Raw genomic sequence first — 72,089 nt, forward strand, 5'->3', positions numbered from 1 at the left:
AAATCAATATACTCAGAAGAGCAAGCATTTGTTTTCCTCAGTTATTGTGTCTTTTACTTGCTGCAAGAGATGAACAGAAGGGGATAGCAAGGACTCTGTGATCCTTTCTTCCCCCTTCTACTTTTAGCCCTTCACTGATTGTGGCCCTCAGCCCTGGGCAGAAATTTAAGATTACAGATTGAAAGCTAAAAGGGACCTCGAAGGTCATCTAAACCAGCTTCTTAGAGATGTGGAAAGTAAAGCCTAATCGGGCTAAATAACTGCCTAAGGTCACATAGGTAAGTGGCAGAATGGATCTGAACTAGGTTCTTTGACTCAAAATCTGGCACTCTTTATGCATTCACTATTCTGGACCTGGGGAGAGCAACTGGAGACACACCTTGAGCTGGCCTAGGAACACCAGGGGAAACCCACAGATCCCTGCTTCAAACCATCTTCTCCATAGGATACATAGCTATTTTTCACCCCTTTGTTCTGCTCTTGGGGTGGTACCTTTAGAACCTTACCAAAGCAGACAACAAATAGTAATGCTCATTGGTACAGAGTGGAGTTTTCAAGGCATGTTGTCTCATCTGAGCCTAACATAACCTTTTGAAGACAAATAGAATCACCCTCATTTTGTAGACAAGAAAAGTGAGGTTTGTAGTGGCTGGCTTGATAATTGGCACAGCTGGGACTACAACTGGTGTTTCCCAATATTCTGGTCTATGGCTCTTTGGTACTTTCCGAAACAAGACTGTATTTCTCAGAAGGTAGCTGGCTCAATCCCAAAGGCCTTAATTGGCACTGAGGTATGGCTTAGACAGAAAAGACTAAGGCTGATGCATTCTGTCTGTCTAACTCTGTCTCTCCCTTCCCTCCCTGCTTCCTCCCTCCTTCTTCCTCTTTCTCTCTGTCTGTCGGTCCTGTCTCTCCCTCCCCTTTTTTCCCCTCCTCTCTCCCTCAATCTCTCCCTCCCTGTCTCCCTGTCTCTTTCTCCTTCTTCTCTCCCTTCCTCCCTCTCTTCTTCCCTGATCTCTGTTTCTCTATCTCTCTGTCTCTGTCTATCTCTATCCAACAAAGAAATGTCCATTGAGTTGGGCTCTCCATATCCAGGGCCAGGTGACTTAGTGTGACATGGGGAATGGAAAGGCTAGGAGATAATTATAAAGCGTGTGTGTATGTGTGTGTATGTGTGAAGACATAGGATCCTAGATCTAGAGATGGAAAGGATTTTTAGAGGTCATTGAGTCCATTTCTCCCATTTTAAGGAAACTGAGGCCAGGAGAATTAAAAATGATTTGCCCAGAGTCATGTAGGACTTAAATCCATATCTTCCTGACTCTATTTCCAATGTTCTACCCCCACTATTCTCAACAAGGATTTGACAAAAGGAAAGATCTGGGATGGAGGAAAGCACTGGACTGGAAATTTTATAGACTTAGTTTCTAGTTTTAGCCATATGTGATCATAGATAAGCACTTTCGTTCCTTATCTCACTTTCCTTTTCTGTAAAATGGAGTCTGTAAAAGAAGAGTCAGAGGACCTGGATTCAGATCCTGCTTGATGTTTACTACCTGCGTGACATTAGCTAAGTTACTCAACCCCTTTAAATAAATGTTCAGTTTCCTCATTTTATAAATGAGGGGGCCTGATTACAAGGCTGCTGAATCCTGTCTGAGCTCTAGACTGTAGCACTGAAGACTTCTTCCAGTTCGAGAGCTTCATGATTTCAGAAATCTTCCATCCCTCTGCTGTCTTCCAGGAGGAGGGAATGTTTATTATGGGTCCACTAGCATCCTCTATTCTCTTGCTCTCAGCCAGTGGTAGTGCACTGCTGTCCTTTTGTCTCATCGAAATTCTTTTGTCACCAGGGACTGCAGCTTGGGACAGAGGTCGGGGATTGTGGGGGCAAAGGAATCCCAATCTTCTCCCCAGTCCCAGCCCTGAACAATCAGCAACCCTCTTCCTAGGGTAGCCTTAGTCTTTTGAGAGAGGACTCTCCATCATTAGCAGCATTTTGTTTTAGGCTTGCCTGCTGGTGAAAGCTTGATAGAATCAGTCAAGTAGTTATCAAAAATCCCTCGATGCTGCAGGAAGAAAGGAGAAAACAGAAATTATATCCAGAGAGGTATAGATCTTCTTATTTCTAATGTCTTAGAAAGGCTGGGATTTTTTCTCCCATTATAGTAATGAGGAAACTGAGACCCAGAGCAACTTGTCCTGATTCTCTAATAGGCTGAACTAGAAACCTAGAGTGCTTGAGTGGATTCAACTAATCTAGATTTACCATCCTAACTATGGTGATCTGGGAGATAGTATAAGTGTAGGCAGAGTGGTGGGTCTTACATTTTTGCTAGACGCTACCAGTTAAAGGGACAAAGGGCTCCAGCCTCCTTGGATTGGGGTGAAACAAAGAAAACTCTCATAATTCTATCCTTCCTTTTCTCCTTCCTTCAAATCTTCCCTATTTTTCAAATCTTCATTTTACCTAATCTGTAAATAAAAGGATTTTTTTTTAAGCAGGAACTGGATATTAGATGAAATGTTCTCGTTTAAAGTAATTTTAAAAAGTTTTTGAATCTAATAATTATTAGCACAAACATTTTAATATATGTAGCATCGCATCTGATCTGCTGTCCCACCCAATATTCTCACCTGTACTTATAGTTCAGAAACTATTGCATCTACTGGTGCCTTTCTCATTACATATAAAAAAGAGCAAGCTCACCTAACTTGTTTGCCTCAATTTCCTCATCTGTAAAATGAATTGATACATGATGGACAGAATCAGCTACACCCAGAGAAGGAACACTGAGAAATGAGTGTAAACTGTTAACATTTTTTGTTTTTCTTCCCAGGTTATTTTTACCTTCCGAATCCAATTCTTCCTTTGCAACAACAACAAAATTCATTTCTGCACATATATATTGTACCTAGGATATACTATAGCATATTTAATATGTATGGGAGGGGGGTGGAGGGAAGGAGGGGAAAATTTGAAACAGAAGAGAGTACAAGGGATAATGTTGTAAAAGATTACCTATGCAAAAGTACTGTCAAAAATGTTATAATCATAAAATTAATTTAAAAAATGAATTGATACTACATTGCAGGATTATTGTAAGGATCAGATGAAATAATAATTGTAAATCATTTAGCACATGAATCATAGTATTATATAAACTTCAGTTATTGTTATTATTATTATTATTTGCTCAGCTCTAGCCACCTTATCACCTAACTACCTAGAATTGTATGGGACAGTTCCTCATTTTGAGTAGAGAAAGAAGAGATAGCTAGTTTGTTAATGATTTGATTAGGGATATAGGTAAGACACTGGAAACTCACCAACAATCTTGGGACTTCCTAATAGGCTGGCAACAAGCTGGAGAGATAAAATTCTTAGCACTGAATTCAAAGTAGGTTCTCTCTCTCCTCCCCTTTCCTCTCTCTTTCTCTTCTCTCTCTCCTCTCTCTCTCTCTCTCTCTCTCTCTCTTTCTCTCTCTCTCTCTCTCTCTCTCTCTCTCTCTCTCTCTCTCTCTCTCTCTCTCTCTCTCTCTCTCTCTCTTTCTCTCTCTCTCTCTCTCTCTCTCTCTCTCTTTCTCTCTCTCTCTCTCTTTCCTCTCTCCTCCTCCCCCACCCCTGCCTCTCTTCCTTCCTTTTTTTTTTTTCTTTTGGTGAAAAAATAGGCAGTGTTGAGTCTCTTCAAGATAACTTTAGAGAAGAAATAAGTAGGGTATTGGGAATATCCAGGGCTTTCTTAGCATAGTACCTGGCATATAGTAAACTCTTAATAGTGCCTCACTGATTAAGAATCATTTTTATACAAGTAGGTTCCTAGGAATTGTTCAGTAGTGATCTCATCTGGAATTTTCTTGGCAGATACTGGAGTTGTCATTTTCTTCTCCAGCTCATTCGGCAAATACAGTGAAGTGACTCGCCCATCTAGTGAGTGTCTGAGATTGGTCTTGAATTCAGGAAGAGCATTCCTGATTCTAGGACCAGTCCTGCACCATATGGCTACCCTGGTGGGATTTTAGTTGGGACTTAAAGGAAGTCAGGAGAAATATGAGAAAGAAGAATGTTTCAGGTACGAGAGATAACCAGTGAAAATGATCAGATCTTGGATATGGAATTGTTCTTCAGGGAACAATAAGGAAATCAGTGTCAGTGGCTCCCAGAGGAGAAGGAGGTTACAAAGCACAAGGTATGAAGAATTTGCATTTACAAATATTGTCTTATTTTATCCTATAACATCCTTGGGAAGTCAGCGTTAATTATTATCTTCATTTTATAGATGAGGAAATTGAGGCAGATGGAATTTTAAGTGACTTTCTCAGGATCGCATAGTTAATGTATTGAGCCAGATAAAACTGAGGTCTTCCTGACTCCAGGTCCAATGCTCTTCTGTCTACTGTACCACCTCAGGAAACTGAGACCCTGGAGACTGTTCTTGACCGAACTGACTCAGGCAATAAGAAGTGTCTGAAGGAATATCTAAACTCAGTGCCCCTTCCATTGCTCCAGTCCCAAGAGACCCACAGGAAGCTAACCCATGTTGAACACTGACCACCCCAGCCACTAACCTGGGCCAATGCTTGTCTGGCCAGCAGTTCAAATGCTTGCTCCACGTTGATGTCATTCTTAGCACTGACCTCAAAATAGGGTATGTCCTTCTCTTTGCACCAGTCTAGGGCTTTCTCCTGGGACACCTGCATAATGGAAAAGGATGGACACTATTCTCCAAGATTTCTGAGGTTTCTTCTTGCAACAGATTCTTCTGTTCTCCTGAATAATGGTCCTCATAGCTCACATGTCTGTAGAACTGAGGCTTACCAAGAATGTAGCAAGAGTTTTCCTTATATCAGGAAATATAGGAATTATTATCCTCATTTGATTGGAAAGGAGAGTGCGACCGTTTTTTTTTTCTTTCTTTTTCTGAGGCTAGGGTTAAGTGACTCGCCCAGGGTCACACAGCTAGGAAGTGTTAAGTGTCTGAGACCAGATTTGAACTCGGGTCCTCCTGAATTCAGGGCTGGTGCTCTATCCACTGCACCATCTAGCTGCCCCGAGAGTGGGACTTTGAAAGGTTAAATGAGTTTGCCCAAAAACTATCAGAGTTGAGATTTAAACTGTTTATAGAAATAAGGATAGACCCAAACAAATTGGAAAAAAAATATTAATTGCCTCAGGGGTAGGATAGTCAATATAACAAAAATGACAACATTATTTGAAATATTTTATTTATTTGATGTCATAGTACTCAATCTATCAAATGATTCCTTTATAAAAGTAGAAAAAAAAATAACAAAATTAGTCTTGAGACAGAAAAACCAAGAATTTCAAGGGAAATGATGAAAAGAAAAGAGGGAAGGAAGAGAGCCTAGCAGTAGCAGATCTCAAAGTAGTACTTCTTAAAATTTGATTTTAATTTTATTTGATATTACTTAAGAAAAAAGAGATCAATTAGTAAGACAAGTTAAGTACACAACACACATAAGTAAATGTTTATGATACCCTAGTATTCAATAAACAGAAAACCCCCAGATGCTGTGATAAAATTATTGGTAAAAATTTCTGGGAAAGTTATATAACAGAAAAAATTACATTCAGACTAATACTTCACACTTTATACAAAAATAAATACCAAATAGGTATGTGACATAAGTAAATGTCCTATCATAAACAAATTAAAGAAACAGAAAAAATATCTAACATATCTATGGAAAGAAGAAAAGTTCATGACCAAATAAGGGATAGAGAAGATCACAAAAGATGAAAAAGATCATTTCAATCACATAAAATTTAAAAATTTTTGCATAAATAAATCTACAGATTTAAGATTAAAAGGGAAACAATTAACTGGGAGGAAAATTTTGTAACAATTTTCTTTGATGAAGATCTCATCTCCAAATATTTAAGGAACTGATTAAAATTTATATAAGAATAATTTAAAAGATATTTATGACATGTTATAAAATATAAATTTATAAAAATAAAGGCATTTCCCTAATCCATATATGATCAAAGGGTATGAACAAATAGTTCTCAAGGGAAAAAAATCCATGCCATATGAAAAAACTGTTCCAAATCAGTTTCTGAGAAATGCAAATTAAATCAGTTCTGAGATTCATCTTATCAGATTCGCAAAGATGATGAAAAAGGGAGATGATTAATGGTAAAGGAGATGTAGGAAAAATATACATTATTGCACTTTTGGTGGAGCTGTTAATGTGAACCATTCTGGCAAGCAATTTAGAAGCATATATAAAAAGTTACTAACCAGTGTGTGGCTAAATCTATACCTAAAAAAGATGAAAGAAAAAGGAAATATTCTATATGTACAAAAATATTCATAGCAGCTCTTTTTAGTAATCCTGGTAACCAATAGGATGCCCATCAAATGAGGACTGATTGAATAAATTGCAGTATATGAATGTGATGGAATACTATTGCATTGTAAGAAATGAATAAATAACTGAAAAAGGGACATGGAAAGACTTCTGTGAACTGATAAAGAGTGAAGTAATCACAACCAGAAGAACAATTTATAATATAATATCAAAATTAGAAAAATAAAAAACCTTGAGGATTTTTATAAATTGATGAACAATGAAATGAGCAGAAATGTGGGGGGGAATACAATAATACTGTTAAGACAAACAACTTTAAAAGTTATAAAATAACTTTGACCAATAAAAAGGCCATCCTTGATTCATAAGATAATGGAATATGCTACCTATCTTCCTGATAGAGGGATAAAGGATTTAGGATAGGGGATGGGAAATACACACATACATACACATATCAATGAGAGAACTGTTTTGCTTCACTATGTCAATTTGTTGCAAACAATTTTTTTTTTTACTTTTCTTTCTTTTTTTTTAAATGGGGTTGGGGAGGGAGAAAAGGTAGATTTCTGTTAATTAAAAAAAACTTTAAAAACAGATAGGAGATACTGAATGCCGAATGCATTTTCAGATGAGAGGTAGTTTTGCTTAGTTGTTTTTCTTTGTGTAAGAGCTCTCATTTATTATGGCAGAGTGGGAGTAATTTGGAAATGTTTGCAATGTAAAATCAAAACATATCAATAAAACTTTTTTAAAAAATTGAACAAAAATCTCACAATTCCAAATCTTATGCTCTTTTCACTGACTTCAGCTTTTCTAACTTAATTGAAGTTAGAAAACTTAATTTCTAACTTCTTCTCTAGGAAGGTAAAGAGACCTAAAGAGACCTAAAGAACTGAGTTAAATAATCTCTACAGAGCCTTGTGAATACAAGCTCCAGGAAGCCATGCTACTGGGCATCTAGTCATTGCTCCAACAACAGCTTTTTTATTATCATTTTTATAATAATTTTTAAATGGAATTTAATGGCATCTTTTGTTTTTACATTACTTAAATTTCCTCCTATTTCTATCTCTTCCCCACACCTAAAGAGCTATCTCTCATGACAAATAAATAAATAAATGAAAAAGGGGGGAAAATTCAGCAAAACTAATCTACACAATAAACAAATCCAAAGTTATTTGCAGCGTTCTACAGCCTTATATCTCATGTCTGTAGAAGAATAGGAAAGGATGAATTTTCTAGATTTTCTTTACAGCCAAGTGTGGTATCTTTAATTTTGCAACCTCATTTTTTATTGTCTTATGGTTGTGGTTCTTTCTATTTACACCGTTGAAGTCATTTTGTATATTGTGTTTTTGCCTGTTCAGATAAGTCTTTCCACGGTTCTCTATATTCATCATCTTGCAACACAATAAATATTCCATTACATTCTCACACCAGAATTTGTCCAGCCATTCTCCAATTAATGGGCCTCTAATTTGTTTCTTTGATGCCAAGCAAACTATCACTATTATATTGTATAAAGAGCTTTTCTGTTTATTAAGACCTCCTTGGGATAGGAGTTTTGAATCTGCTACTTTGCAGTTTTACCATAACCCAGCAGAAGTTGAGTAAATTATGTGGGTCCCCTGAAGGCACATATCTGACTGCCTTGGGTGAAATTCTATCTTGATGGTGGGAGTGGTAGTAGGGATGGTGTGTATGTGTGTGTGTGTGTGTGTGTGTGTGTGTGTGTGTGTGTGTGTGTGTTTTTGGAGAATCTATGCACTTTTAACCCTCTTCACTCACCTTGGATGGATATGTGAATGTGTGTGTGTGTGTGTGCATGTGCATGTACACCTGAGTTGATATCTAGCTCTGTTTTTCTCCCCCCAAATTCCCAGGAAAGGCTATTTTCCCATAGTAGAGATGATAGAAACTTGAGTGTCTGGTCAGAGAAAGGGATAAAGGAACATATCTCTGGGACAGCAGAAAGAGATCTAGATTTGGAGTCCGGAGAACAATTGGGGTTAAATGTAGTTCTGGCGATTGCTGTGTGACCAAAGGCAAAGCCTGTGGCCTTTCTGAGCCCTAGCTCCATGGGGATGAGGGTATTTGCACTGGCACCCTCACAGGACTGTTATGGGGAAAGCTGTTTCTAAGCCTAAACACTGACAAAATCTGAGCTCTCATTACTCCTGGCCAGAATCCCAACAACTCAGCCCTCCCCACTTTGTCTGGGACTTCTGATCTCTTTCCTATGGAAAGAGGAAGTAGCTGGCACTTGAATACCTAGAAAGTTGCTTGGCCTGTCGTGAGGCAGCCTTTCTGTCCCTTATAATGGTTCTCTCCTTCAGATTCGTGCTTGCTGAAGATAAACTGGAAGGCACCGAGCTGGACTCTGGCCACATTTTTAGTTGTGCCCTGTGAAAATTGGGAGGACTGAGTTGCTTCCTCTCCATAATGATATTCACTGCTTTATTTTCCACGGGTTTCTGGCAAGTGGGTCAGTGATCAAAGGTGCCATTACAATTCCCTTTATTTCCTGATTCCAGGGCTCTGGAGGGGCTGCATGGTCCAAATCCCCTCCTCTTGGGCTCTCTGCCCTCCCTCACAATGTCTCCATTGTCCATCTGAGCCCAAGATGGACAACTTGCTGACACAAGCCCAGTGGGTGGGACTTGTGGACAGATAGTCAGGTCTCTGCCCCATACTTTCAGACCCACAGGGAGCTGAAATACATAGCTTCCCTATTTTCTGGGTTCCTTTCCTCCCCTATCCCTACTTCCCACACCTCCTCTCTCAGGGCTCATCTTCATTTCAGTTTTCTCTCGGTCACTGTCAACTTCCCTGTTTCTTTCTGTCTCTGTCTCTATGTCTCCTGTCAATCTGTCTTTCTGTCTCTCTGTGTCTCTGTGTATGTCTCTCTGTCTCTTGTCAACTTCTGTCTCTTCTCTCTTTCTCTCTCTTGTCTTCTGTCAACCTCTATCTCTCTCTCTTCCTGATAGAGTTCTCTGTTTTTATCTTTCTCTTTCTTTGCTTGTTAACTTAGCTCTCTGTCTCTCCATTTCTGTCTCTCTCTTTCTGTCTGTCTAGAAGTTTGTGACTCCTCTTGCACTGTGACTCAGGCAGCTCATTTCTCTCTCCTGGTACTCCTCCTGTCCCTATGGGTTGGGCACCACTCTGGGGGGCTGGGTGGGGGTCATCCTTTACAGTTCCTTCTCTTGTGGATTGCTTGAACTACTCACTATCCCTCTTTACACATCCTGTGCTTTTCCACATTGGTACACCCTGTTTTGTACTGAGATACTGCCCATTCTTCAAACTCAATTTAAATATCACTTCCTACATGGAGCCTTCCCTATTTCCAATTTGGCAATAATCACTCTCCTCTCAGATCTCAAAAAACATTTTGCTTAATGCATTTATACATTCTTTTGTGCCACAGTTTAATGTAATTCTATATTATTTTGTCCCCCAATTCATCTGTAAATTTCTTTAAGGTAGAGACCTTATCTTGCCTAAACAATTTCTTCAGTGCTCAACAAAGTATCTGGGTTCAATAAATAAATTAAATTGTTAAATTAAATGATCAAAGGTTTTTGCTCATTCTCTCATGATGGTGTAGGCTGGCTCCCCTAAGCCCTCAGCCCAATACTGGGTAAAGTATATAAAGAAAAAGCTTGGGGTAGGAGGCACAGCATTGGAGTAAGCCACTCCACCCAGCTTATCTCTTACCTCACGGTCATCCAGGTCGATCTTGTTCCCCAGTACCACCATGGGGAAAACCTGCTCCATAGGCACTACTTTCTGAAGAATGTCCCCCCTCCAGATGTCCAGGGCATGAAAGGAGTCTCGGTTAGTGACATCAAAGGCCAGGATGCAGCCATCTGAGCCCTTGTAGAAAGTGGATATTATGGAACGGAACCGCTCCTGACCTCCTGTGTCCCATATCTGAAGGAGAAAGCCACAACTTGAAGAAAGAAAAACTTTCCTTTCTCTCATTGATCATGCCATTGTAGGACAGGACAGGTCTGTCTTTTGCCTCATTTTGTATCCTAGTGCTTAGCATTGTGCCTGGCACATAGTGGATGCTAAATAAATAAATATTGATTGCTTGATTGACTACTTGGTCAAAAGACCAACATTTTGAATGTTATAATATCTTTGCTTTGTACATTTAACTTTTGAAAACACTTTCATATTAATTATGCCATTTTCTCTTCACAGAATGCTTATGATTTAGATAGGGCAGGGATTATAATCCCAGTTGACAGATGAAGAAATTGAGGTTCACTGAGGTCAAGTAATCTGCCTAGCACTTGCAGTTAACTTCAAATTCAAATTCCAGAGATGATTGTAAAGTATCTAGGAACAAAGGATCATGGGATGAGAAATCTAAGGCTGCAAGGAACTTAGCATAACACCAGGCCTGGAATCATGAAGACTCCTCTTCCTGAGTTCAAATTCAGCCTCAGACACTTCCTACTTGTGGGACACTGGGCAAGTCTTTTGCCTCAGTTTCTTTATCTGTAAAATGAGATGGAGAAAGAAATGGCAAATCACTCTAGTATCTTTGCCAAAAAAAAAAAAAAAAAAAGATACCCACAAACCCAAATGGGGTCATGAAGAATTTGAATAACAACAAAAGGGACCTTAGCAGGCATCTAGTTCAACCCTTGTGTAAGGAACTAGGGTGCCTTGACTTGTGTTTAAAGTTAGGTGCAGGGGATACAAAGATATAAACAAAATAGTCTCTACCCTCAACGACCACCAGAACTAATGGCAGAATTAATAATCAAGCCAGTCCTAGAACCCAAACTTATTGATTTGTAATCAATGCTTTTTCTCTTCTAGACCCATATATGGTGATGGACAGAGCTGGATCTGAATCAGCCTGACAGACTGGGAAGATTTTTTTCTGTCCAAATTCAGTGGGGAAGGGCACTCTGCTCACCTGTAACTTTAAGGTTGTATTGTCTACCATGATGACTTTGGAGAGGATGCTGGCCCCCAAGGTGGTCTGATAATCCTCGTAGAAAGTCTTATGGACATACTGATGCAGGAGGGAGGTCTTTCCCACTCTGTAGGGATATATAAATATACATAAATACACACACATACACACTTCAAAATTTTTGAAAGGTTTTCAGTGCTCTATTTTATTCCATGGAGGCCAGTCCCCAGAGTTCTTGGTCCTGCACATCATCTCTGAGGAATGACTCATTATGATTTGGATATGTTCTTTCTCAGTATTGGAAATCTCTTAGGGACAGCTCCCAGAAAAGGCAGGGTCTAGTCAAGATGGTGGGCGGAAAAGAGTTCTTCCAGGTATTTGGTAAGGAGAATGTTTCAGATGCAGTTAAAAGTTTGGGTGTGTGGAAGAATGAGGGAGGCAGCTGCCTTAGCTCATCACCATCATCACCTTCATCACTCATTAAAGTAGAATGATCTTATGCAAGTCACTTCAACTCTGTGCGGGAATTTTCTCATCTGTCAAGTGGGGATAATAATACTTGCCCCAACTACTAAACAGTTAGTATAAGAATCAATTTAATAGATGTGGTCATAAGCCACGGGATTTAGGACTGGAAGGGATTTAAGAAATCACCAAATCCAGACAAGGAAACTAAAAGAGGGGGATGACTCGCCCATCCAAGTTTGTGACTTGATAGCTGAATTGGGATCTGAACTGAGGATTTTTGATTTCAAAAGCTCATAGTATTATCAGAATCATCATTATTAACAATACCAATCATGATTATTATTTGCAAAATTAACAGTAGTCAATGAGTGGCTGGGATAGTGTCAAAGAGTGGGGTAGGTTCAAAGAGAACATGGGGTAGTGAATATTATTTTGTACTTTCACCTTGAAAGACCTGAGTTCAAATCTTGACTCTCACACTTACTAGATATGTGACCACTAGTAAATCATTTAGCCTCAGCCTACTCTCCTTGGGGATATCCATCTGTTTCTCTCCATAAAAGGGGCCAACATCCTAATTCAAATCACTTGGACTGTTTGAATAGCCTCCTAATTGGTCTCCTTGGCTCTCATTTCATTCTTCTCTAGCTCAGCCTTCACTTAGTTGACAACTGATATTCCTAAGCACAGGTAAGATTGTGTCATTCCCCTCCTGAGAAAGCTCTGCTGTTTCTTGCTACTATTAGGGAAAAAAATTAAGCATCTCTGTATGATTTAAAAACCTCTTTGCAATAAACACTTATTGAATTTGACGCAAAGGAAAACTTTTCCCAAAAGTTTTAAAACTGAAATGGGGTTTCTTACTGATCTATATGTTTCTCCTGGCAATAAACACCCTCTCTAGAGAAAAAAAAACCCCCCAAAAAAACCCTCTTTGCAATATGGCTCCAGTCTACCTCAACAGGCTTGTAGCTAGGTGCTGTTCATCACATACTCAATGTTCCAGATTAACTGACCTGCTTTCTTTTCCTTATATACAACATTTCATCACCATGTATTTGCTTTTGTCCAGGCTCTCCCTTATGCCCAGAAACCACTCTTTCTTCACCTCTGACTCACAGAATCCACAGCTTCCTTCAAAACTCAACTCAAGGAAATCTTTCCTGAACCGCATAGTTTATAAGAGTCCTCTCCTGGAAATTACTTTGTATCTTGGTGTGTATTTTAACTTATTTATTTGTCTATCCTTCCAGTAGACCATAAGCTCCTTGGGGTCAGCAATGGTTTAATTTTGTCTTTATGTTGTCAGTACTTTGCATATAGTAGGCTTTTAATAAATGCTTATTTAACGAAGGAATGGAGTTTCCACATCAGGAAGAAATTATAGATTATTGATATATAAATGCAATAATATTGATAGATTAAGCTAAGTATTGAGGATTCAAATATGGAAAACAATAGGGTCTTTGTCCTTAAGGAATTTATAATTTAGTGTGAATGACTTGCTCACAAGTTATCAATAATAATTTTATATTAGCACAACACTTTTAATGCTTTAGAAGCATTTCACATCTATTGTCACATATGTAAAACCATCCTCTAAGGTAAGTGAGCCAGGTATTATTATCTCCATCTAACAGAGGAAAAAAAGAAGGCACAGAGCAGTTAAATGACTTAGGTCATCTTGTTAATTGGAAGAACCAGGCCTAAAGGCCAGGTCTCTTAATTCCTTGCCTTAACCCATTGGATAAGACTGCTTTCTATTACACATAGTAGCAGGATGGTCATGGGAAAGACATTAGTTTGGTGAGACTCCTTCCCTAGTGTAACCCCCAAGCTCAGGGACTCCCAGAAGATAGAACCATGTAGAAGACATCTCATTATCCTTGGGGCAAGGCTCCCAGTCAGATACAATTCTAATCATTCTGGGACTGTACATAGGGGAGGCTTCCTCTTACCCTAGAGCTCCAATAATGATGAGCTTCAGGTCTATCTTCTTCCTTGCGTCCATAGAATAAGCAGGCAATCTGTGGGAAGAAAAAAATAAGCCACATCTTTGTCCCAGTGTCTATTGTAGTCATCCTCACCCAGACCCATTGCTTTCCAATTAGTGTTTTATCAATGAGGTAGACTGAAGCAACCTGCTCTTGAAGAATCAGATTGGCTCATTTTCCTTTCAGAGAAAAGAAAGCCCCTGACTTGAAATGGGCCTCCAGAGTATTACTACCTCTTGGTCTTTTGGTCCAACTCTGGCTCAGTAAGGTGACCCTGTAGTGTTCATGTAGGACCAAATGCTGAAAAAAGCCTAACAGCTGGACTGGGGCAAACCACGAATGGGTTAAGGGTCTGAAACAAGATATCAATGCTTGGAAATGTGGGATGGTGATGGTGGTGGTGTTTGTATGTTCAATGTGGAATACCTCCCTTCCTCCTTTGCCTGCATTATTGATGTTCTTTGAAAAATGTAAAGCTTATTTCAAGGCTTATTATTTATTTTCAACCCCAAGCCCACTCACATACCATCTCCCCAGGGCCCTCCCTTCTTTCATTCCCGGGCAGCTCAATGGAACTTGAATTTAAGGGTTGCAGTGACTTGTAACTTTTCCCCATTGCTATTGCTCAAGGGTGGAGCATGTAGCCAGAAGCTCTAGAGACCTTTTAGCTGAAGGGCATTTTATCTTCTTATATATATATATCTATATATTACGTACATATGGATAATCAGCATGGAATAATGAGTTTAAACTTCACTTCTGAAACTTACTGTGTGCTCTTGAAGGAAATCACTTTATTCTGCGAGTGTTAGTTGACCCCATCTGTAAAATGGGGATAATATACATCTAGGACCTCTCTCACAAGGTTATTGTCAGGACTGAATGTGATAATAAGATTTAGTAATAAAAATTTATATAGCATTTAAAGCACATTATATAAACAAAATGAAATGGAAATTTTAAAGCAGTACCATATAAATGTCAATTGTGACAATTATTATAGAATAGTAGCTAAAAGAACTCCAGAGTTTGCTGTATCTATCCCTTTGCCCTGGAGTATATAAAAACCTTCCAAGCTGCCAAATTATCTAACTTTTTGAAGATCATACACAGAACCACTGTCACATCACTATCCTGGAAGGGACAAACCCCTGTGGCAACTGGTCTACAAACCTAACCTAGTTCCCACCAATACCAAAATCTGACCACAGTCCACGATGAGCAGGTCAGCCCAATAACCATCCCATAATTTCCAGGCTACTGATTCTGTTTCCAGCCCAGTCACTGAAGTTATTGATCATTCAGGATAGTGATGTGACAGTGGAGAGCTTGCTACTCAGGGTTCTGTGTATTATTAGATAATTCTGCTGCCTAGAAGGTTTTAACATATTCCTGGTGCAGAGGGATCGATACAGTGAGGCATAGATACAATGACCACTGGAGTTCTCTTTTAGCTACTATTATTCCATAATAATCAGAATATGGAGAAGGTCTAGGTAGAGTCACCAAATGCGGCTCGCCCAGTAGGGGAAGAAAACCAGTCTAATCTGGAATCAGAGGCTCTAGTATCTAGAGAAGTATCTCTATATACTGCTCTAGCTGCATCTTCACAGGGCTGGAAGGAGGGTCTGTGGTCTGGGGCATGGATCCATCCAGATCTAAAGGGAATGATTCCAGATTCTGAAGATTTAATCAATAAAAAAATTTTCAAAAAGTACCTAATATAGGCTCCGCACTGTTTTAAACTCTGGGAACACTAACAGAAGCAAAGGGCAGTAGTCTAATAACTTTAATAAGAAAGTTTTCATTGCCAAAGCCCTTGACACTATCAAATAATGAATCAGTTTTATTATTTATTTATTGTTATTCAGAAACAGTTTTATTCATGAAATCACATGAAAGATGCATAGCTATATTCTTTGCCATTATGATCCAAGGACCATGAGGGTTTCCCATTTACTTGTATGTATGGGATCTTTTTTGTGTTGCCTCTCCTTAGGAGAATGTAAACTCCTTTATGTGCTGTCTCTCCTTAATAGGATGTGAACTCCTTGAAAACAAGGATTGTCTTTTCTATTTTTATCCCCCAGTACTTAACAAGGTGCTTTGAACATAGTAAATGCTTTGTTATTCATTCATTTGAATGAATCAGAAGGTATGAGTGGAATCCAAAGTTATGATCTCATCCCTCACTTGAAATGAAAATTCAACAATCCACTTCTAATGCCAAGATGGTGGAGTGAGGAAGGAATCCTCTGAAGCTCTCCTTAAATTCTCCCCAGAAAAAAAAACAAAAAAAAACAAAAACACAAACAAACAAACAAACAAACAAACAAAAACAACTAGAAATCAGTATTGATCTAGGAGCTAAGGCAGGAAAGGTCTCACTCAGGTAGAAGGGAAATAAAGTTCAAGAGCAGAAGCAGCTTCCAGACTCACAGCAGGGGACTTCCAACAAGGGGGCAAGCCTGGAGGTTCTGCCCTCCAGCAATGGCCAGCAATGGGGTCTACCAGCAGAGAGGCCTTATTTCTATAGCAACCTAGCAGAAAGATCCTTCCTAAAGGGCCAGATACCAGAAAGATTCTATTACTATAGTAACCCAGGAGAAAGGCCCTATCTCTAGAACTAGCAACTTAACTTGACACCAAAGATAGGACAATAGGGAGGCCCCATATCCCAATAAAAGCCAGAAGGCAAACCTGCTCTCTACAGAAAGCAAGTAGCTAAGCCCTGAAGCCCAGTAATTTTTGCTAGTAGTAAGATCCAAAGCCCCTTCACAAAAAGCTTGGGACAGTGCAGGTCCACAACACAATTCTCATATGAAAACACCAAGTTACCAAAAAGGCAGAAAAAAATGAGCAAAAAATAAAAAAGAGCTTGACTATGAAAAGTAACTGTGGGGCTAGGGAGGATCAAGGCATAAACTTCAAAGAGGACAATAGTATCAAAATAGTTAAAGCTTCAAAGAAAAATGTAATTTGGTCTTGGGCTTCCAAAGAAATCCTAGACAAGCTTACAATGGATTTTAAAAAGCAAATTAGAGAAGTAGAAGAAAATTTGGAGAAAGAAATGCACATAATGCAGGAGAATCATGAAAAAAAAAAAGAGTCAATAGCATGGGAAAAGATATACAAAAATTTACTGAGGTAAATAACTCTCTATAAAATAAAACTGGCTAAATGGAAAAGGAAGTATAAAAGTTCAATGAAAAAAATAAATCCTTAAAAATTAAAATTGAACAAGTGAAAACTAATGATTCTATGAGACATCAAGATATAATAAAACAAAATTAATGAACCAGAGGGCTTAGAATATGATTACTGTATGACAAAAGAGTTAGGATTACAACCAAGAATCATCTATCCAGAAAAATTAAATATAAAAATAGAGATTTAATAAAATAGAGAACTTGCAAGCATTTCTAACTAAAATACCAAAGTTAAATTTTTTAAAAATGATCTCCAAATACAAGACTCAAGAGAAACATGAAAAAAGTTAAAAAAAAAAAAAAAAGAAAGGAAAAACATAAGAAATTTAATAAGGTTAAACTTATATTCTCATATGGCAATATAATATTTGTAACTTTTAATAACTTTATTACTATAAGAGCAATTAGAAATATGTACACATAGAGGGTGTGGATATAAGGTGACTTTGATGGTATGGTATCCTAAAAAAAAAATTAAAGGCGTGAAAAAATTACACTGGAAGGAGGAAGGAAATTGAATGGGGTAAATTATCCCACATAAAAATAGGTATGAAAGAACTATTATAATGGAGGGGGAAATTGAGGCAAGGAAAGGGCAGAGGTGGCAGGAAAAGATTTAAACTCACTCTCATCAAAATTGTCTTAAAGGACACACAAACTTGGTTATTATAGAAATCTATCTTACCCTATAAGAAAGTAAAAAAAGGACAGAGATAACAAGAGAGAGGGGGATGACAGAAAGGAGGATATATTGTAAAATATTTGTAAAAGAGGAAGGGAAGTTAAGAAAACAAGTGAAAAATAGAATTGGGGAAATACAGTGTTATCATAACTATCAAACTGAGTAGGATAAACAAACCCATAAAATGGAAGTGGATAGAATGAATTAAAAACCAGAATTTTATAACGTATTATTTACAAGAAACACATTTGCAGCAGAGAAATACAAGGTAAAGGTTAGGAGGCTAGAGAAGAATCTATTACACTTCAGTTGAAGCAAAGAAAGCAGGGGCAACAGTCATGCTCTCAGACAAAGAAAAAGCAAAAATAGATCTAATTAAAAGAGATAAAGAAGGAAATTATATCTTGCTGAAAGGCACCATAGACAATGAAGTCATATCAATACGAAATATTTATGCACCAAATGATATATCATCTAAATTTTTGAAGGATAAGTAGAATGAGTTATAGGAGGAAATAGATAATAAAACTGAACTCAACTTTCCCCTCTCAAAGCTAGATAAATCTAACCAAAAAATAAACAATAAGGTAATGAGGTGAATAAAATTCTGGAAAAGTTATATATGATAGATCTCTAGAGAAAATTGGATGGAAATAAAAAGGAATATACCTTTTTCTCAGAAATGTATATACACAAAAATTGACCATGTATTAGGACATTAAAACCTCACAACCAAATGCAGAAAAAAGAAAGAGTAAATACATCCTTTTCAGACCAAAATGCAATAAAAATTCTATTAAATAATGAACAACAGAAAGAGAAATTAAAAATTAACTTGAAATTAAATAATTTTATCCTAAAAACAAATAAATCAAAGAAAAAATCCCAGAAACAATTGATAATTTCGTACCATACATATATGCTATAACATACCATAATTTATGGGATGCAGTCAAAGTAATACTTAGAAGAAAATTTATATCTCTAAATGCATTAAAAATTAGAGAAAAAGCAGATCAATGAATTAGGCATGCAACTAAAACACTAGAAAAAGAACAAATTTAAAATCCTCAATTAAATGCCAAATTATAAATTCTGAAGTTCAAAGGAGAGATTGATAAAACTAAAAGTAAGAAAATAGTTAAACTACTAAATAAAACTAGAAATTGTTTTTATGAAAAACAAATAAAACTGATGGACCATTTGTTCATTTGATTAAAAAAGGGAAAGTTTACTAGTATCAAAAATGAAAGGGGTAAATTCACCATCATTGAAGAGAAAATTAAGACAATTATTAGGAGTTATTTTGTCCAATTATATGCCAATAAATTCACCAATCTAAATGAAATAACTAGATAAATATCTACAAAATTAATCAGATTATCAAAACAAGAAATGAAATGCTTAATCCAATTTTAGAAAATCCATCAATGAACTTCCTAAGAAAAAATTCCCAGGACCAAATGGATTCACAAGTGAATTTTATTAAACATTTAATCTCAACACATATAAACTATTTGGGGAAATAGGCAAAGCAAGAGTCCTCCTAAATATTGTTTATGACATAAATATGGTGCGGATAATGAAACCAGGAAGAACTAAAACCAAGAAAGAAAATTGTAGACCAATTTCCCTAGTGACTATTGATATAAAAATTTTAAATAAAATAATAGCAAAGAGATTACAGTAACATATCATAAGGATCATACACTATGACCAGATGGAATTTATAACAGGAATGCAGATCTGATTCAATATTTTAAAAGCTATTACCATAATTGACCATATCAATGACAAAACCAACAGAAACTATATGATTTATCTCAACAGATGCTAAAAAACCTTTTATAAAATATAGCACCCATTCCATCCCTATTAAAAAACACCAAAAGATATAGTAATAAATAGAACTTACCTCAAAATGATAAGTAATTTTTATCTAAAACTATCAGCAAGTATTATCTATAATGCAAATAAATCTGAAGCCTTCCCAATACAGTCAGGCGTGAAGCAAGATTATCTATTAACTGCTCTATTATTTAATATTGTACTAGAAATATTAACTATAGTAATAAGAGAAGAAAAAGAATAAAGGAATTAAAATACAATGAGGATGCAAAACTATCATACTTTGCTGATAATATGATGTTATACTTTAAAAAATTCTAGAGAATAGACTAAAAAAGTTACTTGAAATTATTAATAACTTTAGCAAAATCAAAGGATATAAAATAGACTCCCATGAATCATTGGCATTTCTATATATTACTAACAAAGTCCAACAGCAATAGATAGAAAGAGAAATTCCACTTAAAATAATGACAGACTTTCTAAGAGCCTATCTGCCAAAACAAATCCAGAAATTCAATGAATAAATAAATATAAAATACTTTTCACACAAATAGAGCTAGATTTAAATAAGTGGAAAAATATGAACTGCTCATGGATAGACCAAGCTAATATAATAAAAATGACAATTCTACCTAAACTATTTATTTAGTGCCATATCAAACTATCAAAAATTATTTTATAGAGGTAGAAAAAATAACAAAATTCATCTGGAAGAACTAAAGAATATTAAAGGAATTGATGAAAAAAATGTGAAAGAAGGTGGTCTAAGCCCCATCAGATTTCAAACTGTAGTATAAAGTGGTACTCATCAAAACAGTCTGGTATTGGCTAAGAAACAGAGTAGTGAATCAGTGGCACGGATTGGGTACAAATTACATTATAGTAACAGACCACAGTAATCTAATATACAATAAATCCAAAGATCCAAGCTTTTGGAACAAAAACTCATTGACAAAAACTACTGGGAAAACTGGAACACAGTATGGCAGAAACTTAAGTATAGCTCAATATCTCATATCATATGCCAAGAAAAGGTCAAAAGGGGTTTATGATTTTTACATAAAGGATGATGACATAAGCAAATTAAGAAAGCATGGAATAGTTTATCTGTCAGATTTATTTATGGATAAAAAGAGAATTTAGGATCAAAGAAGATATAGAGAGCATTAAAAAATGTACAATAGATACTTTCAGTGTATAAAATTTAAAAGTTTTTGCACAAACAAAACCAAAATTATAAGGAAAGCAGAAAATGGGGAGGGGATTTTTATAAGTATCTTTGATAAAGACCTCATTTCTCAAATATGTAGAGAATTAAGTCAAATTTATAAAGTATAATTCAAAGGATACGAACAAGAAGTTTTCAGACAAAGAAATCAAAATTATCTAGAGCCATAAAAATGCTCTAGATCACTATTGATCAGAGAAATGCAAATTAAAGGGACTCTGGGGTACTACTTCACACTTATCAGATGGCTAATATAGCCCCCCCAAAAAAAAAGATAATGTTGAATTTTGGAGGGAATGTGGGAAAACTGTGACACAAATTGGTGGAGTTGTGAATTAATTCAAACATTCTAGAGAGCAATTTGGAACCATTCCCAAAAGGCTATAAAATTGTGAATACCCTTTGACCCAGCAGTGCCATTATATCAAAAATGTTTGTAGTAGCTCTTTTGGAAAATGAGTAGTGCCCATTAATTGGGGAATGGCTGAATAAGTTGTGGTATATGAAGGTAATGGGTTACTATTGTTCTGTGAAAAATGATCAACAAGCTGATTTTAGAAAGACTTGAAAAGATTTACATGAATTGATGCTGAGCAAAACAAGCAGAACTAGGAACACAGTATACATAGTAACTGCAAGTTATGCAATGATCAACTATGAAAGACTTGGTTCTTCTCAGTGGTTTATTGATCCAAGGCAATACTAATAAAGTTCGGATAGAAAATGCCATCTGCATCCAGAAGGAGAACTGTGGAGATTGAATGTAAATCAACACATGTTATGCTCACTTCTTTTTTTTTTTTTTCTCTCTTGTGGTTTTTTCCCTTTTGTTCTGATTTTTCCCCCCAACATGATTCATCAAGAAATGTGTATTAAAAAGTTAATATATGTAAATAACTAGGAAAAAATTAATAAAAGTGGAGGAAAAGACTTATTTGTACAAAAATATTTATAGCAGTTTTTTTGTGCTAGCTAATAATTGGAAAGGCATACCAATCAATTGGAGAATAGCTAAACAAATTGTGGTATATAATGGTAATGGAATATTATTATGCTGTAAGAAATGACAAGCAGTATGATTTCAGAAAAACCCAGAAAGATTTACATGAACTGATTGACAGTAAAGTAAACAGATGCAAGAGAGCATTGTACACAGTAACAGCAATATTGTTTGATGAAGAATTGTGAATGACTTAGCTATTTTCTGCAATACAATGTTCTAAGACAATGCCAAAGGACTAATGCTGAAATATTTATTGAGTATAGACTGAAGCATGCCATTTTTCATTTTATTTATTTTTTTTTCTTTTACTTGAGTTCTCTTATACAAAATTACTAATATGGAAATGTTTTACATAATTGTACAAGCATAATCTATATCTGCTTATTGTCTCAGGGAGGTGGAAGGAGAGCAAAGAAGGGATAGAATTTGGAATTCAAAACTTTAAATAAAAATACTAAAAAGTTGGAAGGGAAAAAACCTAATAATCCATTCTTGCTTATTTATAATTGTCTATAATTGTTGCCTTTTAAATGTTATGATATTTCAACATAAAGAAGATCCAACTCACTTCCAGTTGATCAATGATGGACAGGGGTAGCTACACCCAGAGAAGAAACACTGGGAAGTGAATGTAAATTGTTAGCACTAATATCTGTCTGCCCAGGTTGCACCTTCGGATTCTAATGTTTATTGTGCACAAGAAAATGATATTCACACACATGTATTATACTTAGACTATATTGTAACACATGTAAAATGTATGGTATTGCCTGTCGTCGGGGGGAGGGAATAGAGGGGGGGGCAATTTGGAAAAATGAATACAAGGGATAATATTATAAAATATATATATAATAAAAAAAAAATGTTATGATATATGCTAACAATGACCAAAAATACCCAACAAAATTTACATTTATATGGTTTAAAAAGATTGACTTCCACAATCTAATTTAATCCCTACAATAAAAAAAATTGGTATTATTGACTGTTTTGCCAGATGAGGAAACAATTTTACTTGCTTGTATTAGAGGAAAGATGATCCAGAACAGTAGATAATATCCTCATTTCTATTCTGCTTTACAATGTATTGGCTTGGATTTGAGTTTCACAGCTACTTAAATAACAAGCAACTTCATTGAGCCTAGTTTCCTCATCTGCAAAATCAGAACTGTTCTGATAATTTCACAAATTTGTCACGGGGACCAAATTAGATTGTGGAAGTAAGTCTTTTTCTAACTATATAACTGTAAGCTATTATTATTCTTGCTATTACTATGTATCATAAGATTTAAGAGGCAACATGTATAATGGACAGGAATCCAAGATTAGAATTAAAAAGACTTGAATTTAAGCCATTACTGAGACACAGACTGTTTATGTCAGCAAGTCACCTAATCTTTCAGTGACTCAGGCAAGCTTCTCTAACATAAGTTCTCAAAGGGTAGACCACACCTGAGATTCTTTTAAAAGTTCCATGAGATTAAAACTATTATCTTATTAATAATAATAGTATATAAAAAAGTCTTTTTCCCCCAGCTTTATATCTATGTGAAGCCAGATTTCCTTTGTAGACTTCAACCAAAATAATGTATTGAGACAGATTGAATGCAGAATCAGATTGGAGAATGCAGCTGTCTTATGTTAAGCAAGACATTAAAGAGATTTATTTATAAAAATATGTTAAAGCAGTGTCATTCTTTCACTAATATTTTTGCTTTGGAAAATATAGCTATTTTTCATGAAAAGGTATTATTTATGTTAATAAATACAGTAAGGTAGATTCATTTTCCTAAATTCAAATCTGGCCTCAGATACAACTGTGTGATCCTAGAAAAGTTACTTAACCCTATTTCTTTCAATTTCCACAACTGTAAAATGATCTGGAAAAGAAACTAGCAAACACTTCAGTGTCTCTGTCAAGTAAACTCCAAAATGGAGCCATGAAGAGTCAGGCATGACTGAAAATGGCTGAACAATAACATGTTAACATGTGCCCAGCTCATTACTGTTATTTTTTAATGAATTAACAAATGATTTAAAATTTTATCAGTTTTAATTTCTGATAGGTAAATATCAAAAAATATAATACACATGAGCAAAAGATCTTTGGGATTCTCAATAATTTTTAAGAGTCCTCCATGATTGAAAATGCTGTCTATCTCCAGAGAGAGAACTTGATGAACTCTGAGAGCAGATTGAAACATACTTTTGAAACCATCTTTTATTTTCCTTGGTTGTTTTTTTTTTTTTTGATGGGTGTGTTTTCTTTTGCAACATGACTAACATGGAAAAACGTTTTGCATGACTTCACATATATAATTGATATTATATTGCTTGCCTTCTCAATGCGTAAAAAAGGAAGGAGAGGAGAGAGGGAGAGAATTTGGAACTCAAAATTTTAAAAAATGAATAAAAATTTTACATGTAATTAGGAAATACTTAATGAAATAAAATATATATTTTAAAAAAGAAAAGGTACCATTATAACTTTTTAAACAAGTATAAGGGGTCCTGAAACCTGATAATTTGAAAACTTCTAAGTACTAAGGCCATAGAATAGGTTTGGACTCTTTTTTCTTCCCATCTGCCCCCACTGAAATAGTCATAGAATTTAAAGTTGAACAGTACTTTGAAGATCATCTAATCCAGCTCCTTAGTTTTATGGATGAAGCAATATTTTTTGTTGCTTTTCACATTTGTTTATTAATTGTGGGATTGTCCAATTAGAGGGAATGAGTCAAAGATATTGGTTTGGTCTCCATGCAGGACAAATCCCTGAAAGATCTCTGTCCCACAGTCACAGGCTGCTCCATCCCTCCCTGATCAAGTTTCTCTCAGGTCTGGATCCTGGGCCATGGGGAAGACTAACAAAGTGGGAGAAAAGAACCCAATGTTTGTGGAGTGTTGGGTCTTGAATATCAATTATGACTTGAGAAAGAGTCTTAGGAGTCTTCATAGACTGTTTCCTGAGGACTCTTGCCCAAAAGGACGCCCTGGCCAGCAAAGCATCAGCATCATGGTGAAGGAGTTGGAAATAAAGCAAAATGTTCTGCCATATGGGCACCTGGACCTGGAACACTGGCTACTTCAACTCCCAAAAGAACTGCAGAGGATATCCAGAAAGGGGCATTCAGAATGATTCAGGACATAGAAATGGAGAGTAAGGGAATCTTTGATATATGGAAGCTCTTGTTCCTTTAAGGGAAAGGAAGACATTACCTTCTTCATCTTTGTATTTCCTCTCATCATAGAGTCTCACATCAAGCAGTCAGCCAATAGGCACCTATTAAGTGCTTATTGTCTTCTAGACATTATACTAAGCACAAAGAAAGGCAAAAATAGACTTTGACCTCAAGGAGCTCCCATTTTAATTGGGGAGGCAACATACAAATAACTACATCCATAGAAGATGTATACAGTTTACATAGAAGGTGAAGGCAGTAGAGCTAGAAGGTTGGAGTGAACAGCTAGTACATTCCAGGGATGGGGGTCAACCAGTACAAATGTGGAGAAGCAGAAGATGGATCTGAAGTGGGATGGAATCCAAGTCTTCCAGTTCCAAAGTCATCATTCTTTCCATTGTAATTCACTGCCTCCATTTTAACTGTATGATTATGAGTAAATCAAGGAATCTTTCAGTGCCCCAGGCCATTCTCTTAAGAAGATAAGTTAGGATGAGTTGTTGATCTTCATTCCTGAAGAGGAGAGTTTTTTGTACTGATAAAAATCACAGCTCTGGAAACTCATCCTTTCTCCACCCCAAGAGTCTGCCTAGTGAATTTTTTAAAATAATGAAAATAATATGCTATCTTTTTATAGTCCTTTAGGGTTTACAAAGTACTTGTGCATTCTTGAAGAGGAGAACTTTCTATATTGATAAAATCACAGCCCTGAAATTCATACTCTCCCCACCCCAAGAGTTTGCCTAGTGAAAGTATAATTAAAAAAAAAAAAAAAAGAAAATAACAAGCCATCTTTATAGTTTACAAAGTATACAAAATACATGTAAGTATGTAACTTACTTATTTTGTAAGTAAGTAGTTACAAAGTTAAGTAATTTGTGAGATGGGAAGAGCAAATATTAACTTCGTTTTTGTAGATGGGGAAACTTAGTCTCAGAGAAACTAAAACGTGTTATACTAAGACCCTAAGTAAATGTCTGAGGCTGGATTTGAACTCAGGAAGATGACTCTTCCTGATTCCAAGCCCAGTGCTCTGTGTACTATGCTGCCACTTAGCTGCCCAAAGTGGGGATTGTGCTAGAAGATCTTTTAAAATCAGACACTGGCTGGGCTGTCCCACAACCAAGAAATCACTCCATCTCTCAGCTCCAGGCACACATTCTCTCTGGGTGTCTCCCATTTTCTCTGGAATTGTCTCCCTTCTCAGGTACCATTACCTTCTCAGGCTTCCTTTAAGTACCAATTAAAATCCCATCTTCTATAAGAGGCTTCCCCAACTCCTTTTAATTCCAATGCTTTCCCTCTTTTATTTATATATTTATTTATCCTGTATATAGCTCAATTTGTACATATTTCTTTGCATGTATTTCCCCATTAGCTTGTAAGCTTCTAGAGGGCAAGGACTGTCTTTTGTCTCTTTTTATATCTTTAGTGCTTAGCACAGTACCTGGCCCATGGTAAGCACTTAATAAGTGTTGATTGATTGTCTAACAGGTGATTCTAAACTATTGCCCCAAATCAGTCAACTGATACAATGATATTATTATGATACCATAATAAACTTATATTTTCCCTTTCCTACCCAAGGTTACTTTGCAATTATTTTGTCTCTCTGTGTGTATTTGAACACATATATACACATTCATCTATATACATACATATTTGGGGAGAGAGAGGAAAAAGGGAGGCAGGGAAGGGAAGGAGAAAGGGGGAGAGAGAAGAAAGGAGGAAATGAGGGGGGGGAGGAAGGAGAGAGAAAGAGAGACAGAGACAGAGGGGGAGAGGAGAGAAAGGAGAGAGAAGAGAAAAAAGGGAGGCAAGGAGGGGAGGGGAGATGGCTGTCTTCTTTCCCATTAAAATATAAGCTGCTTGAGGACAGAGAATGTTTCATTTTTGTCTTTGCTTTCTACTGCCTAATTTGGTTGGCTTTTACATCACTTCAAGGTTTTACAAAGTGTTTTCTATGAAGTAATCCTGTGAGTCAAGCAGTTCAAAGCTCAAGTACAGTGTATCCCAAAAGTCCTAGAGTAATTTTGGGCTTTAATAACTGCAGAAAGTATAAATACTGCAAACCTAGAAGGGAAAGGATTGGAATGTTTTATGATTTAAATTTCATTTACTTATTTCATTTTGTGACTTTTGAATGCTAAATTAAAAATTTTAATTTTGATAACAGGAGGAATCCTGTCATTATTCACTGAGTTTGTGACAGTTTCTAATAACACTTTCTTGGACACTTGGATCCGTAGGGGAAGTCCTTTTGCTTGGTTACTATGGTTACCTGATCTATCTCCACTGGACTTTTTCTTGTGTGGTCACATCAAAACTTTTGTGTATGCATAAAAACTTCATTCTTTGGATAATTCTAAAACTAAGAGTACATATTCAATCCTTTTAGTCACCAAATTTCACTAAGAAGCATATTAATATTTTAAATTTTTAATTAAACTTTCAAATGTTGCTTTTTGCACATTTGTAGCATTTATACTTTTAAAGTTAATAAAGTTTAAAATGAACTGTTTTTCAATTTAAAACATTCATTAAGCACCTATTATGTACCAGGCAATGAGAAAGACAAAAATGAAAATGATTGAAAATAAGTAGAGGGATTTATATTCTATCTTGTTTGTCCTTTGCTCTCCAAGAGGACCATGGCATCAGGGAAGTGATGCCATGACATACAAGTGAATTGGATTTAAGTAAAGGGGGGAGGGAGGGGATGTGCAAGGTCAACCTTTCTTTCTCTTCCAAAGCCATCTGGGTCCAGTGGCCCCATATAGATCAAAATAACTGGAAATGATTCCTAGAAACCTTTTTAAGTGAAGATTTCTAACAAATCTCAATATGATTGAGTCAATATGATCAATCAGTGGTTAAAGTCAGGCAAGAAATGAGGCAGAGAATGGCCCTTTTACCTAATTGATCATACTTACACCTACATATATGTGTATATACATATACATATGCACACATACATATATAGTAGAGGACACACATATATATCTAGGACAGTATAAATAGATTTTATGTATATATGCACACACACATAATCTAGGGGGAGAAGACCCTCAGGATTTCTGGCCTGAATAGAAATAATTGATATTTCCATTCAGAGACTACTAGAGCCTAAACAATGACCAAGCGGGCTTGGCCTGAAACATATGGTTGGTCAATCAATGAGAGCCACAGATAAGAATATTTATGATTCCCTTTGTGAACAGAGGAAAAAGAACGCGGGAGAAAGGGAGGAAGAAGAGAAAGAGAAGGAAGATATTCTATTTAAATACACACAAAATAAATCCAAATAATATTGGTCAGGGAGGCATCTTCAACTCCTTGTTCTCATTTATCTCCCATTTCCAATCTGTCACCAAAGTTTGTTGAATTTATATTCATACAATTTCTCATATAGATCCCCTTCTCTCCTCTGAAACTGCTACCACTCTCAAGGCTATTATTACCTCAAGTCTGGATTACTGCAATAGGGGTAGATAACGTTGATCAGGGAGGTTGATCAGGAAATGCTTCATGTAAGCAAAGTTATGTATAATAATTACATGTTGGCATTTATCTAAAGAGAGAAGTGCAGTAGTCTACATATCGCAGAAATTTAATAAATTTTGTTGAATGAATAAACATTGGATTTTTCATTAAATGATTTGGGTTTAAATTCTGCTTTCTTGTTATCCAAGTCTGATTCTTCTCAACCTCATTTGGAGTTTTCTTGGCAAAAATACTGGAGTGCTTTGCCTTTTCCTTCTCATTTTACAAATGAGAAAACTGAGGTAAATAGAGTTAAGTGATTTGCCTAGGATCCTATAGTTAGTAAGTGTTTGAGACCATATTTGAACTCAGGAAGATGAATCTTCCTGACTCTGGGCCCAGTACTTCATCCAAAGCATCACTTAGCTGCTCCTTTAAATTCTACCACCAAAGAATTAAACTACTTTGTAAAAGAATTAAATTCTATAATAACATATGTGACACTGAGCACATCCCTTAATTCCTTAGGGTCTTGATTTCCTCATTTATATAAAATGGAAGAAAGGACCTGGATCAGGTGATATCTAAGGCCCCTTTCAATGAGAAAACAGATAGAGGCTAGGCCCACTAAGTATTGGAGCCAGGATTTTCACCCAGATCTCCTCACTTCAAGAGCAGCCCTTTCTTCCCAGGGAGCCAGCTGTTGTCTATCTCTTTGCTCAGTTCCTTGTTGGGAATCTGTGGTGACTTTATAAAACCTTTTTCACTAAATATATTTTTCATGATTTCACATGTATAATCAATATCAAATTGCTTTGTCTTTTCAAGTGGGGGCAGGAGGGAAGGAAAGAATTTGGAACTCAAAATTTTTAAAAAAAGTATTAAACATTTTAAACATATAATTGAGAAATATTTAAAGAAATAAAAATAATTTAAAACAAAAAACAAACAAACAAAAAATCTTTTCCACTGCACATTACTGGCATAAGCAGATTGACCAAGACATCAAGAGTCCTGCCCTAGCGAGTGTAATTGGGTAACTCACCTGAAGAAGGTCTTTCCAGAGCTGTAACCCTCTGAGGGCCATTTTCCAATAGCCCCTTCATAGATAAACTGATAGAGAAACTCTATCAATCAAGAGCCAGAGAGTTCCCACTCTGTTGAAAGCATGAGGGGCCATGGGAAAGATAGAACACAGATTAGCCAATCATTGGTCCCTCTTGCTCTGCCTTCTTCTTCAATGGGAATCATTTCCCTGGATTAAGCATCACTTAGAAGAGGGACTCATTCACTTTCAGTCTTGAGAGTGAAATTGTCCTGAGAGACAAATTTCAGGAGGAGACTAAAATTGAACACTATGACATTTTGGAGCTCTCAGGTCTGAAAAGAAACTAAGAGAGATGGTACCATCATTATTTTTAAGAATTCAGTGAGATTCATGGATAATAATGATGACTTTGAAGATTAGAAATTAATCAAAATGCTCAATGTCTCCCTCTTTTTGCTTCCTTTTGCTATTATGGTCAGACAATACCAAGTGGACACTAATTAAGTACTAATACTTAATGTTCTCTGTTTCTTATGTTTCAATATTGCCTCCTTTCTTACAGTCTATGTTCCTTGTGGACAGGGACCATGAATTATAATTTTAGGTCTTGAGTCCCAGAATGTTAGAACTGGAAAGGACTTCACAGTCATCTGGTCTACCCTCCTTCAAAGGCAATGTGGTATAGTGCAAACTAGACTGGACTTGGGGTTTAAGAGAGACTTGAATTTGAATCCTGCCTTTCATTCTTACCAATTTGTATGACATGTATTAAGTGGTATCATTTTATCTCTTTTTACTAAGATGGGGTTATTTTAGCAATATGTTTCTTCTATTAATATGGGCAGTTAATATTTTTATATTCATAGATTTCATTTAGATGATGAGATTTGTCTCTTAATTTCCTCTTTGTCTATTTCTTCATTTATGAAGTAAAGATAATGATACTTAAGAGTATAAGAATTAGAACTGGAACAGACCTTAAAAGACACCTGGGTTCAGTCTCCCAAACCACAATGGATTAAGGGTCCCACTTTGACAATAATGCCTGGGTGCTCTGGGAAATTTGTTGAATCTTTCACTGGACTAGTTAACTCTCTACAATTATAATTCATAGCCAACAAGTGAAGAATGCCAAACACCCACGAAAATATATATCTGAGCCAAAACAATCCCCAAACCCAACCCTTATGATGATCAACTCACAATCCTGTAGCCAAGATCAACTGTAATAACACATGTAAAACACACTGAATACCTTAAAAGGGAAGAAACATGGTATAAAGAACAAAGCATTGGCTGGGGAGTTGGATGACCTTGGTGAAAATCCTACTTGATAATTCTTGTCTGACCCTGGTCAAGTCATTTAACTTACCTTGCCCTCAGTTTCCACATCTGTAAAATTAGGAAACTGGACTAGATGGCCCCTAGGGTCCCTATGATCCCATGGGAAAAAAATGATTTCTAGTTAATTATTATTTTTTCTAAAATGAGAAGACTGAGGGTAGGGGAAGGTGATACCTTAGGGTCTCATGGCTAAAAAAAAATTAAAAACAAACAAAAAAAAGTAGTGGTGCTAAATCTGAGGCCAGATCTTTTGATTTTCAATCTAGCACACTTTGCACAACCAGTCATAGAATATTAGATCTGGGAGGGAACTTGAAGGCTACTAAGTTCAACAATAGCTGATTGTTTTCTTCTAGTGCAGCAAGATAAATGTGGAAATACATTTAGAAGAATTGCACATGTTTAATTTATGGCCGTTTACTTGCAGTCTAGGGGAGGGGAAGGGGAGGAGAGAGGAAGAAAAATATGGAACACAAGTTTTTGCAGGGGTGAATATTGAAAACTATCTTTGCATGTATTTTAAAATTAAAAGCTATAATTTTTAAAAAATTAAAAACAACAACATAGTAACTGATCCATTAAGCCAAAGGAATAAAACTCTAATGGTGGAATTTTAGGAACTATGAGAGTGTGACAGATAAAAAAAGGGCTTTTTTGGTGACCAGCAGGGCAAGTAAGTGACAGCAGAGCGTGTGGGTAGTAGGTATGCAGCTCCCACAACTGTACAATCCTTTCTATTGCTCTGCATGGCCCGGGGGAGAGCAAATAGAAGGTGCTGTGGGGCTCAGTGCTCCTGGTCAGTGTCCCGGCAGGCCTTGCTCTGTTAGCTGGCCAGATTTTTGACTCAGCAGTTCCTTCCAAAGCACAAGCCTGAGAATTTCAGGAGGGATCAGGCTTTAGCTTCCTGCTTAGGAACCACAGCCCAGCCCAGCCCAGCTCATGTTGAGCCCCGTGCTTTCCCTGAAAAGGAGGGAGTTGGGGGTGGGGAGGGGAAAGCGAAGCCCTGCCAAAGCTCCTTCTGAAACATCTGCCCTGGCAACTCTCGCAGGGACCAGGCATTGTTTCTGGAGGGCGGGGAATTTTGCCAACGCCTTTGTGGTTGGATCCAAGCCCCTGAGCACCAGGTTCGCTCTAGTTCCCTTTGGGGCAGCTGGGACAGACCGAGACGGACAGACAGACGGACCGACCGACGGACGGACAGACACGTGGACAGAAAACCAACTAGTTACTCACAGGCAGGCTGTGGCTGTCCAGCAGCTCGGATCAGGGCAACCGCACTGCCCAGGCAGGGAGCCGGGAAGCTTCTGGGAGTCAAGGGGCCATGCCTAATCCCTCAGGGACACCACAGCAGGGAAAGAGACTTTGAAGGAAAGAAGCAGGAAGAGAAAATAAGGCAGGCCACCTCCTCCAATGGGGTTTTTCCCCCATTCCTCTCGTGCACAGACTAGGGGAAAGTTGCAAAAGAGGCTGAGTCCTATGACATCAACGTTGTGGGCGGAGGGGGAGAGTCAGAGTTCTTGGCTGCTGCTATTCTGTCCCAGGAAAAGAATTTCACTCACTGGGGAGTCTGGGGGTTTAAGGAAATGAACCTGCAACGCGGGGCAGGTGGGGGACCGACCGTGTGTCCGTATGTGTCTGCTGAGAGAAAGGATTAGGAAATGAGAGTTATCCTTTGGCTGTAACTGGGGCTGGGGCTGGGCTGGGGCCGGAGGTAGGGAGAATCACTTCTCCTTGAACAGCCGCAGAAAAGACCCCAAATTTACGTATTTTGGGAACCTTTGCCTCTGTAATTAGAACCTACCCCCAAATTTGGAAACTTGTCCTTTGTGAGGGGTGGGTAGGAGCATGGATGCTGTTAGCCAGGTGGACCCAATGAAAGAACATCGGGCATCCCAAAAGATGGGTGGAGTAAATGGGAATATTGGGTAGGGATTTAGGAAACCCAATTCTAATCTCAGATTCCCTTTTTTCCCTCTGTGAGGTTCTCCCCTCTCTCTTCCACCTTCCCCCACCTCAACTCCCAGCCCTAACAGACACATGCAGGACTTGTAAGACGTCGGGCAAGTTCTTACAAATTGCTACCGCAAGGGTGGAAGGTTTGGAGAGACAAGATGGGTGGGTTGGTTTGGGCTCCTGGGAAGAATGAAGTTGTTTAAAGTCCTGCTAAGATTAGACCAAGAGTTGGGTAATTTTGAGCTTCCTGGAAGAAGCTGTCCCTAATTACTGTCTGTGGAGCAAATCAGAAAACAATGTGGTGACCAACAATTGGCTTCAGTCACATAGAGTCTTCAGGCTGGAATGGCCATTTTGTCCATTCTCATCTATAAAATGAGGCTGGGGGAAGTTGTATTGGATAATCTCTGGGGTCTCTTGAAGCATGATTCTTTGATACTATGACTGCCTTAAAAAGCAGTGGCCTTCCTGCCAGTGGAGATCTTGAAATGGGGACTATTTGACCACTTGTCACAGACTGAGTTGACCAGTTAAATAGTTCTCTGAATCTAATAGGGATGAATAGTAATGATGTCATAGAACTGCTGTGTGACTCAAATGAGAATAATCTAAGTCAAGTACTTGTAATCTTTAGAGTATTTATTATTATTATTATTATTATTATCATCATCATCATCATCATCATCATCATTATATTGTAGGAAAAGATTCCTGTTTCAATTCAGGTTGAACAAAATGGTCTCTGTGGTGCTTTCCAGTTCTACAATTCTCTGGTTCTATGCTCCTCTGGCCTCCCACTGCATCCTGAACCATTGCCAGTCATCTTAACCTATGTCTTGACACTGGACACTGATGACTGTGGGATAGAGAATGATGGGGATGACTTCTTACAGCTCTGTGTCACTTAAATCCAACTCACTTGCAAATCAAGACATCACCATTATGATGTTACTGATCTTCTTCAAGAACAAAGAATGAATAACAACTCAACATGGCTTAGTATAAAGTATGATGCATGAGCAAAATCAATACCATTATTTATGCTAATACAATGGAAATAATAATTAGACATACTTCTCATCAAACTATAGTCATTAACTTTATTAATCAAATGCAAACATTAGTTTACATTATCTCTTAGGTAATGTAAACATTAACCACTAAGGAACAAACAAACATTCTGATTTCTTAGGGCTTCCCAATGACAAGGTTCCTTTTTTGCCCAGCTGGAGGCCATTTGTCTGTCTCTGAGTTAGTTGCCTGGCAAGTCAGTAAATCTCAATCAGTCAATCAGCACTGCTTTCAGTGAGCCCCAGGGATGCTTCACTCTCAAGTGTGGGAAATAAGGAGACTTGGTTGTGACCTCAGATCATTCTGGGGACAGCTGGGTAGCACAGGGCTTGAAATCAAGAATACTCCTCTTCAGACTTCAAATCTGGCCTCAGACACTTACTAGTTGTGTGATCCTGGGCAAGTCATTTAATCCTATTTGTCTCAGTTCCGCATCTGTTAAAGGAGCTGAAGGAAATGACAAATCACTTTAGTATCTTTACCAAGAAAACCCCAAATGGGTCACAAAGAGTTGGACATGACTGAAAACTACTCAACAACAACAATAAGGTCAGTCTGAAGGCTGGGAATCTCTGTCAATTTCTTATAGTTTAAACTGTGAATATTAGCTAGTTACACAAAAATTCTGATTAGTGATCAGTGATTTAATTTGTTTACCAATTAATTTGATTGGTGCTGGATGACAAAAGGTGCACCAAACCTGATTTTCCCATTGATGGTCTGTCCAATCCAGGGGTCCCAAATATTTATCAGTTGTTTTTGAACACACACATGTTGTTTACCAACCTGTTCCACAAATACTTATCTTAATATTGAAAAACAAGTTATGAAAAAATTTAAAAATACTCCACAAAATGGTGACTTAAAGCAAATTGGAGGCACTGATGTCAAAATAACAAACTTATCCTCACTGAGCCTAAGCAGATGGGATTTTCATTAGCACAGTCTAATTTGGCTGTCTTTACCTATACATTTAACAAGTTCTTCCTCACATCTGGTTTGATTCTTTTTTCTGCCATATGAAGCTAATTTCTCTATTTTTTCCAGGAAGAATCTTCTAAGATTTTCTAAGAAGGTATAATCATATCAGATGGCAGACACAGGTCCTGGAAAAACTCAGGTACCAGATTCCTCAAATGATATTGTGGTTGCGTGGAAAGGGCTTTCTATAGCTACCCTTCCCATCTCTACCATATCCTCAACCTGTTGATGGTTTTGTCTTTCAGTGATACTAATTAAAACTTGGTCTTTTCTCTGAGGACAGGCTTCATAAAAGGGGTGCTGACTTAGTCTACTCTAGCATTTGGGAAATTTAAAGCAAGTTTCACAAAAATTTGAACATATACATACATGGAGTAATAATTTATTTATGGCATAAATTTATTTTTTTTTTTACCTCCTACAAGGAAAAATTCACAGTTCAACTTCAAATCTCTGGGAGTGGAAACTCAGAGTTGGAGGGGAGAGGCTGGAACAACAAGGTAAGCATAAATGGTGGAGGTATCCACAGCCCTGGGAGGGGCTATCCATAGACTAACCATATCTAGTGTCACCAGCTGTCTGTTACTCCTTAAAATGTGTGAGATACCTGCACCAGAAAAGCTCTCATGTGATTAGGATAACTAACACCACTGTACTAAGGCAGCTTGGTTTTTCTATCTCTGAATGGGTTAAATTGAGATAAATTTAAGAATCATCAGCCTCCTTGAAAAAATGATATTTTAAATAAAAAGCCTGTTTCAAAAAATCATAAATGAAAACTCCCCCACCTCTTAGAACCATAGGATGAAATAAAGACAGAAAAAATCCACTGAACGCTTAAAAATTTTAAAAACTCTCCTAATTACATGTTAAAGTAATTTAAAAAAATTTTTTTTAAATTTTGAGTTCCAAATTCTATTTCTCCCTACTCCCTGAAATGGTAAACAATGTATAGGTTATATATATATGCGATCATGTAAAATGTTTCCATATTTGTCATTTTGTACAAGAAAGCTCAAATAAAAAAGTGAAAAAAGTAAGTGAAAAATAGCATATTTCAATCTGTGTTCAGAGATTCTTTTTTCTGTTCTTTTTCTGACGTGGATAGCATGTTTCATCATTAGTCCTTTTAGACTGTCTTAGGTCATTGTATTACTGAAAATAACTAAGTCATTCACAATTCTTTATTGTACAATATTGCTGTTGTTGTATGCAAGATTCTTCTGGTTCTGCTCACTTGATTATGTACCAGTTCATATAACCTTTTCCAGGTTTTTTCTGAAATCATCCTGCTTGTTATTTCTTATAGCAAAATAATGTTGCATTACCATCTTATATTACAGTTTGTTTAGCTAGTCCCCAACTGATGGATATTCCTTTGATTTCCAATTCATAGCCAACCTTGATTAAGCACTGGAGAGGGAGGGACTAAATGACTCCTAACTTACCTTGAATGAATCCAGAGTAGAAAATAGAGATTCATTTGAATAGTCCAATAAAGAGTTGTCCCAACAGCCATCTTTATGTGAAGGATGCAAAGAATAGAAGGTTGAAAAAAACAAGAGATATTCTAACTCTGAAAGTGTAAAAGTTTTGTAACATTGTCATCCAAGACTCCATTATGTTTATTCCACAAGTAAACTGCTCAAGAGATAGGGAGAAGGAAGCTGGGTCCACTTGCTAAAGGAAAGCTGAATATTGGGGAAAAACAAATCACAGTAGATACTGTAGTGTAAAAGGTTAAATGATTACCTATCAGGAGAGAAGGACAATAATATAAGAGTAGCAGGCCTATATGGGAAGTATGATGGCAGGAAAATCGCTAACAAAAGAGTAGTGCTGTGTAGAATACTGAGCAAACCTTGGTTTTCCCCTTTGCTGAGGTCCCACTCAGAACAATACTCCAAGTAACAGGAACTGAATAGAATCCTATGGGAGGGATAACCCACCAAATAGGGATATTTCTTGACTCTTTTTGGAAATGAATGTGAGTCCTTCTGATATATTTTATTGTGGAAATACAACTTTTCTATGTTTTAAAGCCTTGTGAATCTGTGTGCTTAAAAGGGAAACTAGTGTCTATACTTTGGGAATGGCAGATACGAGAGTTCCCAGGTTCCCAGAGAAAAATAAGTTAGAAAAATGATTTGTCTCCAAAATGTATTTTTTCCTTTGTGTGTGAGGGGGGCGGGGGAAGCCTTTGACATAAGAATTACAGGATCAATAAGGCTTTTTTGAAGCAGGGAAGAGTCCAACTGTATGGAGGGTGTGGGAGAAGTTAGAGAAGTGGAGAAGCTTAGCTCCAGCAATTTCCAGACTAGGTGAGAAACAGAGAAGATAGCAGATCTTTGCATGTATCAGATCTTTGCATGTATTAGCCCAGCTTTGGAAAGTATGAATTAATACTCCCTTCATATTTTCTTGCATACTTCCTCACAGATCAAGAGTTGTTGAACTTGCCCCCTCTCTTGCCCTCCATTACAACTCACTATTTTGCACCAACAGCATCATGAGTAATCTTATTCCTGTTTTATCACTGATCCTGGAGACATCATCCACAATAGTTTCTGTGATTGGGAGGGATTTTAGTTTAGAGGGACTGTTTAGTTTACTCTTTGCTTGAATAGAAAATATCCTCTACATCATGCCCTAGAAGTAGTCACTTGTTCAATCATTCAATTGTGTCCACAATACCACCAAACCCTCATATCCTCCTCTATTTCTGAAAGTCAATCTACATTCATATTCATTATTTCTAAGATGCTATTTATCCATATCATCCTCTGCCATCACCTTTTTCTTTTACCTTCAACCTTTCCCAACATCAGAGTCTTTTCCAAGGAGTCCCATCTTCTCATTAGATGGACAAAGTATTTAAGCTTCAGCTTCAGAATTTGAATATTGCAATGAATACCTGAATTAATTTCTTTAAGTGTTGACTTACTTGAACTCCTTGTTGTTCAAGGGACTTTCAAAAGTCTTCATCATTAATGAATGATGACTAGCTAATCTCTAGTTAAAGAACTCTAAAGGAAAAATCACTGCCCTCAGATGTAGCCAATTACATTTTTGATAGTCCCTCCCATTAAAAAGTGTTTTTTTTACATTGAGTAATAAATCTATAGTCCTGAAATTTCTATCCACTTTACTTCTGATGCTGTTATGGACTAGGCTTGACTCAAGCCAGTCTAGTGGTTGAGGTCTAAGATTGGAACAAAATGAGAACTCAGACCATTTAACATGTAGTTAACAGAAGGAGATTTATTTAAGAATAACATGGAAGAGTTGCATATCAAGAAACCTAGCAGTGATTCATTTGGTCACACCTTCCCAGCTATGTTTGCCATAAAGCATCTTTCAGATAAGGATCTTTTGTAATTAGCCAATTGAAAAGCTACATCAATGTAATTCCTTAGACTCCTCAACCAATTAAATCTTGAGGAATGGTGTCAGTATTTTTAAAGGAAAAACTAGCCTAAGATGTATGGGTAGACATAGCATTCTACCCCTTAGTGGCAAGTTTTTTAAAGTTTTCTAGAGGATCTTCCACTACTTAAATGATTCTAGAATTATTATTGGACCTTGGGGATGCAAGAAGCCTGTATAAGTAGAATGGAAGGAGTAGCTTAGTGCGGGTAAATGAAGAACAAAAGACAATAAACTATGTTAATGCCCCCCTCAAAGAACGACTAAACATGGAGGGAAATGAAGGCCAGAATCCTAGGCAATCCTTTCTTCAGAATGGCTGAATCCTGGATTTTAATTGTGTCGATCATGTGGTGAGTGATGCCAAATCTTTGCCATTTGCTGGGTCTGTATAAAGGGGAGAAGCTGAGCAGGTGTAGTACCAGGAACATCAAAATTACAGCACAGATCCCCGTCAAGGTCAGGATCATCTAAATTAAGGTAGCTAAAATGATTTCAATTTCAATTCTGTACAAACTCTAGTAATCGGTTAGCCCCTACTCGAACTTCTTCCTCAAACTCCATTTATCACTTTGTGTCTCACTTCTATACTTGGAAGGTTATATTTTATATCCTAGTTATTTATATATTTTATTTTTGTGTATACTTACCAAATATGTAGTCACTAAAAACAGTGATCTAGCATAAGGATCTGCATAAATTAGGTGTTTAATAAATGCACTTTGAATGAGATTGGAAAAAAGTTAGGTAGGTAAGAGATTATTTCTCTCTTGTAAATATGCAGCCTGTCTTGGTGCCAGGCTTAATACTGCGGCTTTCCCTATATCACAACTCATGCTGTTTTTCCTGGGACCTTCATGTGGGGAGTGGGGAGAGGATGTCAAATCTTTGTCGTTTTAGAGGCTTATGCTGAGACACGACTTCTTTTTTCTTCAGGAGATAGACAGTTTTGCTCTTTCTCTGTCATTAAAAAGCAAGGTACCTCACAACATTTGCACACCTTGGTCCTCCAAGCTATTTCTAAGAAGTGATCCCTTGAGTGCTGACTACTCTACTGGCAACAATGTGGAAGGGTCTTAACAATTCTAGTTTAAGTAAAGAAAGGGTCATTTTTGGTCTATTATAAATTACATAGTTGGGGACTATGCTATTGTCAACTCCTCCATCCTACAGGAGTGCTTCTTCTTTGTGCTGGGGCTCTGTTATTTATTCATGCTACCTACAATCAAGGGCATCATTGTGTGTAGCCTGTATATTACATTTTAAAAAATATTTATTTTTCCAATTACATGTAAATTTAAAAAAATTTAAGTTCCAAATTCTCTCCTCTCTTCCCCTACCCAATGATAGGGCAAGTACTATTATATCAATTATACAAAACAAATTTTCGTATTAGCAATGTTGCAAAAGAGAACATACACATACATACACACAAAGCCAAGAAAAATAAAGTATTCAGAATTCATTGATTCTTTTTCTAGAGGTAGATAGCATTTTCCATCATGGATCCTTTGGACTTGTCTTGGATTATTGTCTTGATTAGAGTAGCTAAGTCTGTCCCAGTTGATCATCCTTACAATATTGTTGTTACTGTGTACAATGTTCTCCTGGTTCTGTTCAATTCCATTGCATCAATTCATTTAAGTCTTCCCAAGTTTTTTGTCATTCTACTTGTCAATTTTCACAGCATAATAGTATTCCATCACAAAAAATGCTATAACTAGTTCAGTTGTGCTGGAACTCTGGGTTCCCAGGAATCAGCTGGAATCAGGATCACTAAATGTCTTTATTCTTGATCTTTTACAGTCAAGGTCAGGGGGTTAGGCCTAGTTACCTCACACACACCTTCCTCCCTCAAACGCCAGGAGAGACTGAGTCAGCTTCCTCGTCTCACTTCCTCCTCCTCTTCCTCCTCCTCCCACACACGTCACTTCTCCCTCTTTGTCCCACCAATCAAGTCAGCACAGAATAGCTAGGGAGGGTCAACCTTCACACAAGTTAATAGGGAACTGTCCAATTGGCAACTGGTCTCTCGTGCTTCATTATCCAAGTCATTGCTCAGTTCTAGCCCTTTACACAGTTGTTCCCAAATTGATAGATTCTCAATTTCTAATGCTTAACCACCACAAAAAAAGCTGTTATAAATATTTTTTGTACAAATCAGTTCTATTCCTTTTTCTTTGATCCTTTTGGGATACATACCTAGGAGTGGTATTGCTGGGTCAAAGGATATGTACAATATTATTGATCCTTTGGGTGTAGTTCCAAATTTATCTCCAGAGTGGTTGGGCTTGTCCATTACATTAATGAGACCAGGAACAACCACAAAGGATAACTCAAGCAAAATAGAGAATTCTGAGGGGCAGCTAGGTGGCGCAGTGGATAGAGCACCAGCCCTGAATTCAGGAGGACCCGAGTTCAAATCTGATCTCAGACACTTAACACTTCCTAGCTGTGTGACCCTGGGCAAGTCACTTAACCCCAGCCTCAGGAAAAAAAAAAAAAAAAAAGAAAAAAAGAAAAGAAAATTCTGGTCAGGATGTTAACTTTTCCCCCCTATCAGTGGTTGTCCTTTTCAGTACAGAAACTGTTTCTAATCCATTCCAAGTGAGGAACTTTCTAAGGCAAATTCCTGATTTCATGAACTCATCATGCTGCTAAAGTTCAAGATGTCCACCTGAGAACCACTATTCACTTACCTGTGCTCAGGTAAGCAACCGCAAAGCAGAAAAAACAGCTAGAAGATTATCATGCACCTTACAGCTGCTTTTTCTCCCAGGATGGAGGGGGACAACTACAGCCTGTTTTGAGCCTCACACTGCTACACCCTTTACTGGATATCCCAGCCAGAGAGAGTTATAGTTTAAAGTTCCAGAGTGAGACAAAAGCCACCTCTCTTTTTCTTTGTCCTTCACAAATTATTTCGGGTACTCACATTTATCTACATCTTCAACTCTGGAAATGTTCCATAGTGTGTTAGACCTGGAACTGGTCAGATATTGTGAATATTCACCAATTAAGAAAGTACAACCTTAGGGTGGAAGCTAAAGAATCATATCAGAGGTAAAGAGTGGAGTAGTAGCAGTTGGGAAGTGGACCAAGAGAAGGTTTGGCAAGAGAGAACTGTGAGGAGGAAGGGACTTCCTGAGGGGTACTATTGAAGAATACAAGAATACAAGCTGGCAGCAAATGGTGGCAGAAGATAACAAGAAACCAGCAAGGAGTTAGGCATATTGGAAAGCATAGGACTATGTCAAAAGATGGTAATGACAGATAACAATTGAGAAAAAAAAAAAAAAAAAAAAAAAAGCAATGAAAACCAAGCCAGAGAGAAAGAGAGGGCCAGTTTCTAGTCCAGGACAGTAGGCCATGGATTTTGTGGGGATTGTGTGACTGAACCCTTGGTATTTTAGTAAAGGAATGGCACTTACCAGAAGATGGGTTAAGAGTTACCAATTGGGCTAGCTATATCTCCATTTAAAATTTTTTTTTTCTCAATTACATATAAACAAATAAAAAAATTATTTGCTTATTTCAGTTCCAAATTCTCTCCCTTTCCACCTTTTTGAGAAGGTAAGCAATTTGAGGTGGATTATGCTAGCTATATCTCTTTTCTTTACATGTATTTTAATGAACCTCATTCTATGTTCCATACCTTATTGTCTTGATCCTGATATTATTGAGACTTCTAAGTAGAGGTAAATAAGCCATAGAGGTAATATTGGGCTGTGTTGGATTGACTCTAGTCCATGTAAGCCCAGAGCAAAAAAGGCTCAGGGATCACATAATTTTGAATCTGGAAGAGACTTCCATGACCATCAAGTTCAATGTCCACATCTTCCTTCTGTGGATACCAAAACCCAATTTAATTCAGCAAGTATTTGTTAAGTACCTACTATGTGCCTAAGCATCAGGGATACAAAACGATCCCTGAAACAATCCCTACTTGAAATGAACTTTCATTCTTATGGGATAGATAGTAATTAGATAAAAATAAATACAATATAAATATAAAATTATTAATTATATACATTTATTATGGATATGTATATACACACAAAATAGTTAAATATAAAGTAGTTTGTCAGGTACATGATTATTAGTTGTGAACATCAAAGAAATCTCCATGTAGGAGTGTATTGCGTCTTAAAGGATGAGAAGGACTCTGTGAGGGGGAACTAAGACAATGTGTTCCAGGTATGGGGGACAAAGGCCTGAGAGAGGGGAATTGGAATGGCGTGAGTAAGATCAGTTTTTCAAGATCTCAGAGCATAGAGAAAAGAATAGTATTTAACGAAACTGGAAATACAGGCTAAGACCAAGTTGTAAAGGGTTGTAAAAACCTAAAAGGGTTGTCATAGTAACATGTTTCATCTTAAAAGTAATAGGAAGCCATAGAGTTGGAAACTATGGGAATAGAACAGATTAGCTTTAAGGAACTTGGGTAGCATATGCAGGATGAGCTAAAGGAGGAAGAATGACCAATGTGACCCATGAGGAGGCTGTTCCAATAATCTAGGTGTGAGGTGATGAACTAATGTGGTAGTTGTGTGAGAAAAGAAAAAGGATCAAATGTGAGACATATCTAGAAATGGAACAATTTGGCAACTATATGAATATATACAGAGAGGGAAAGTGAGAACGTGCATATTATTCTGAAGTTACAAATCTGAGTCAGTGACAAAATAGTGGTATGTTCATTGGAAATAATGATCCAAAATCTGCCTTATTCTATTGCCTTATTTCTCCCAGATCTCGCCCAATCCTGTCCTCAGAACCTTCCAAAATTGATCTAAGTTCTTATTAGCTAGAATTCTTCCACAAGATCATCCTTTCAAATATTTAAATGTAGCTATCCCCATCTACCCAGCCTATTTCCCAAGCTAAATGCTCCTAGAAACCTCAGCCTAATTATCAAGTAATATTATCTTACAAACTTTTACCATCCCGTAAAAGAGGCATTATACTCTTTTTCTTTGAGCTCAGAAGATAGGATTAGTGAAGATAAATTATGAATGTGGAGGGGAGGCAGATTTAGATTTCAAGGAGATACTCTTCTAATAAATACAACTTTATTCTAGGCGGAGCACATACTCATTCACTGGAGATTTTTAAAGAAGGATGGATAACTTGGAATGCTATAGAGAATATTCCTATTCAAGTCAAGCCTAGATCTTAACCTTAGTAGTTTCTCTTAATTTTTAGATTCCATGTCAAAAAGGGGGGGAAAATGAGTCTAATGTAACAGAATAAAGTTTAGTGGAAATAATCTTGTCTTATCAACCCAACAAGGATAGAATGTTCATGTGAGAGCTTTTAGTCTAGCCAGTCAGTTAATAAGGGTTTATTAAATACTTATTATGTGCCAGGCACTGAACAGTCTAGCATTTGGTTCTAGATCCCAATAGCTTAAGAGGGAAATTAAAAAAAACATAGTGGAAATAGGATAGCAATACAATTATATAGTCTTTTAAAGCTGCAAAATATTTTCCATATTCCCTCACTCCTATAAGGTTATTAGTCCAATTTTTATGACCTCTGTTTTATGAATCAAGTTTAGAGGTTAAGTCATTTACCCCAGTTTACACAGCTTGTGAGTATTTGAGCAGAACTCATACCCTGGTCTCCTGATACAAATCTAGTACTCATTCCATTATACCTGGTACTTCTGGACCATGAGCCAGCAAAATTCCCATGGTCTCAGTCAGTCACACCTATTTACATAAGGAAGCATTAAGGATTCATTAATCTGGAGCCTTTGAGCCCCATGGCAAGACAAATTTTTGCATGACTTCCCATGGTGCCTTATTCTAGCAGCATTTTCAGATAAAGATGCCATTAGTAAAGAAATATTTAGATATAACAGCTGGTCAGGGGAAGCTGTCTGGGATTCTTTAGTGATTTGTTTCCAACATTTCCCTCCAGACTACTTTCTTATTCTTTTGAAAAGAGGGAGTGGAGGCAGACTGATCCATAGTGTATATGTTTCCTGAACTTAATATATCCATGACAAGAAATACTGAGGTGAGATTCCATGGGCTGGCTAAATCACAGAGTTAAAAAGGGCCCTAGGGCCATTGCACCCAACTTACCCCTGAAGAAGAATCCTCTCTATCACCTGCATGGCAAGTGGTCTTCTAATCTGTGCTTGCAGATCCCCAGACAAGGAAAACTCATTACTTCTTAAGCAGCCTCTTTGGGACAGTACTAATGTCAAGAAGATTTTCCTTAAAAATCAAGTTTAATCTTTTCAATAGCTCCTAACCATGGCTCCTAGTTTTGCTTTATGAGGTCAATAAAAACAAATCTAAAATTCATTTTCCCCATGATAGTCATTTATAGACAAGACTGTCTGGTTCCTCCTGCATCTCCTCTTTTCCTGGGGAACATCCTTATTTTTTTTCAGATGATCTCCATATGACACTAATGCATTGTTGGTGGAACTGGGAAATGATCCAACCATTCTGGAGAACAATCTGGAACTATACCCAAAGGTCTATCAATCTGTGCATGTCCTTTGACCCAGAAGTGCCATTACTAGGTCTGTATCTCAAGGAAATCATAAAGGAAAAGTTGTGGTAGATGAAGGTAATGGAATATCATTGTTCTATAAAAATTATTAACAAGTTGATTATAGAAAACCCTAGAAAGATTTATATGAACTGATGCTGAGGGAAAATATGATAGAAACACTGATAAAAATATGAAACCATACAGTGTTACTCACCAACCCCTGGGGAACTCCCACTCTTGCCATTTATCATTGATCATTGAACTATTCTTTGAATACAATCAATTTAGACAGCTCTAAACCCATATATTATCCTTTAATCTATTCTGGAATACTACTTCCATTTCTTCCTCAAAAATAATAAGAGATATTGTATTAAATGCTTTGTCAGAAATTAGATATAGTGTATCTTCAGCACTACACTGGTTTAGCTAATGATCAAAAAAAGAAAATAGACTTAGTAATGAGGAAGGAAGAAGATAGGTTAATGATTTCCAAATATTCATGGGGCCGTCTTATGACAGAAAGCTGAAATTACTTCTACACAACTTGCTTGTGGGCACCCTCTCTAGGTTGTAGATAAAGGGAGTCAGATTTTGATTTGATAGAAGGAAAAACTTTCTAACAGTCAAAAGTTGTACAAAAATGTGACAGGTCTTCTTATGAGGGAGTGAACAGTACCATACCTGGCACATCCCTCAATGATTGATTGTACCTTCTGAAACTTTGCCAAAAAAAAAAAAAAAAAAAAGCTTTACAGCATTAGTGTTCCTCAGATTTTGTAAAGTCTGATGCAGGCCTTCTTCCCACTTCTTGCCATTTACTGGCTCCATGAATAAGTGAATTTAGGTGAAAATTTAGATGAAGCCATATTATAAGGTTCCATACTTTTTGTATTTTATGATCTTGTTGAAGTTCAAAAGGAGACCCCAAAAGGTTGGGGTTGTCATGAGGTGTCTCAAAAGAATTTGAAGGCTTGAACCTATCTCTAAGTCAAAGGGCAAAGTTTATTGTAATTGTAATGCCTATCAAAGAAGGTCAAATTCCACAAGGATTTAGCAAAGAACCTGACATAAGAAGACAAATACACAGGAAAAGATAGAGAGATCTGGCTCTTCATGTCACTAATATGCTAATTTTATGGTCCTGTGGTAGAACTGAGGAGTAGTCTGGCATGTACTTTACCATTTGTCTCAGAAACCCTGTTATTACTGACCAACAGATGGTTATCTGGCAGTCAGTACAGTTTCTAGGACAGAGACTTTAGGATCACTGACAAACAGAACAATAGCATTCCTAAGGTTTGGGGGCCTCAGGATTACTGCTATATTTCTCCTAGAAGTTGCACTCCCATCCAACTGATACAGGTTTTTTGATATTCCTTGAATAGGACATTCTAAATCTCTGCCTTTCCACTGAGGTATGGGGTGCCTCATGCCTGAAATGTTCTCACTCCATACCTCCACCTCCTGTCTTTCTTCAATTCGTTGCTGAAATTCCATCTTCTGTAAAAGAACTTTCCACATCCCCTTCAATGTACCTTCCCTCTGAGAATTGCCTCCAAATTATGTTATGTCTAATATATACATAGTTGCTTCCATGTTTCTCCCCCATTAAAATGTAAGTTCCTTGAGGTCAAGGACACAATATTTTTGTCTTTCTTTGTAAGCTCAGCTCTTAACATATTGACTTTACTTCAGAAACAATGCCATACATTTTCTAAATGGGAGATCATTCACTTGATTGATTGACAGTGGTCCCACTATCAGTTTTCAACTTTGTCAGGGATGGTGTAGGACAAATTTTTATGTTGGGGTTGTATTGGGTAACATTAAAATCTTTTCTAATTTGAAAAGCCTATGCTTCTATATATAAAACCCCCCAACACATAATGATTTTGTATCCTTTAAAAGTTTATTCATTTAGAACCCCCTCACCCCAACAAATACACAATTTAATTCTAGGAGATAATTAGAGTTTTCCCATGCTCACTCTGCTCTTTCCAAAATTAAATAGCTAGAACTTTTTTTGGAGGAGGGAGAAAAGAATCAGATGGAATTCAAAAGAGATCTTGCATGTGGCAATCTTACAGGATCTGTATAAAGTATCTCAGGGAACAGGAAGTCTTGCTTTAGGGGACAGCTGGGGCCAGTCCCACAAGGTTGTTGCCACGGTCAAAGACAGAGTAAAATTGGCCAATGAACACATCTCCAAGAATCCAGAGTGGCCCCGCTGGGGGATGGATGTCAAGGCCCTGGAAACCACTGGTACAGAACTCCATTCCATCCACAAAGTCCTGAAGTTGAAGAGTACCAGCAATGAACAAGAGGAAGCAGGAAGTCTTACTTCCTCAGAGTTTGCCTTTGTGGTTAATGGTGGTACCAGAGGCTGGAAGCCCTTATTTAGGTTTAGGAATGTTAATCCTTTTCTTTCCCACCCCACACATTGGGACTTATGAAAGTGGGCCACACATAAAATCACACAATGGGTCAGACTGAGAATCATGTTTGGGAATGGCTAGAAGGAATTTTAGAGATCATTGAATTCTAGCTTCTTCCAAATAAACAGAGGGCCAGAAAGTTGTGGAGAGTCAGAGGAGAAAGCTGGAGAGGGGCTTCTGGGATTTATGTGCCCCCCCCCCCAGATTACATGAGTATAGCAGCTGCCTAAGAAGGAGGAAGTAGGAGAACAGTGAAGAAAAACCAATAGTTGATGAAACAGGGAAAAAACACTTACCATCAATGTGTAGGCTGTAGGGGGGAGGGTGTAGGGGATTCCGTTGATGGTGAAGGTGACGTCTGGCATCACATTTAGGTTGTTACATTCCATGGCATACTAGGAAATGACATGAGGGGAAATGCTGACATTTCTCTTTCTCTTCAATGGCCACAATATACCATATAAGGAAAATCCCCATTCCCTTTCTACCCACTTCTGCTGCCTCAAGCGGGCACTCACTTCTCCATCTGTTGGCACGGCCCCAATGGCATTCTGCAACTGCTTGATCTTGTCAGATGGTCCCGTGATGAGGGATGTTCCTGTGTCCACTATGGCTTGGCAGCCCTCTGCACAGAACATGATTGTGCCTCCCACCTGAATGCTGGGGGTAAAGGTAAAGATCTAGGAAGGGCAAAAGACCGTGGAATAGAGGGCCGTGAAATAGAGCTTGGCCATATGGCCCTCTGGATAGTGAATCTGTTCCCTATTGTCCTAACAAACAAAGAGGAGAGAGAGACAGAGACAGAGACAGACAGAGACAGAGACACAGAAAGAGACAGAGAGAGAGAAACAGAGAGAGAGACAGAGACAGACAGAGAGAGAGAGAAGAGACAGAGAGAGACAGAGACAGAGAGTCAAGGAGACAGAGAGAGGGAGAGAGACAGAGAGAGACAGAAAGGGGGAAACAGAGAGACACAGAGAGAGAGAAGAGACAGAGAGGCAAAGAGATAGGGAGACAGAGAGAGAGAAACAGAGAGACAGAAAGAGACACAGAGAGAGACAAAGGCAGAGAGAGAGAGGCAGAGAGACAGAGATAGAGGAGGGAGGGAAGAAGAAAGGAAGGAAGGGAAAGAAAGAAGAAAAGAAAGGATGTGATGTGCTACTAATTTTTACATCACTATTCTTGAACATGCATCTACTATGTCAAAATACTGTGTTAATAAAAACAATACTTACGATTCAGACACAACACAGAATCTCAAATCTGGGACTGGGAGATGTCATCCAGTCCAACTTTTTTACTTCATAGATGAGGAAAGTGAATTTCAAAGACAGAATTGGTGTTTGAACTTAGATCCTAGACTCCATAGTCAGAACACTTTCCATTCTACTACATTGCCTTCTAATTTTTTTTTCCCCTTTTTTTTGAGAGGTAATTGGGATTAAGTGACTTGTTCAGGATCACAGAGCTACTAAGTGTTAAGTATCTGAAGCTGGATTTGAACTCAAGTCTTCCAGATTCCAGAATTGGTGCTCTATCCGTTGAGCCATCTAGCTGCCCCTTCTTTTTAAAACTATCTTTTTGATCTGCACCTCCTATATAATCATTGATATGGTCCAACTAAGTCGGTCAGTGCTACTCCATGGAAAACACTCACTTGTCCAGTGCTATCTGCCAGTAGCCCTGTTTGGTGATGGGGACCCAGTTCAGGCTTCCGGTGAAATGAGCATGATCATAACCTCCAAAAACCAGCTCACTTCCAGTGGGGCTATCTGGATTCCTGTTGGGAGAGAAAGTCAACCAGCCAGTGAGGGGAAGACCTCAACAGTCCCCAGATCCCATCTGTGTTGCTGCCTATGTCATTTTCTTGTGGATGCCCCAAGTGGAATATCTTACCTTATTTGATTCTTACAATAACACTAAGACACTCTCTTCTTGTACAGGTGAAGAAACTGAGGCACGAATGGGTGAAATAATTTATGATTGCTGATTTAAAGTTGGAAGAAAACTTAAAAGTTGACCTCCTTTATTTTATCTTTTTCCTCCCGTTTTTAAAAGAAGCAATCAAGGTTAAATGACTTGCTCAGATTCACACAGCTAATTAAGTGTCAGAGGTGATATTTGAACTCAGGTCCTGACTCCAAAACCACACCTAACTGCCCTTACCCCTTTTGTTTTAGAGATAGGGAAAGTGAAGGTCAGAGAGGTCAATCGAAGTGGGCAGGCTCACACAGGGCTTAAGTGGCAGAGCTGGGATTTGAATCTATGTCCTCTGATTCAATGTCTAGAAGTCTTTTCACAATGCCATTGCTAACTTTCACAAAGGGTTTTTTTTCATATGTAATGGCTATTCAGTAGCAGAGTCAAGACTAAAATCAGGTTTTCTTAGTCTAGATTCCAGGGATTTTTCCTTCTCCACCATGATATTTTAATCTTTTATTCTCTGATTTTTTGCTTTAGGTACCAAGTCTCTGACACTGAATCACATTGCATAATGCATGGCATACAGATTATAGTAATGTAGCTAGTATTTATATATTGCAAGCATTTCATAAATATTATGTGAATTTTTTTCCGATGAGGCACTTGGGGTTAAGTAACTTGCTTAGGATTGCACAGGTAATAAGTGTTAAGTATCTGGGGCTGCTTTTGAACTCTGAAGAGAATGAGTTTATGGGAAAAAAAATATGAATTTCTTCTTCCCAAGGACTCCCAAGTCTATACTTTAAGATTAGTGCCCTATCCACTGAGCCACCTCACTACCCCCTCACTTTATAAATATTAACTCATTTAACTCTCATAACAACTCTAGGAGCTAGGTGCTGTTATTATTCCCATTTTACAGATGAGGAAAATGAGGCAGGCAGAGGTTAAATGACTGCTGAGGATCACACAGCTGGGAAGTAGTCTGAGGCCACATTTGAACTCAGATCTTTCTTCTGGATCCAAGTTGCTGCTTCTAAGCATTTCTGGAAAGCCATGGTCCTACTTTGCTCTGACTAGATCACATTTGGACTATTGCTCTCAGTTCTTGGTATCCTATATTAGAGACATTTAGACAAGCTAAAGGTATTCTGAGGAGGAGAAGGGAGGAGGAGGAGGAGGAGGAGGAAGAGGAGGAGGAGGAGGAGGAGGAGGAGGAGGAGGAGGAGGAGGAGGAGGAGGAGGAGGAGGAGGAGGAGGAGGAGGAGGATAGTGAATAGCCTGGAGCCTGTATAATAGAAGGATCAATTTAAGAAATTTAGCATGTTTAGCCTAAAGGAGAGGAGGTTCTTCTCCAAGGGTCTAAAAGGATTAGACATGTTCTAAATACTTGCAAAGAGGCAAGTTGAAGCTTGATATGAGGCAGAATTGTAGCTGCCCCACCTAATGAAATGTTTTATCTCAGGAGAGAGGAAGGTGCCCCTCGATAGGAGTCTGTAGGAGAGGCTGGTCGACCACTTGTTGGGCTGTTATAGAATGAATCCTTGATCTGTGGGTTGGGCTACATGACCTGGGAGTCATCTCTTGATCCCTGAAAGTCTGTGCTTTGATGAGTCTACACTCTATGAGTCAGTTAATCTCCTGAGCCTTAGGAATAGAAGGTTAAAAACATCCTGGTTGAACAGGATCTATATGGAACAGAATGAGTTTATGGATGAAAACACATATAAATTTCTTCTTCCCAGGGACGGGAGAAGCAGGGGGAGATTCATGGTCTAAGGAAGAATATGCACAGATTTTGGCACCAGATACCTGCCTACCCAATGGGCAGAGGGAGCATCTACATGTTGTTGTTATTCAGTTAATGTCTTATGATTTACGACCTCATTTTGGGGTTTTCTTGGCAAAGATATTGGAGCGATTTGCCATTTTCTTCTCCAGCTCACACTACTGATAGGGAAAGTCAGAGGATCTGGGTTCAAGTCTCTCTTCTGACACCTGTTACCTTGTGCCTTTGGGTAAATTATATCACCTCTGAGCCTGAGTTTCCTCACTTGTAAAATAGACATGAAAATTCTTCCTTTGTCACTTCACAGAGGTATTGTAGGAATTAAACAGCCCTTAAATGTTGTGTACTTTGGAAACCATGAATTGATATAGAAATATAAATTGCAATTATTACCTGGTCATGTAGACAGAAAATATAGGCATATCCACCAGATTTTGGGCTATCATATTGTCGAACACTGGAGTGACTCCTCCCACAGCCAACGAGGGATAGGCCAGCCCCAGGATGCCATCAAACTCTGCATTCACAAAAGTGCTTCCTGGCTCGCTGACACTCTCTCCAAACTGCTGGTTGGCTACTGTAATTCCTTCTACCTGGCATGAAAAAAAAAAAAAAAAAAAAAAAAAAAAACCAAGAAAGAGATTGTATGAAAACAAAGTTCCTGGGTTCTAATTTTGGTTGCCATCTGCTTTGCCGAATGTTCTGAGGCAATTTCCTTCCCTTCTCAGTTTTTCCCTATGCTAAATTTATATAATGATCTTAGCCACCCTTCCACAAACTTCAAGTGAAGGCTGAGGGATTTTTGAGGTGCTGTTAATAGTCTGAACTACTTGAAGGAATATGAACCAGGTAAATTAAAATGCTGTAATAGTCATTGTTATGTGGGCATTTCTTTTCTTTCTTCCCCGTCCCCATCAATCAGCTCTGGAAATAACTTACCAACTATGAGAGAAGAAATTAGATAGGAATTCACAGATAGGACCAGGAATGGAAAGTACATAGTGTTTATCAAGCTATCAAGGCTTTAAATTGAGAGAAATAATAATTTTGAGAAAGGAGAAAATGGTGATCCAAATTGTGTCTTACAGAAACTTGGTCCACTCCAATGATTCCGGACAAGCTCCCCGTGCCATACTGGATGGAGAAAGAGTTCCCATTCTCCACATAAGTGCTGGACTGAGATGGGTAGAAGCGATTGTGATTCTCTGCAAAGTGAAAATATGTCAAGGATCAAATGGCCCCATTACCTGCTAGTCATTCTTCAAAGATATCCTGTTGGTTAATCCAATTGAAGCCAATCTGATCCAATAAGCATTTATTGAATGCTTCTTATGTTCTGGGTGCTGAGAATATAAAGAAAAAAAAAACAAACCCAGCTCCTTGTTTGGAGGAGCTCACATTCTACTGGTATCCCATATCACATGGAGCTTGTAGCATCCTCATTCTTTAAATCTTCAGAATGGTAAGGCAGCTGGGGCATAGTTAAGAGTTCTGGATATGGAATCAGAGAACCAGGATTGGAATATAACTCTGCTGCTTGGCTACTTTTGTGACTTTGGGTCTGTGACTCTCAGTTTTTTCATCTATGAAATGGGTGATCAAGAAAGAACCTCAGAAGACCTCCCAAGTTCCTTCTAACTCTCCTTCCCAAGACTTTAGGTGTGGAGCCCCAGGTCCTCTCCTCTGTTCCCTCCCTCAGTAAATCACATTGTCTATGATTGTCCAATGCATGAGTCACTAGCCATGGTAGCTCATGGGTTTGTGGCCACATTGTGGAAAGCTGCTGTTGAGTCAGAGGTTTACAAAAGTGAGATCATTAGTATGAGACGTTGCTCCACATGTATGTGATGATTTGGACTCTTCCTGTTTCTAAACTTGCCAGATAAATGAGTTCTTTACCAATACTTCTATTCTTGTCTTTGTCATTTTCCTCCTCCTCCTGACTCCATATGACATATCACCTCATTAACTTGAACTAATGGGATGAACCAATGCCAATCAAGTACATGAAACCCTAGACTTGAATGGCAGCTAATAATTACAACATCTAGTGCTTTAAGGTTTAAAGAATACTTTGTAAATATTATCTTTATTTAACTTTACAACAACTTGGAAGGTCCTGCTCTCATTATTCCCATTATAAAGATGAGGAAACTAGAGCCAGAGAGAAAGGTCTTATAGCAAATTAGGGATCGAGTCAAGACTTGAATCCAGGTCTCCTAATCTCATTTCATATTCCCTGTACTGTACCACACTGGCAAGCAACATTAATTTAATGTAAACAAATGAATGTACTCCATCCCAGTCAGGCAGGGGCCTCCTGAGTGTGAAATATTCCCTAGAGGAGGAAATTCCAGTCAATCTTGGTCACGCAGAATTTCACCTTAATTCTCAGGCTACAGTCAGGCAATTCTAAACAAAGGAGAAGATCTGCACCCATCACTGGGGTTGCCTCTAATAATAATTACCCATGTTTGTATAACACTTAACATTTGTAAGGTTGATAAGTACCAATCTATCTTGGTAAAGGGAAAACAAACTTTTGTCAAGTGCCTACTGTGTGCAGACACCATGTTAAGTATTTTACAAATATGATCTCATCTCATCTTGACAACCCTGGGAGGTAAATACTGTATCATCATCCCCCCTTTACCTTTGAGGAAACTGAGGCAAACAGAGTCAGGATCACAGAGCTAATAAATGTTGGAAACTGAATTTTTTTCTGATTTTTCTGATTCCGGTTTCAGTGCTCACTATTTACTATGCCACTAAGCCACTGTTGCTTTCACAGTTTTGGTTAAAAAAACAAAAAACTTTGCATATAGTGCTTTCTTCATAACCACCCTATGGGGTAAATAGTATTATCAGCATTCCCATTTTTTATACATTAGATAACTCAACATGACTATATTAAATGACCATTTTTTTTTCAAATTTAACAAACATTCATTAAGTACTCACAATGTGCCAAATATCAGACTAACTCAGCCTTTTCCCTCCCATTCAACAAATATTCATTAAGTACCTGCAATGTTTTGTTTTTTTTTTTTATTCAGCAAACATTCATTAAGTCCTTAGAATGTGTCAGACACCAGAACACCTCAGTTGTTAAAGTTGTACAACTTGGACTCCAAACCGGCCCTTTAATGCCTTTAGCCCTTTAACAGGGCTCCTTTCATTGTTCCTTCCTGTCTCTGTGAATTTAGTGGTCTAGACATAGTATTTAAATGAGGCTGACCTTCTTCTGAATAAAATGTTCTAAGAAATTAATTTGATTCAGTTCTGTTTTTTTTTTCCCCCTTAGGAATAATAGTGATAGTCATAATAAAACTAAAAAGGAAATTCCTTATGAAGAAGTTCTCTTTCCCAGGACCCTAGATCAGCACAAAGTCTCTGGCTTGAACTGATCATCAAGCTCAGCTTTGTTGACTACCTCTGTCTGCCTACTCAGAAATAGTCATTTCTCTTTCAATCCTCCCATTCTTCCTTTAGAGATTCAAAGGTTTCCATTTGGGCTGGTGAATTTTTCCTCAATGATTCCCATCAGGATGAAAGAGTTTATCCCAAGTGTGGCCAGTGTCCAGAGGCCCCTGCCCTGGCATTATCTGTGGGTGATCCTGGCAGAAAGAGAGATTGTGGGATGGGTGGGATAATTAGAATGGGAGGGGAAGATTATTTTTGGAGACCGAAGCTTCTTGTTCTGTGCATTTCCCAGGTGAACTTTTGCAATCACTCACACCCAAAGATCTTAGATTCCTTCCCGTATCCTTTCCTCTTCCCAGTTCCACTTACTGCAAGCTGGGCTGACACAATACACTGAAGGAACCCAGAGATTGGAGGAACCCGTGTCAAAGATGACAGTGAAATTCTGAGGTGGCGAACCAATGGAGATGACTCCATAGTATTCCATCTGAGAAAATGGGAAAAGTATGAGAAAAGAGAGAGTAATTGTTTTTTTTTTTTTTTTTTTTTTTTTTTCCCAATGAAATGAAGGCTAAATAAAGGGAGGAGTCAGGCCATATTGAAAAACAAGTATTACTCCTAACTTCTAAGCAGTTTATTTCAGCCAAATTCATTTTTATATGGACGTTAAACATTATAAACAGAGTCCATTAGATCATCATGGAACCCTGACGTAAAAGTTCTTAACTGCTCATTCATTAGAATATTTGTGACACCGTTCCCAGGAAGCTAAGGTTCCTAGCAATGTTGTATTTTCATGAAAGTGATTCCTGAAATGAAGTAGGCTGTTAGCCTGTATCAGACTTTATAAAGTCAGTGCCACAAATATTCTGCAAATCTTAGGAAAAATGTGCATAGTCTCAAAAAGGCAGAAAAAAAGGCTTCTAAGAAACCAAATAATAATGCCTTTCATTTGTGTAACAGTTTCCAGAAAGCTTACATGTACATTATCCCATTTGATCCTCACAATACTCCCATGAGTTAGACAAGGTAAGCATTATTATTCCCATTTGACAGATGAGGAAATGGAGGCTTTGAGAGATGAGGTGGCTTGCCCAGATTTCTAAACCAGTGAGGTCAGAACTAGAATTTAGGATTGGAATTTAGGGTTTTTTGTTTGGTATGTTTTTATATGTACTGGTTCCTTTCCTCCACCCTTAGCCCCTTCTCTCTACTGGAATTCAAACTCACCCACCCTCTCCTGAGAAACTCTTTTCTAAATTCTAAATAGAACTCAGTCACACAAAGATCTTCTTAGCCAGGGCAGAACAGAAAAGGGAGCAATTATGCAGACATTTAGGATTACTCATCTGGATGGATCTAGGGATTAAAAGTAGCTGGAAGTCAGGCCCTGAAATTAACAGTGTCCACTGCCATCGGGCCCCTGACCCTTTCAGTCATTCTCTCCGTTTCTTCTCCTTACGTCCAAGTAGTTGATGAGGGGCTCATTAGCACTCTGGTCTTGGGAGCAGAAGTCAGTGAACTGGACCATATCCAACTTGTGGGTCTCCCAGAATTGGGAAAGTTGTCCTCTTTCCCTCAGGGTTTTCCGTAGGGATTTATGTCTCTTCAAGGGCAACCTGAAGGATGAAGAACCCCACCACCACCCTTTGGGTAAGAAGTGTTGATATTATTTTATCCCTTATGTCTGTCTTCCAGCATTCAACTTCTATCCTATCCCATTCCAACCAGCCCAATTTATTGTCTAGGGATTCTTTACTTGAGGTTCACAGACCCCCTACTCCAATAAAGGATCCATAGATAGATTTCAGAAGTGGATGGGAAAAATTATGTTTTTAATTTTACCAAACTATAACTAAAATTTATCATGTCCTTCAATTGATAAATCTAGAATAGCAAACCCTTATTCTGAGAAAAGGTCTATAACCTTCACTAGATTTCCAAGGGTATCCTTGTCATACAAAAAATTTAAGAACCCGGACTAAAGAATAGCCTAAGAGATAGTGAACTTGACAGAGAAGAGTCTTGGTTTCACTTGACTCATGGGACTTCCTGCTTGCTTCCTTTGCCTCAGTTGCTTCTCCTATAAAAATAATACTTTATATGTAAGGTATAGGTAAAATACTTTGAGAGCATTTATTCATTCATTCATTTTCCCTCCCCTCCTCCCCTACATCCCTTCCTCTTTCCATTCCTTCTTTATTTCTCTTCCTTCCTTCCTTCCTTCCTTCCTTCCTTCCTTCCTTCCTTCCTTCCTTCCTTCCTTCCTTCCTTCCTTCCTTCCTTCCTTCCTTCCTTCCTTCCTTCTTTCTTATTAAAAGCTTCTATGTACAAAGCACAATTCTAGGTATTAAGGATACAAACAAAGAAAAAAACAATTCCTGCTTTGGGTCATTCAGGAGATCTTATAACAAAAGGAAAGAACTGGAATGTTACCAGACTTGTGAAAGCTAAATTCAATTCAGCAAACATTTATTAAGAGCTTCTTCTATGCAAGCCACCCTTCTGGGGAGACAAAAAAAAAAAAAAAAAGGCATACCTGGCCTTGAGAAAATTATATTCTACAAAATGATTAATTTAATTATTCAAAAGTGAAAGGCTGACCAATTTTTTTTTTTTTTTTTTTTTTTTTTTTTTTTTAATATTTAGGGAAGGCAGAGAACTCCAGAGAACTTCCTGGGATGAAGACTGTAGGGCTAATTGCTTTTTAAGGTCCTTTTTCAGATCATAATCCTATGAAGCTTCTTGGTGAGGTGCTTTGAGCTATAAATTGCTGAAGAATTTCATAGAATCTCAGAGGGTGTATGACTAATATGAAAATAGGTTTTACGTGATTGAACATATGTAACCCATATCAAATTGCTGATCTTCTTAAAGATGAATAAGAGGAGGGAGGAAGGGAAAGATTTGGAACTCAAGATTTGTAAAAAGAATGCTAAAATTGTCTTTACGTGTAATTAGAAAAAACAATGCTATAAAAAGATTTAGAATTGAAAGAGGACATCAGAGGTCAAATATTTAACCTCTACCTTAAGCAGAAATTCCATTTATGTCCATTATGTCATCTAGCCTTTGCCTGAAGACATCCAATGTCAAGAAGTTACTTCCTCTTGAGCTATTTCTCAACAATTAATTAAGAAAAGAATCATCTTATTTATCTTCAAGGATAAATCTGTAGAGGTTGGAGAATAGATAAGTTGACCTTTAAAGAACCCATTGGTTATTTCAGGCATAGTATGGAAGGAATCTTTGATATTATCTAAGCTGACTCCTTCTCTCTCATTTTTCAGATGAGAAGACTGAGGCTTAGAGAAGTTAATTTATCCAAAGTCATATGGGTCACATGATGGTAAAGCCAGAATTCAGAATCAGGTTCTCTGGCTTTAAACCCATTTTTCTTTCCCATGGCAGCATTCTGCATCCTGTTCTAGATAACATGACCCACAAAATGACCTCTCGACAAAAAAGCTTCATGAAAAATTTCCTCACCATCTTTTTCCTACCAGTCTTTCCTTCTAGGGGAAGTCAAGAATTAGAGGACCTTCTGTGTGTCTCACCTAAATAGAAGGCAAAGCAACGTGCTCACCTGAGAATTCCCTGGACTAATCCCAAGCCAAGCAGCAGTTGTAGTAAAAGAGGAAAAGTTTTCATCCTGGTTCCCTTGGATCTGACTCTACCACTCTCTCAATGGCTTCTGGAAATCCCTCCTTTCTGTTCTCATATGGGGCAGTTAAAAAAGCAAGTTTTACCTCACCCAGGCAAGGACAACCCAACCCAGATTTGAGGGACTGGTGATAAGGTCCCCAAAAGTCAATAGAATTGGATAAAAGGTAAACAGAAGGCATGTGTAATAGGGCGGTCCCATTTTCAATCATGGCCTTATTACTTTCCTGAAGGGAAGGGCATGATTGCAATGATAGAGGACTCCATTATTCCATTTTCTGTGGTTCTGTCCTTGCTTCCCCCAATCTGAATGAACACAACCTTCACCTCCACCTCCAAGAAGCCATGCTTTCCTTCCCTAAAACTTTTCAGGTGATAGCCCCTCTTCCTCAAGGGGTCTATTCATGCCTTCAGTTGTTAATGCAATCTTTTTGGAGTGTGGGAGTGCTCAGGGAAGATTAGCTCTTCTGGTGAGAGGGCTGCTGAGTTCTTTTCAGGGCTGCTTTCCACCTTTGATGTCCACCTGATCTAAAGCTCCCTTTGGCTCTGAGAAGCTGTAGCAGGCCTAATAGCCACACCCTGGTAAACCATTATTTAGTCTGTGGGCATACAGAGTAAACCAGGGTGAGGGCAAGCAAGGGGTCTCAAACGTTAATGAGTTAGTAATGGTCTGCCCCAAGCATGTAAAGCATGGAATGGTGGAATGGGTGGATGAGAGCAATTTGTTCAGTCATGAAGGCAGCTGGAGTAAGAGCTGTGCAATGTTGCTTCAGCTTGGTTAGATTTGGGAGTCACCAAGGTCATCCACTGCCTCTCAGACCCTCCCAGTTGCCTTGACTCTGTTCTGCCACTAGACAGTGATGACTTGGGAAGGGAGAGAATGAGAACGATGACTTCATGCAACTCTGCCTTACTTAAATTCAGTTTACTCACAAATCAGAAGACATTACTCATATCATCTTACCATTTCTACTTATAACAAAGTCCTGTGGTGACTGGCAAGTGATGAAGCAGCAGATGTGGATGCACTGGGAGCTGTAACCTACACATGGGAAGCTCAAGCCATAGGGTCATTTTCTTACTTCAAGCAGCAATGGATTTGGTAACTCCCGGGTAGAGCAGCCCTTTAAAGATCCCACCGTTCCCCTCCTGGTTTGAAGAAGCTAGAAAAGTTGTCCTAAAAATTGTCTGCTTCCCTAACCCTGGCCTGATTACCATGGCAGGTGGGTATCCTACCCAAGTCAAAACATAAAGCAATGTAGAAAATATTCTGCAAAGATGATCTATTCACCCTGGACACATGCATGGTATGTGTGCATACTTATAGACAACACAAAATCCAGTAGGCCAAAAGACAAATGGCTTTTGTTGTGGAAAGAACTGAGCAAGGTCAAAAAGCGACCCTGACTGAAACAAGGCTGGCAAAGAAGGCCAATTTACTGAAGTCAGAGCAAGATGGATACAGATTTTTCTGGAATGGCTGCAGTGAGAGGAAGCAGGGAAGCTGATGTGGGTTTTGTGATCAAAACCTAATCTAGTGAGCAAGCTTGTTTGTCTATCAAAATCAGTGAATGTCAGAGATTGCCACTTGCAGAAAAACACCACGCTACCATCATTGCTGCCTATGTTCCCACTATGAAGAACCCTCATGGGGTCAAAAAAAAAATGTATAAAGACCTGGAGACCCTTATTGTCGATGTGCCTAAAGAAGACAAGTTTATAACTCTGGGTGACTTTAATTCTAGAGTAAGCTCAGATTACCAGATATGGCAGGGAGTCCTTGGGAAGAATGGGGCCAGAAACCTCTATAGCAACAGCAGTGGTCACTTACTACCAAAGACATTGACCAAAGTGCAGGAAAACTCCATGGATCACCTCAAGGCAAACATTAGCATCTTTATTTATTTATTTGTTATGAATGTATTTAGTTGAGGCAATTGGGGTTAAGTGACTTGCCCAGGGTCACACAGCTAGGAAGTGTTAAGTGTCTGAGGCCAGATTGAACTCGGGACCTCCTTAATTCAGGGCTGGTGCTCCATCCACTGCACCACCCACCTGCTCCCATACATTAGCATTTAATAGATTATGTGATTGTCAGGGGAAGAGACAGATAGGATGGGAGAGTGACAAAGGCCTGAACTGACCATAGATTTATTCTCTCCAAGTTGAATATTCATATTTAACAAAAGTGGAAGTCCAGGCAAAAAGACTACCAGAAAAAATCAATGTCAATATCTTAGGGCACGTCTTTGAATGGTAACAGTTTGTGGCTAAACTGGGGAGAAAGTTGAGCCAACATACAGTTGGCAATCGTGGAGCAGAAAGGACGTAGGCTGCTTTCAGAGATTTGAAGTAAAGCACTACATTTGCTCATCTGGGTCAGAACACTCACAAACATCAGGATTGGTTTGGTGAAAATGATGGGGGAAATTCAGAAGCTGCTAAATGAAAAACGAAAACGCCACTGGCTGTATCAGGAAAATACCTTTTCTAAGAAGGCAGCATTTCATTCCACCAAAAGTAAAGTACAAGTGGATAGATGCAGGATTTTTGGCTCTGTAAGAAGGCATTTGAAATTCACTTTTATGCTGATAGTAATAGTCCAAAGTGCTTTTATGATGTCCTTGTTATTTACGGGCAAGGGACCTGTGGTATATTTCAACTGTGCTGATGTAACCACACTGAATAGTAGTAAGAACAAGTTGGATCAGTTAGGAGGGGACCTGAGGGACACAACTGAAGTCTGACTGAATTTTGCAGGTTATATTTCCCGGTTAATTTTCCAGGGAGGAGGTTATCTCCAGGAGTTCATGATGCCTTCATTGTCCACCTCTATAAAGGTAAAGGAAGTAGATTGCCCGGTAACCATCGCAGGGGGAGAGGGGTCTCTTTTAGTTAGTTATTGCTGCTCCTTCCCTTGGAAGATGGTCATCTACCTGAGAGCCAGTGTGGCTTCAGAAGGCACTGAGGAACAGTCGGCACGATGTTTGCTGCCAGGTAACTCCAGGAGAAATGTCAGGTACAGACAGAGGTCTGTACACATTTGTAGATCTGACCAAGACCTCGTTATTAGGGCTTACGGAAAATTATGTCAAAATTTGGTTGCCCGGAAAAGTTCATCATTACCATATATCAATTTCATGGCATGCTTGCCCAAGTTCTCAGCCTTTCCCAGTCCCCAATGTAGTGGAACAAGGCTGTCTGCTTGCTCCCATGCTTTTTAGCATGATACTTTCGGCCATGCTGTCAAATGCTTTCAATGAAGCAAACATGGCATCAAGGTAAGCCACTGCACTGATAGTAAGTGAATTCTTCAACTTGAAAAGCTTACAAACCAAGACGAATGTGGAGGGAGCATTGGTACATGATTTTTTTGTTCGCAGATGATTGTATACTCAATACAGCTTCTGAAGCTGAGATGCAACAAAATGTGGATCAATTTTCTGCTGCTTGTGCTTGCCCAATGAACACCATGGAAACACAAGTGCTCTGCCAGCCAGCATCACACCATCCATTCGTGGAACTATCAGTTACAGGAAATTGTGAAGTTTTGAATTCTGTGGATAAGTTCACTTACTTTAGCAGCATGCTTCCAGAGATGTCCACATTGCCAGAGCTAGCTCAGGGCTTGGGAGGCTCCAAAGTAAAGTGTGGTAGAGGAGAGGTATTAGACTGACTATCAAACTGAAGGACTACGGAGCCCTTGTGCTGACCTCATTGTTGTCTGCCTGGGAAACCTGGACAGTGGGCCAGCCCCATGCCAGGAAACCGAATCGCTTCCATTTGAATTATTTTAGGAAGGTTCTGAAGAGCACTTGGCAGGATAAGACACCAGACACTGAGGTTCTTTCTGAAACTAAATTGCCAAGTACTCAAATTCTACTGCAGAGAAAACAACTCTGATATTTCTGGCCACATTGTTCAAATGCCAAATATACATTTGCTAAAAAGACTATTTTATGGAGAACTCACTTGGGAGTAAGGCTCCCTTAGTGGTCAGAAAAAGAGATGCAAGGATACTTTCACAGTCTCTCTTAAGAACCTTGGAATTGATTTGCAACATTGAAAACACTAACACAGGACTGCCCAGTATGGCACGCGCTCATCACAGAAGGTGTTGTGTTCTATGGGCAAAGCAGAATTGAAATAGCTTAGAGGAGAGGGGAGATGGGCAATTTTAGAGAATTCTACCTGTATTTACATGAACTATTTGTATCCAATTCTGAGTTCATATTGGTCTGTTCAACCACAGCGTGACACACTGTAACTTGATTCTAACATAGTGATATCATTTTGGGCCTCTTCTAGAAAAAAGAACAACCAATAAACCACCAACGGCAGGATTTGAACCCATGTACTCACAGAATTGAAAGAATTCTGGGGGCTAGAATTCTCTTAATACCAAACAAGGGCAGCAGCAACCCCAAAATCCCAGGCTAAAGGAGCAGAAAGTCCCAGAAGCTTTAGTGATATCAAGTCCTCAGTTCTTAACCCATGCGGACTTTTTCTTGACTCTCTTTTCCTTATGGATTTCACTAATCAAAACTATGGGATTAATTGACAATTGGGATTCATGGTCTCTGTCTCTGTCTCTATTTCTCTGTCTCTCTCTTTGTCTCTCTTTCTTCCCCCCCACCTCACGTGTCTCTGCTTTTGTCTCTCTCCATCTCTTTGTCTTTCTTTCCTATACACACATATATCTCTCTCTGCCTCTGCTTTTGTCTTTCTCTTTCTGTCTCTTTCTTTCTCTCCCCTTTTCTCTTTGTCTCTCTCTCTCTATCTCTCTGTTTCTTTTGATCTGTCTCTGTCTATTTCTTTCTTACCATCTCTCTCTGCCTGACTCTATCTCTATCTCTCTCCTAGTTTTAAATGTTCCAGTCTCTGTGGAAATCTGCTTCCATTACCTAGGCCATTGGATTAAACCATTATTTGGTTGTAGAAATAGAGTAGGCTTCCAGACATAGCCATAACTTTTACCAACTTGTATAACCCTGGGCAAAGCACTTTATTTCTCTGTACTTCAGTTTCATCATCTACAAAATGAAGATAATGATGTTCACACTTCTTGCATTGTGAAGAATGCACACACATTGTAAAGAAAATCCTTGGAAACCTTTAAAGGTTTTAGTTAAGTGAGGTGAAATTATGCGAGACAAATTATCTCATATAAGAGTCAAAAAGCTTTTGGGGAGGGAAAGATGGGGGAGGAGAGATGGAGTGAACTTTCCTCTCATTAGAATTGGCTCAAAGAGAGAATAACATACACACCCAATTTGGTATAGAAATTTATCTTACCCTATAGGAAAGTAGGAGGGGAATGGGGATAAGAGGAGGGGAAAGGTTGATGGAAAGGAAGGCAGATTGGGAAGAGAGAGAGAAGCAGAGAGAGACAGCGAGAGAGACAGAGAGACAGAGAGAGACAGAAAGAGAGACAGAGACAGAGACAGAGAGACAGAGAGAGAGAGAGGAGAGACAGAGAGAGACAGAGTGACAGAGAGAGAGAGAGACAGAAAGAGAGACAGAGACAGACACAGACACAGAGAGACAGAGACAGAGACAGAGAGAGAGAGAAAGAGAGAGACAGAGAGAGACAGAGTGACAGAGAGAGAGAGACAGAAAGAGAGACAGAGACAGACACAGACACAGAGAGACAGAGACAGAGACAGAGAGAGAGAGAGAAAGAGAGAGAAACAGAGAGAGACAGAGAGACAGAGAGAGACAGAGAGACAGAGAGAGACACAGAGAGAGACAGAGACAGAGACACACACACAGAGAGACAGAGACAGAGACAGAGAGAGAGAGAGAGAAAGAGAGAGACAGAGAGAGACAGAGTGACAGAGAGAGAGAGAGACAGAGAGACAGAGACAGACACAGACACAGAGAGACAGAGACAGAGAGAGACAGAAAGAGAGACAGAGACAGAGACAGAGAGAGAGAGAAAGAGAGAGACAGAGAGAGACAGAAAGAGAGACAGAGAGAGACAGAGAGACAGAGAGAGACACAGAGAGAGACAGAGACAGAGACACACACACAGAGAGACAGAGACAGAGACAGAGAGAGAGAGAGAGAAAGAGAGAGACAGAGAGAGAGACAGAGAGACAGAGAGAGACAGAAAGAGAGACAGAGACAGAGACAGAGAGAGAGAGAGAATAAAGAGGAGGAGAATAGATGGAAAGAAATACAGTTTAGTAAATGTAATTGTGAAAAAAATCAAACATGACTGAAAAATGACTGAAAAAAATTGAAAATATTTAGTAATCCAACAATTAGTCTCAGAAGGACTCACAGAAGGAAGGAATCGTTTGGGGAGAGTTATGGAAGTTGTGTTTTGATTCATCATTTAGACCTGGGGTAGTGCACAATTATAGGGCTGAGAAGCGGATACATGGAATTGTAAAGTGGTGATACACAACTTGTTGCTGAGGAACCCATTTAGAACATGCAGATATCTTTCTGACCGCTGAGCAAACCTTTCTGAGACCAGAGGTGATGTCAGTTTGGAGGTTGAGCAGTGCCATCTGCTGGAGAGTTCTGCACAGAATGATGGTCCTCAGGATGCCAAATCGTAAAGAACCTATTGTTTGTTCTTCTTTTCTTCAAGAAGACCAATGACATTATGAGGGTGATGTCTCGACTTGCATGTGAATTGGACTTAAATGGGCAAAGTCTCCAGGATACTCTCCCCCAAAAGCATCAGAGTCCCATGGCAAGAAAAAGGTCAATTAGAGTAGGGATAGTCCAGGAGAACCTTTAGAAATGTGTACTGAGATCTCAAGTTTCTATCTATCCCAGGAGCAGATAAATCAATCAATCAATAAACATCTATTAAGTGCCTACTATGTGCTAGGCACTGGGAATATAAAAAAGAAGCAAAAGACAGTTCCTGACTTCAAGGAGTTTATTATCTAATGAGTTTGAATATAGGTCTCTGGAGAAGAGATGGTCCCATTTCTATGAGTTCTGCCATTTTCTCTGAATTGCCAATACATTTCTCCATCTTTTGAGCCTTGTGAACCATATGCTTGCAAGGGAATATGTGACAACACACGAAGGTGATAAAAAAAATAATGAAGTTTCCAGATTATTTAGAAGGAGGGAAATAAGCCAGGAAGCTGAGAAATGTCCTCAGCTGTACCTCTAGGTCATGTGAAAGCCTCTGATACTAGGTTTACATCAGTATGTTGAGTAACTTTTCCCTCTCAGCATAAAAATATTGCAACTTCTGCAATAAGAAACCTTGTTTTTGGTCTGAAAATTACTATTCAATGACAGTCAGGTTCATTTTGAACTGGCAATGGCGCAGTAAAAAGGAAAGAAAGCTGAATTTGCATTAAAGACTCTAGTACTGATTCTGCCATTAATTAGCTAGTGTGGCTTTGAGCAATCACTTTTTCCTATCTGGGCCTCAGTTTCTTTTCTGCCAAATAAGGAATAGTAGTAGAATTATAGTTGTATAGATTGTTATGTGAATATATGGCACTCTAAATCAATATGTAGCCTACAAGAATCCTTATGCAGGTTCCAGTGGTTCCATTTTTATTTGAGTTTGATGCCTCTAGACTAGACCATTTCTAAGGACTAGGCACTCTCTATGTGTTCTTCAACTAAATTCATTCTTGGAAGAAATAAGAAAATTTCTTGTTATGTTGGAGATGGTTTCTGCTCCAAGCAGCAGTGTGGCTCAGAGGGGAAGGTACCGGCCTAGGATTCAGGAGATCTGAGTCTGAATGTCAGCTCTGGATGCTGCACGTCAGCAAGCCTTTCAGAAATCTATTTCCTTCATCTATAAAATGAGAAGCATAATAGCAGCCTCTGCGTACGTTTATGAGGAGCTGTGTGGGTCTTGTAAGCATTTAAGAAATAGGAGCTACTATAGGGGAGGGGGCCCTGGGGATCTCCCTATGCGTGTATTGGATTTTTTCTTTTCTTTTTTTTTTTTTTTCCACCTGGTTTGATTTTCTTTGGTTTGGCAGACTGCGCTTTTCTTTCTACAGCATCTGAAACAAGTACGATCAAATGTCTCTGCTGCATTATCTTGCCAAGAGATCAGTCAGCTTGGGTGTGACTTTCCCCAAACAAATCTGTATCAAGATAGAGGAAATCAGATTAGGTAGAGTTTTAGCTCCTGGTAACAGGTATGTCTCCAGAATCCTAGGAGTCCTTGAATTTGGGAAGATTCATTTCAGAGGGTAAACTGCCTTCAATCCAACAGCAGAGGGCACTTCATGCAGGTGCAACATGGCTTCAAGCCCTCTGCAATTCCACCAGTTAAGATGACTGTTTATTTATGCTGCTCTGTGATTCTGCAAATGCTGAGGATGTGTGTGTGTGTGTGTGTGTGTGTGTGTGTGTGTGTGTGTGTGTGTGTGTGTGTGTAAATAGCCAATCAATCAGCAATCAACAAATATTCATTAAGTGTTCTCTATGTGCTCAGTGCTGGGAATACTAATTTTATTGTTCAGTTGTTTCAGTCTTTGTGACTGCATTTGAGGTTTCCTTGGCACTGGAGTGGTGTGCTATTTCCTTCTCTAGCTCATTTTACAGATGAGGAAACTGAGGAAAACAAGATGAAGTGACTTGCCCATAGTAACCAGTAAGTGTCTGAAGCCTGATTTGAACTCAAGAAGATGAAGGTTCCTGATCCAAGGAGTTTACATTCTGGTGGGGAAAGACAAGACATAAAAGGAAGATGAAAAGAAGGTTAACTATTTATTCCTATGCCTGTGAATGGTGCAATTGATTCTGTGTATAAAGTATCTTCTGTATATGTGTGTGTGTGTGTGTGTGTGTGTGTGTGTGTGTATCTTGTGTGTGTGTCTGTATTTGTATATTGTGTAAGTGCCATGACTGACGCCACAATTTGTTCCTCCTGACTCAGACTGACTAGGAAGTATACAAATTGCTAAAACAAACTCAGAGAAAAAAGTATTTGTGCCAATAAGTTGCAAGAGGCCTAGTTCATTTTGGACTAATGTGAAAAGGGAAGACTCTAGAGGAGGTGACGTTTCAGCTGAACCTTAAATGATAGGAACGTTTTCTTTTTTAAAGATTTTTTATTTTTCAAAATATATGCATAGATAATTCTTCAACATTAATCCTTGCAAAACCTGGTGTTCCAATTTTCCCTCCCTTCCCCCATCCCCTCCCCTAGATGGCAAATAGTCCAACATATGTTAAACATGGTAGAAATATATGTTAAATCCAATATATGCATACATATTTATACAATTATCTTGCTGCACAAGAAAAGTCAAATCAAACCAGAAAAAAATGAGAAAGAGAATAAAATGTACACAAACAACAATAAAAAGAGTGAACATGTTATATTGTCAACCACACTCAGTTCCCACAGTCCTCTCTCTGGGTGTGCATGGCTCTCTTCATCAAAAGATAATTGGAACTGATCTGAATTATCTCATTGTTGGAAAGAGTCATGTTCATCAGAATTGATCATCATATAATGTTGTTGCCATGTACAATGATTTTCTGGTTCTGTTCATTTCACTCAGCATCAGTTGATGTAAGTCTCTCCAAGCCCCTCTGTATTCCTCCTGCTGGTCATTTCTTACAGAGCAATAATATTCCATAACCTTCATATACCATAATTTACCCAACCATTCTCCAACTGATGGACATCCATTCATTTTCCAGTTTCTTGCCACTACAAAGAGAGCTGCCACAAACAGTTTTGCACATGTGAGTCCCTTTCCCACCTTTAGGATCTCTTTGGGATACAAGCCCAGTAGAAACACTGCTGGGTCAAAGGGCATGCACAGTTTGATAACTTTTTAAGTATAGTTCCAGATTGTTCTCCAGAATGGTTGAATCAGTTCACAGTTTCACATCAGTGTCTCAGTTTTCCCACATCCCCTCCAACATTTGTCCTTGTCTTTTCCTGTCATCTTAACCAATCTGAGAGGTGTGTAGTGGTACCTCAGTTGTCTAAATTTGCATTTCTCTGATCAATAGTGATTAAAGCATCTTTTCATATGATAGAAATAGTTTCAATTTCTTCATCTGAAAATTGTTCATATCCTTTGACCACTTATCAGTTAGAGAATGGCTTGAATTTTTATAAATTTGAGTCAATTCTCTATATATTTTAGAAATGAGGCTTTTATCAGAACCTTTCAATGTCAAAAAGTTTTCCCAGTTTACTGCTGATAGGAATGTTTTCAAAAGGCAGAGAGGCTATCCCACATAGGAAATGGATTTAGTAAAAGTGTGAAGGTTTGGATGGAGAGATAGTGGAAGATAGAGCAAGTTGTTTGGGGAATACATTGGTGTAGCTCTTGAGATTAGAGTTTATATAGTAAGTAATGGGAAACTAGGATGGAATTTTAATCAGGGAATGACAGACTCAAAGCCCTGCTGCACATAGGATCAATTGCATCAAGGAGAAATTAGAAGCAGAGAGATAAACTAATAGGTGATTGTAATCATACAGGCAGGTCTTAATATAGGACTAAACTGGGGAACTGGCAAAAACATGCAAAGAGAGAGATTAATGTGATTAATATTGCAAGGACTCTTGAAGAATTACAAAAATGAAAAACATTTTATGTGACATAAAGAACCGTGAAAAATACTAATTAATTGCAATAGTCAGAAAATTCTTCATGGGTTCCAATTATATTTTATGCTATAGTTTGTTTGAGCTTCATTTTACAGATGATGAGGCTTGGACAAAGTGAACAAGACTGAGAATAAATTTGTGCAATTAAAAAAAGGATTTGTTGTCAAATGTTAATATATAGGCATGGTAATAATGGCTGACATTTATATGGCACTTGTAAATTTGCCATCTGTTTATGACATATGATCTTGAGCTGAGGCAGTTAGGTGGTGCAGTAGATAGAGCATCAGGCCTGAAGTCAGGGAGATTGTTTTAATCCAGTCTCAGCCACTACTAACTGTAATCTTGGGCAACCTTGTTTGTCTCAGTTTTCTCAAGTGTAAAATGGAAATAATAATGGTACTTACTTCTCAGATTGTAGTAAGGATCAAACATGACATTAATTCGAAAGTGTGTAGAACAGTACCTAGCACACATGATGTTATTATTTATTTATGGAGCACATACTAAGCAGTATATACATGTTAGCTATTATTATTATTATGGATCAGATGCTGGTTCAGTGGATAGAGCTTGAAATTGGGAGGACATGAATTCAATCCAGCCTCAGACACTAGGTAGCTGCGTGATCTTCACCCTGCTTATCTCAGTTTCTTCATCTGTACAATGAACTGGAGAAATGGCAAACCATTCCAATATCTTTGCCAAGAACACCCCAAATGGGACCACAAATAGTCAGATATGACTGAAATGACACATTATTATTATCTTAACTGATTCTTAAGACAACTATATCAACCCAATCAACATATAACATGTCACAATTAGAATCATTTTTCTTGCTTGTGACTAATTTCATGTGTCCTGCCCCTGAAATATCCTAGTTTTATGATTTGGGGAAATGTGTCACATGACTTTTTAGCACCCAAACAACAAACCATGGCTCTCAGGTTGTACAGTAGTTAGCTGTCTGCACTGGTGGAGGGAGTTTCCTCCTCTGGAGTAGGTCCAATTATTTTCTCTATACAGATGACTATTGGATCTTTGTAGCCAGTTCTCATTTCTCTCGAGGTCAATTCTAATTTTGTACCTGTTGGATATCTTAGTGCAATGTATCTGGAAAATAACTCATCTTTCTCTAATTTCACTCCTTCCAACCTCCCAATTTATTATTAAGGGCATCACCATATTTCCAGTCCTGTAGGTTCAGTCTCAACCTTGAGTTTTCCTTCTCTCACTTCATATAGCCAATTGGTTACGGCATCTTGTCACTTCCATTTCCACATCTCTCCTTTGTTTTCCCATTTTCCCACTCACATGGCCACCCTCCTCACTCTCTGGTGAGACTATTGGGACAGTTTCCTAATCACTTTTCCCATCTCAAATTTTTCTCCCCCATCTGTCACATTGACACCAAGCGATTTTCCTAAATGCAGATCTGATCATGTCCCCTCCCTCCTTAACAAACTCCTAATGCCTTTAGGATCGACTGCAAACTCTGCTTTCTACCTTTTAGTCTTCTTACACACATACTACTATGGATAGCTAAGTGGCGCAGTGCTGAGCCTGGAGACAGGAAAATTCATCTTCCTGAGTTCAAATCTGGCCTCAGACATTTTCTAGCTGTGTGACCCTGGCCATGTCATTTTGCCTTGTTTGCCTCAGTTTCCTCATCTGTAAAATGACCTGGAGAAGGGAATAGCAAGCCACTTCAGCATCTTTGCCAAGAATAGTCCAAATGGGGTCATGGAGAGTTGGATGTGACCAAAATAACCCAACACCAATGACAATAACAACAATAGCAACAGCAACAACACACACACTAACTGTAGATCTACTAGCCAATTTTTTGTTCCAGACTCTCAATCCCATTACATCTTTGTACTGGCTCTACTGTATTCCTAGAAGACATTCCTTCTCATCTCTGCTTCTTAAAATCCCTGGTCTATTTCAAGATTCAACTCAAGCCTCACTTTCTACATGAATTATTTGAGTGCCCAAATTAGTTGGGCAAATAGGTTGTACATGCACACTTCTGTTAAACATATTTCTACATTAGTCATGTGAAAGAAGAATCAAAACAAAAAAGGAAAAACCATGAAAAAGAAAAAGAAAACTAAAAACAAATAATAAAAAAGTGAAAATGGTATGTTTCAATCTGCATTTGCTTGCTGTGGTTCTTTATCTGGATGTGGATAATTTGAGTGCCCCAAATTTGAGTGCCTTACAAACTTTTATTAATTTTTCATATATGTGTGCATAAACAACACTTAAATTAATTTACACATGTACATGTGAGTGTCCATGCATGTACATTTATATGTATATATAAAGTGAATATATAAGCTCTGTTGCCTATATACATCTATGTCTACATACATATGTATGTGCATAGATAATACATGTGTTTAAAGCCAGGACAAATAATTTCTAGGACTTTTCCAGTCTCATTTCGTGCTCTTTTCCTTTCTGTTTGGAACTTTCTCTTTCAATGATATTGGTCTGCAAATTCCCTGTATATGGCATTACCTTTACCTCCCTGCTTTTCCACAGGTGGTTCCTCAGATATAGGGTGCCCTGCGTCTTTACCATTGCCCCTGTTAGTAGACCAGCTTCCTTTCAAGTACAGCTCAAGATCTTCTCAATGAGGTCTTTCCTAATCTCTTTGTCATTTCTCCTTCCTTCTTTAGATCATTTTGCATAACTTTGGGGACTATACTTTGCATTTATTTATGTGTAGTCATTTATTGAACTGAGACAATCAACAATTGACTAATGCAAACAAGATTAGAAGGGAAGCAACAAACTGGGAAAACATTTTTACAGTTAAAGGTTCTGACAAAGGCCTCATTTCCAAAATATATAGAGAACTGACTCTAATTTATACGAAATCAAGCCATTCTCCAATTGATAAATGGTCAAAACATATGAACAGACAAGTTTCAGATGATGAAATTGAAACTATTTCTACTCATATGAAAGTGTTCCAAATCACTATTGATCAGAGAAATGCAAATTAAGACAACTCTGAGATACCACTACACACCTGTCAGATTAACTAGGATGACAGGAAAAGATAATGATGAATGTTGGAGGAGATGTGAGAAAACTGGGACACTAATACATTATTGGTGGGATTGTGAATACATCCACCATTCTGGAGAGCAATCTGGAATTATGCCCCAAAAGTTATCAAACTGCATATCTTTTGATCTAGCAATGTTACTACTGGGCTTATATCCCAAGGAGATCATAAAGAAGGGAAAGGGCCCTGTATGTGCAAGAATGTTTGTGGCAGCCCTCTTAGTGGTGGCTAGAACCTGGAAAATGAATGGGTGCCCGTCAATTGGAGAATGGCTGAATAAATTGTGGTATATGAATGTTATGGAATATTATTGTTCTGTAAGAAATGACCAACAGGATGATTTCAGAAGGGCCTGGAGAAACATACACAAACTGATGCTGAGTGAAATGAGCAGATCATTATACACTTCAACAACAATACTGTATGAGGATCAACTCTGATGGAAGTGGATATCTTCAACATAGAAAAGAGCTAATCCAATTCC

The 72,089-nt window shown here is 38.2% G+C and overlaps 2 protein-coding genes and 1 long non-coding RNA gene across 7 annotated transcripts; 1 reads left to right on the top strand and 2 right to left on the bottom strand.

The window, feature by feature from the left end:
* Positions 1–1,399: 1,399 nt before the first annotated feature.
* On the bottom strand, positions 1,400–32,244 carry RAB7B (RAB7B, member RAS oncogene family). 2 transcript variants are annotated; one of them, XM_074308980.1, is made up of 6 exons: positions 31,998–32,244; positions 13,699–13,767; positions 11,273–11,399; positions 10,054–10,269; positions 4,570–4,695; positions 1,400–2,069 (listed from the first exon to the last, which is right to left on the bottom strand). In XM_074308980.1, exons 2-6 carry the CDS (start codon positions 13,749–13,751, stop codon positions 1,989–1,991), a joined length of 603 nt encoding a protein of 200 aa, XP_074165081.1. In that variant the 5' UTR covers positions 13,752–13,767; positions 31,998–32,244; the 3' UTR covers positions 1,400–1,988. The 2 variants fall into 2 exon arrangements, with proteins under 2 accessions (XP_074165081.1, XP_074165082.1); XM_074308981.1 differs by lacking the exons at positions 1,400–2,069; positions 4,570–4,695 and adding an exon at positions 5,824–8,739 and having other exon boundaries at positions 31,998–32,243.
* On the top strand, positions 3,946–52,081 carry LOC141565642 (uncharacterized). 3 transcript variants are annotated; one of them, XR_012489078.1, is made up of 4 exons: positions 3,946–4,190; positions 34,836–34,908; positions 35,195–35,269; positions 51,947–52,081. It is a non-coding gene; the product is annotated as an uncharacterized LOC141565642 (long non-coding RNA). The 3 variants fall into 3 exon arrangements; XR_012489076.1 differs by lacking the exon at positions 3,946–4,190 and adding an exon at positions 31,756–31,888; XR_012489077.1 differs by lacking the exon at positions 3,946–4,190 and adding an exon at positions 34,230–34,337.
* On the bottom strand, positions 33,792–57,947 carry CTSE (cathepsin E). 2 transcript variants are annotated; one of them, XM_074308979.1, is made up of 9 exons: positions 57,868–57,947; positions 55,744–55,900; positions 54,651–54,768; positions 51,945–52,063; positions 51,252–51,451; positions 48,804–48,926; positions 47,665–47,806; positions 47,443–47,541; positions 33,792–34,235 (listed from the first exon to the last, which is right to left on the bottom strand). In XM_074308979.1, exons 1-9 carry the CDS (start codon positions 57,930–57,932, stop codon positions 34,227–34,229), a joined length of 1,032 nt encoding a protein of 343 aa, XP_074165080.1. In that variant the 5' UTR covers positions 57,933–57,947; the 3' UTR covers positions 33,792–34,226. The 2 variants fall into 2 exon arrangements, with proteins under 2 accessions (XP_074165080.1, XP_074165079.1); XM_074308978.1 differs by lacking the exon at positions 33,792–34,235 and adding an exon at positions 46,599–47,002.
* Between the last annotated feature and the right edge of the window lie 14,142 nt (positions 57,948–72,089).

This window comes from Sminthopsis crassicaudata, chromosome 4 (genome assembly GCF_048593235.1).
Source record: "Sminthopsis crassicaudata isolate SCR6 chromosome 4, ASM4859323v1, whole genome shotgun sequence".
NCBI lineage: Eukaryota > Metazoa > Chordata > Mammalia > Dasyuromorphia > Dasyuridae > Sminthopsis > Sminthopsis crassicaudata.

Bases quoted from the DNA above. Each gene is read 5' to 3' on its own strand.
- CTSE (XM_074308978.1), bottom strand. From the start codon at position 57,932: ATGAAAACTTTTCCTCTTTTACTACAACTGCTGCTTGGCTTGGGATTA. The intron at 52,064-54,650 runs GTAAGTGGAACT...TTCACTTTGCAG, and splicing joins TTGTGTCAGCCCAGCTTGCA to AGAATCACAATCGCTTCTAC. The intron at 48,927-51,251 runs GTAATAATTGCA...CTCTCCCAACAG, and splicing joins TTTTCTGTCTACATGACCAG to GAATCCAGATAGCCCCACTG.
- RAB7B (XM_074308980.1), bottom strand. From the start codon at position 13,751: ATGGACGCAAGGAAGAAGATAGACCTGAAGCTCATCATTATTGGAGCT. The intron at 11,400-13,698 runs GTAAGAGGAAGC...ATATCCCTACAG, and splicing joins ATCATTATTGGAGCTCTAGG to AGTGGGAAAGACCTCCCTCC. The intron at 4,696-10,053 runs GTAAGAGATAAG...TCCATTATGCAG, and splicing joins TCGACCTGGATGACCGTGAG to GTGTCCCAGGAGAAAGCCCT.